Below are 72,089 nucleotides of genomic sequence, written 5' to 3' on the forward strand. Positions count from 1 at the left end.
CTCAGTGACCATGAATGGATCAAAAGTAAAATCCCAGGTCCATAAAAACCCTTATCCTGTCCTTACAGAACCACAGATGACCCGGCTCCCCGCTACCCTCTGAACTTCTCTCCTATTTTCTTTCCCTCACCCTCTAGTCTAGCTACAATGACCGTCCTTGCTGCTTCTGGAACAGGTTAAGGGTCTTTCTGCCTCAGAGCCTTTGCATCGGCCATTCTCTCTTCCTAGAAAGCATTTGCCCCATGGAAATTCTGGGGCACAGTCCTTCACATGAGTCTGTGCTTAAGGGCAGAGATATACAACTGAGGAAGAAGCAGCAGGTAAGGCCAGCCGATTATTTTTGGACTTGGAATGAAGTCAGATACCAACCCAAGCACAAGCCATGGACTATGAAATTGTATTTCCTTGGCAGCCTCTTGGAGCAGGGGGATCATAGCCTGCAATTACTGACTACTTCCCATGTGCCAGGCATGGTGCTAAACCCACAGGAAATACTAATTTGCTTAATACTCATAACAACTCTGTGAAGTAAATATTCCTATTATCACTGTTTTACATCCAAAAAGTTACTTAGAGGGTAAGTAACTTGCCCCAGTTACTCAACTAAGGCTGGTTGGGAAACTAAAGCTTAGTCACTGAGATTGCTTGAGAAAAGGCACAGACTCTGTTGGGCCTTTAAAGGTGAGGGAGCAGGTATTTGTTGGAGATAAGAAGTAGAGGTAGGGTAATCACTCCCAGGGAGAAGGCACTGTGTGAACACAGAACAGTCCATAAAAACCTTTCGTGTGTAGAGACAATGCCTTTATTTATTGATTTGTTTATTTTATGTGGTGCCTGCACACTTCAGGAAGTACACACAGCTCAAGTGTGAAGGGAAAGGTTGATAGAAGGTGCTGGTCAAGGAGTGTAAGGCCACACTCTGTTATTCAGGCATCTGCAGAGGGAAACAGTGTCAGCAAAGTTCCTCTCTGGAGATTGAGAATCTGGGTTCAACAGCTCAGGAGTCTGGAAGCCAGAGGCTAAAGCAGTTCACATCTTATTGGTCCACCCACCCGCGGAACTTTGAAGCAGAGGATTGGGGTGGGAAAGGAAGCCCAAAACAGACAAGTGAAAGCACAGGGGGAGGTGCAGTCTCAGACCGGCCACATTCTCCTCTCTTCCTGCCCAGCTGGCCTCTCCTCCAGCTTAGCTCAGCCGCCTGCATTCAGCCCAATGTCCAGCTACGAATTCAGCCCCGTGAGGTCAGGGGAGGAACCCTGCTGCCGGATCTCTAAGAAAGCCCTGATTGGTTCCGGCGTCGGGCTGCTGGTGGTGAGCCTCGCGGTGGTGGTCGCGGTCGTGGTCCTGAAGGTGCGCTCGCCACCTGAGCTCTTGGAGTGGCACGGGCGTGGCACCACCAGCCACTTTTCCGAGATCGTCCTGGGACGATGCTTCACTTACACTCAACTCATCCGGCCAGAGCTGAGGTGAGTTGGCATCTGAGGAGCACCGCGGGACACCGTGCGCTGCAGGGCGCGGCGGGACACGGTGGGGCACCGCTGGGCGCGACGTGGTGGGGCTCCCCGCGGGGCACAGCTGGTCATCGCGCGCGGGGGAGCTGTCCAGATTGCTTGAAACAAAGCATCCTCTGTAGCGGATCAGCTGAGAGCAGTGGGGCAGTGCCCAGGACGATTCCAGGGGCCCCTGCGGGAGCGCTGGTCTTGGGCTCAGTGTGCCCGGCGAGGGCGCGCGGATCCTTGGCCTGACCCGCTCAGCTGGAGAACTGGCAGAGATGCCTGCATCCCGGGCTAGGGGCCCCGAGCCCCGGCCCTTGCCAGGCTTCCGCCCTCCCTGGGTCCCAGCGCTGCTGCAGGGACAGCAAGTTAACTCGCAGGCGCAGGGAGTCGCTGACACTTTCATCTTGGCTCCGAGTTTCCGTCAGGCCACTTTGCGGGGTAAGTGCCCAGCTGGGTACAGGCAACACCTGGTTAAGTGGTTGATGGAGCCTGCCGCGAAGGAGGAGGGCGTCAGAAGGATCAGACCCATGAAAGCACTTTTATTCCTTTATAAGAAGCAACACTCCGTGGCATTAAACACAGCAAAACTGTCAACTTTAAAGACGGAGACATTAAGGTGCATCATCAGGTCGGGAATCTGTACAGACCCTTGGAAATGCCACTCAGACGGTTCATTGTGCCTAGCTGCTAACCTCTCTTAAAGGGAAGCACTTTTCAAATTTCTGTTTCTAGAGCTTGGTTTTCCCCCGTAGAACCAATTTTTTAAAGTTGTACAGAAAGTGGAAGGAGACGCACGCAGGGGGCGTTGCTCTGGGTGCTGGAGAGGGCAGAATTCCTCCTTCCTGGGACCTCAATTCAGTGCAGGAGGGTGAGAATGCACACAGCAGATCTGCTCCAGGTATCAGAAGTTTGAAGCGCAAATTGTTCATGTGGACAGACAAAGATCCCATTAGGTGCTTTATTTACAGATAATTAAATGCTTTGTCGAAAGAGAAACTAGAAGTTGAGGCTTTCCTTCAGGTTGCACTTTAACAGCATTAATTAAATCAAGTAAATCCAGCCTGAAATTGTACTGAACAAAAGTAATCTAATTTTTAATTGCATTTTTTTGAGAGAGAAGAGAGAGAGAGAGAGAGAGAGAGAGAGAGAGAGAGAGAGAGAGAGAGAGAGAATTTTTTTAATATTTATTTTTTAGTTTTCAGTGGACACAACATCTTTATTTTTTTAATGTGGTGCTGAGGATGGAACCCAGCGCCCCATTCATGCCCAGCAAGCGTGTTACCGCTTGAGCCACATCCCCAGCCCCAAATTGCGTATTGATTTAAGAGTTAAAAAAATTTTGGTTGTTCAATTATCTTCAGCAAATCAACACTATTGCTTAGATGAGCACATTCGTGTAGCAAGATAGATTCACATGAAATTGCATGGCTTGTAATGTTTGTCAGAATATGTGATATATATATACACATACATATACACACATACATACATATACATTTGTTCAGAATAGCCATATATGTATATATATATACATATATTCAGCTAAATATTAATAAATTAGTATTTATTTAAATCATAATCCAGTTTGAAAGTATCAGAATACACATTTTAAAAATTATTTATTTATTCTAATTTGTTATATATGATGGCAGAATGCAATTCATCTCATATTACACATATAGAGTATGATTTTTCAAGTCACTGATTGTACATAAAGTATTTTCACACCATTCTGTCTTCATACATCTACTTAGGGTATTGATATCTAACTCATTCCACTAGCTTTCTTACCCCCATGTCCCCTTCTTTCCCCTCCCTCCTCTTTGCCCTATCTAAAGTTCCACCATTCCTTCCATACTCTCCCCCATCATCATTATGAGTCAGCATCCTCATATCAAAGAAGACATTTGGGCTTACTTCACTTAGCATTATATTCTCCAACTCCATCCATTTGCCTGCAAATGCCATGATTTTATTCTCTCTCTCTTTTTTAATATTTATTTTTCAATTGTAGTTGAACACAATACTTTTATTTTGTTTATTTATTTTTTGTGGTGCTGAGGATCAAACCCAGAGCCTCGAACATGCTAGGCGAGCGCTCTACTGCTGAGCCATAAACCCAGCTCCTGGTTTTATTCTCTTTTAATGCTGAGTAATATTTTATTGTACATATATATATATATATATATATATATATATATATATATATATCCCAAAGGTTCCCTAACCATTCATTTACTGAAGGGCATCTGGGTTGATTCCACAATTTAGCTATTGTGAGTTGTGCTGCTATAAACATTGTCCCCGTAGTATGCTGTTTTTAAGTTCTTTGGGTATAAACCAAGAAGTGGGATAGCTGGGTCAAATGGTGGTTCCATTCCAAGTTTTTCAAGGAATCTCCATAATGCTTTCCAGATTTGGCTGCACCAATTTTCAGTCCCACCAGCAATGTATGAGGGTTCCTTTTCCCCACATCCTGGCCAACATTTCTTGTTGTTTGTATTCTTGATAGCTGCCATCAGAATACACTTTTAATTCAGAATTCTAATTTTAATTCTCACCTGCTCCTATTTTGGAAAGCATCCTTCCAAACATCTCTTCTGTACAAACTCACATACACACAAACACAATTTTGTATAAATGGATTAATAGTAATAAGGTGCTTACTGTGTGCCAGGCACTTAAAAAATTTTAATTGTTCAATCCTTTACAACTATGTGGAGTAGTTCCTATTTGATCTCCATTTTACAGAGTAAGTTGCCCCAAATTAGACTCTAGGGATTGAACACTTGGCCACTGACCTGTACTGTCCACACAGGTTCCATAGGTAGAGTGCCTATGATTTACTGTCTAGAGACTTTTGAAGTGGAAAGGGGATGTCAACTAATAAGCATGCTGAGTTCCTGAGCTTTCGCCAGAATGGAGAATCACCTTCTCCTTGGCTATTTAAGAACATAATCTCTGGAATCACACTGCTTGGGTTGAAACCTTGGCTCTGTCAGACTGTGATCTTGGAAAAGTTACCCAATTGGTGCCATGGTGTTCTCAACTACAAAAATGAAAACCTGAATGAGGGGACTCACCACATGGACAAAATGTGTCAGATAATAAGAGGCATAATCTTGTCCTATAATAAGTGCTTAGGATGTTATTGTTTTGGAAATGCAACATCTCAAGCACCTTTCCACAGCAATAAATATAGACCAAGCCTGTTTAAATGGATGCCTTGTGTTATGTATTTGTGTTACAATCCAGTAAATCAACCCTTCAATGATAGAATGTATTTTGTTTCTATTTTGTTACATTCTTCTTTTTAAGTTTTTTTTAGTTATACATGGCCACAATATCTTTATTTTGTTTATATATTTTTATGTGATGCTGAGGGTTGAACCCAGTGCCTCACATGTGCCAGGCAAGCACTCTGCCACTGAGCCATAATTCCAGCCCAACCCTTGGTCTCAGAGATTTTTTAATGTCAATATATATAGGTCAACCTCATTCTTTTTAACATTGCATCATATCTGTATGGTGATATAATCATTTCCAGTCAACAGAAAATTAGTCAGTTTACAATTTTTAAATCCATTGATTCATTCATTCACTCAACAAGTATTTGTTGAGCATCTACTGTGTTGTAGGCAGTGATCCAGCTGATACAGGAGTGAATGCCATCACAAAGGCTTTGTTCTGCTTGGGAGAAACATGCTCCAGTGAGCATCTTCGTGAGTCTACCTTTGTGCACAGTTTGGAGTGTCTGTAAGACACATTCCTCGTGATAGATTTGTTTGGTTTAAAGGGAAATTCATGCAGATTTTATATTTGCAATATTTTTTTCAAATTTCAGGTATTTCCAAATTCCCTCCAAAACAGGACTATATTTTACAATCCCACATCCACCTGTCGACGGCATGCTTTCCCCAAAACTCTTCATTGCTGAGTATTTTTCAACTTTTTAATTATGAGAAAAATAGCATCTGATTGTTCTTTGATTAGTGTGAGTCTAGGCATCTTGTAGGCATTTGTCCTTTTATACTTTTCTTGTACATTCCTGCTCAACCTGTGGTCGTTTCTATTGAGTTGCTTCTTTATCTGGCCCTATGGGAATTCCTTATATGTAGCAGGTAATATTTATGTTACCTACACACATGTGCACACACCACTCATTGTCTTAGAGCCACCCAGGAGCATGTTTTATTGGCAGCATCCTGGGATTCATTACGACCTTGAGGCCATTTCTGATTTTGAATTTGTGTACCAGGAAAGATTGGGATTGACAGTTTTATTTCCACACCCAGCAAATCCTAACTTGCAAACATTTGCTCTTGATTCTGCTTGAAGTCAAGAAGGCTTTCCTCTCTTTGTTTCCATTTAAAATGTTTTATTTTATTTTTTTAAAACTACACCGTGAAGTGCCATTGAGATGACCAGACAATGTTGGCCAAATGATGTCTAGAAAATATGGAGCATGTCACAAATTTGCGTGTCACCCTAGTGGCGAGATCCTGCTGCTCTTCTCTGCATGGTTCCTCCACATCCACCTGGTGGGCACTCATGGTTCCTTGGAGACCTTTCTTCTTTTGCCTGCCATCCAGCATCTGTGCTAATGCTATAGTGTGCTAGTCAGGGTGTCCAGAGAAGCAGAAATAGTATATGATAAAATAAGAGAGAGATTTTAAGAAACTGGCTTGTTTCGATGGTCAAAGCTGACAATCCAAAAATCTCTGTGTTGGGCCAGCAGGCTGGAGATCCAGGAAGAACTGATGTTGCAGCTTGAGTTTGAAGGAAGTCTCTTGCAGTATTTCCCTTTTTCTCTTGGGAACCTCACTCTTTTTCTTAAGATCTTCCACTGATTAGATGAGGCCCACTCACATCATGGAGGATTCTGTGTTTTAAAACAGGTTTATTAATTTAAATGTTATCTCATCTTTAAAATACCTCACAGCAGCAACCAGAAGTGTTTGACCAAATGCTGGGTACTGTGGCCTAGTCAACACTCAAACTTAATCATCATACACGTGTTTTAATTTTTCTCTTTTATTTCCAGGTGGTATTTTCTGTATTGGTCCCAATAGTCACCAGGTCAGCACAGATTCAAGGGGAAAAGGAACAAATTCTACCCTTCAATGGCTGGGGGGGGGGGTGGCGGGGGGTAACATGAACCCTGTGCCTGGCTTTAACCCTCCACATTTTTATGTGAGCCTTTTGTTGTCACTTCCTTCTGGTCTTTTTTTTTTTTATTGTTGTTCCTCTGATGTGTCTGTTTGTTGCTCTATTTTGAGATCTTCTATTAACTAGATTTACAATGATAAAAATCCAACACACGCCTCCTGCAATACAACCTTGTTGAGTTTAGGAATCTTTGGTCAGTGATATCTTTGGAGGACCCAGAATAGAGCCTAGAATGTAATAAGCGCTATTTAGTTGAATCAAGTGAATGGCAGACAAGCCAGTATATTATACATGATGCAAACCAATCCATAATAAATATGCCTCCCCAATGAACTTTTCAATATCATCATCCTTGAATCCATCAACTTCTGTTTTAGGATAAAGACTGGTAATTTGGCTTTCATGGAGGAGCTTCTTGGGATTCTTTACAGGTTGTAGGCATTTAACTCATTGCCTGTTCATTTTCTTTGGCTATTCTTTTTTTTTTTAAAGAACTTCCTATCATCTACAAATCTCATATTCCACCAGTCTAGCTTATTCATTTTTATTTCCTGCTGGGGATTGAACCCAAGGCCTTGTGCATGGGGAGCACACTGTGCCCTGAGCCAGGCTGCCAGCCCCTGCTGGTCTTTAGTGTGGTAGATGGGCACTGAGGCTGGTCCTTGGCTATGAAGCTGAGCTTCCTCCAGAGGGATCAGGTCTGGGTGACAGTCGGGCTCAGGGGATGTGGGAGGAGCCTGGGGGTGGGAGGACCGCAGTGGTGGAGGGATTCTGCAGGAGGGACTAGAGAGCCAGCACCCAGAGGCAGAGGGGCCTCTAGCGAGGTACCCGGACAGTGTCACTTCAGTTCCACGGATCTTCCTGTCTCGGTGGAGGACAAGTCCAAGTCCCTGTGGAAGAGGGACTTGCGGCCCTGAGGAAGGCTGTGGACTGCGGGCTGCCTGGGCAGGAGCGCAGAGATGACAGCAGGCGTTTCCCTGGACAGCGCTCTCCATCACCAGCCCAAGACTGGCCGGGGGGGACCTGAAGGAGGGAGGCCAGATGCCCCAGTGGCCTAGCAGGTGGCTCATCATATTACAGTCCCCCCCTTCCCAGCTTTTGTTTCTTTGTTTTGAGGTGCAGAGGATCAAACCCAGGATGCTAGGCAAGCCCTCCACCTGAGCCACTGCCCCATCCCTGTTAGTCTCTTAGCAGAAGCTGCTAGACTGAGCCCTGGAATGTCCTGATCAGGTCGCTTGAACATGAACTTGAACAGTGAAAGGTTTAGAGAAAACTCTTCTTGCTTGTTCCCTATCTTCTAATGGTCCCTTCTGGGCCCACGTTGGCTAGCTTGTCCAATTCCTTTATTTTCATGAGAAAATTTTTAAAGATTCTCTTTCAATTTTGCTTCTCCTTCCTCTTCAAAATTTCCAGCCTTTCTCAGAGGTAATCTCCAATTTGACTTCCCCGTGCCTCCCATTTTAATGACTTTGGCATTTTATTAAGGTCTACTCAGTAAAACTTATGAGCACAAAATGAAAAATTCATACAAACAATTGGAAATTCTAGAACCAAAATTCCAGAGCCCAAAAAAATCTGTGATCTTTATAAGTTAATTGTCACAGTTATGTTATTATGATGACAGAAAGTTGATTATTGCAGCCTAACTATAAGAAGTTAAGAATGTCAGCCACATTTGTCGGGTTCATCACAATTTGAAATCATTTTATAAAGTATAAATTTCGAAAAAATTAAGATCATTGCTTTCACAACATATAGAATCAATACACACTAAAGATTTATTAATTTATGAGAGTATTAGTAAAATAATAAATTCAATTCAAAGAACATTTTTAAGCACTAAATTTTCATAAGTATTTAAAAAAGTACATTAGACTTAATATTGGTATATTAGCTAGGTTTAGAACTGGTTAATTTTCTACAGAAACTTTGGAAATATCTCTTTTTTTTTAATCTTACAAAAATTATTTGCATCTCTAAAAGATAATATCTATAGGTTAGCATCTAATTTCCTAAGGTTTGCACTATTAATTAATAGTAAACAATAATTGAAAACAAATACATATTCTATCATATAATTAATTATTAAGTAAATCTGTCAGACAATATCTTAGTCCATTTTCTGTTACTATAATGAAATATCTGATATAGGGTAGTGTATAAAGAAAAGAGGTTTATTTGGCTCATAGTTTGGAGGTTTAAGAGCCTGGTGCCTGCTGCTGCTGGGTTCTGTGAAGACCTTCTGACTACATCACAGCATAGCCGGTGGCATCATAAGGGTGGGATCATGAGTGGAAGAGATGTCATAGTGAAACAGGAAGCCAGAGACTAGAGAGCATCCAGGCTTGGTCTTTTTGTAGTAACCTGTGGTCATAGAAACAGACTCATCCCAAGGGACCAGCATTAGTCCTTCCTGGGGGAGGTGCCCTTCTGCTGGGCCTCCCTTACCTCTAGAGGGTCCTACCCCTTCAACACTACCACATGGAGGACCAGATTTCCAGCATACGGCCTTCTGGGATGCACATTCAAACCAGGGTAGCATACCAGGATCACACCGAAAGGACACACTGCCCATCTTTTTTGCCTTCCTTCTAACTTTTAAGTATTTTTGTAACTGTTTATTCAATAAATACAATCGTCTCTCATTTCCATGGAGGATTGGTTCCAGGATACCCAAATTAACAGATGCTGAAGAATAAAGTGGTGTGGTATTTGCATGTAACCCATTCACATTGCCTTTTATACTTTAGGTCATCTCTAGATTGCTTATATTACCTAATACAATATAAATGCTACATAATAGTTGCTATACTGTATAGTTAAGAGAGCAAAAAAAGTGTATGTGTCCAGCACAGACACAATTCAAGATATTTTCACTATGCCGTTGGTTGAGTCCACAGGTATGCAGCCCACAGATATGGAGAGCCAACTGTGCTTTTTGAGCTCCTATTGTCCCACAAACCCTTCTAGATCTTGGAAACATAGTAGTAAACAAAACATAGTGAATTCTTGGAATTTGTGGAAACTTATTTTCTCAAAAGGAGAGACATTGAACAAAACAAGAAAATATGTGGTAGGGCAGGTGGGAGAGAGTAGCTAGGGGTGTTTGAAATTTTAAGTATGGTAGTAAAATAAGGAAGGCTTCACTGGAAGGTGATATTTTAGCAAAGACCTAAAGAAAGAGGCAGAGAAGAACCTAAAACGTCTATGGAGTATATCCCAGGTAAAGATAGTAGCATGTGCAAAGGCTCAGGAAACCGGCAAGAAGCCAGTATGTGGGGCTTCCTGTTATGGAAATCTTCAAACAGATGTAGACTAAAGACAACCCACACCCTTCACCTGTCACTTGACTCCAACAATTATCAATAAATATTCTGCTGTTTTTATCTCACCTGTCTCCGGCTTTTTGTCCCCTAAAGTACTTAAAGCAAATTTCAGATTTTAGAACACTTTATCTGTCAATCCTTCAATTTATATCTTTATGAAAAATCAAACAAATGCTAAAGATATAACCATCATACAATTATCTTACCAACGAAATTAAGAATAATTCCTTAATGTCACTCAATATCTACCCTGTGTTCAATTTTCCATGATCTTCTTTATAATGTAGTTTGATAATTGATTTATTTGAACCGAGTCACATGTTGCCTGATGCTGACATGCATCTTACTTTCCTTTATTTTGCAACCATTTTCACTCAATTTAAAAGGCTTATTTATTGAAAAGACCAGGAAATGCGTCTCATAGAATTTCCTGCCTTCTGAATTTGGCCAGTTGCATCTTGGTGATGCTGCTCAGCAGATTCCTCTGGTCGATTTTTACCTGTACAGTGAGAGCTGGGTTCGAGTAGGATCAGACTGGGTGTGAACTGGACACTTCCTAGAGAGAGCTGTCCCCCCTTGAGATCTTACCAGGAGGCCGTGATGAGGTTCATTTTGGGAGATGGACGGGGTTGGGTGCTTTGTGCCCGACCCATCCATTATAAAGTTCCACAACAGCTTCCCATTAATTAGCTTAGCAGCAGTGGAGGACTGTGCCATGATCCATTATTTTTGTAGGGATTACCACGGGGATATTTTCTAACTGGAATCTTCCTTCTGCACTTATTTACTCCAATTCTTCTAAACAAAGAGTTTTCTCTCATTCAGTGTTTGGTTCCCCTGAGGGACAGTCCATAAGAAAGACAGGACAGATGCTGGATTCTTTTCCTTTATGATTACAGAGTATTATACTTTATTGATTATTTACCGACTATTGATATGTATCGATTACAGGGTATTACAGAATTGCAGAATATTACAGTATTGTTGCCACCGTTCTCCAGAGCAACAGAAGCAACAGACTATGTATATAGACAGACAAGAGGGAGCCCAGAGGTCTGAGGTCCAAGGTAGGAGTGTGCCCCAGCTCTCAGGGTGAGAGACCAGCTCATCCGCACCTGTTCTCCCAGCCTCTGGCTGAGTAGATGGTGCCTGCCACCTAGAGAGTGGGTCTCTCCACTCGTCCACTGGGTCTCACAGGCTGGCCTCCTCTGGAATCTCTTAATCTATTCAGTCACTAGTTGACACCTAAGGTTCACTATCACAACAGCCTCAAGAGCTGAGGCTCCATCAACTTCTAGAGATGATCAACAAATTTCTCTTTTGAGTATCATTATAAACACACAGACTTTTATATATTTGAAGTGTATCAATTCATTGCTGTCACTCTTTTTTTTTATTCTTTAAACTTTTCCATCTTTGGCCAGTAGGGTTCCTTCATGTTATTCTAGGACATTTTAATGACCCTACTTGTTTTTGAGTTTCTTTCCTTTTAGTTTTGTTTTCTTATGTTTTTTTTTAAATGTTTTGTCAAAATAAATTGCCCCAGGCTCATCTGGTAAATATTCTTCCCTAAAACTGGAATTCCCCATTTCCTTAAAGAATCCTGATCATTTTTATAGGAAACAAAATTTATGGACTACGTTAGAGTATTCCTTGCTACTGGGTTGTCATGACTTTCTGGTCTATTTAGAGGATATCCATGGAAAACATTCTTTTTTAGAAGTGACAATTAAGTTATGAGTTCATATATACCACTTCAATTCAAAGCAAAGAGAGGATTTTATTTAACATACTGTTTGTAATTCTTTTCTCTTACGATGGAAATCTTGGTTCCAGATGACAGTAAAATAGTTATATGTTTGCTTTCCTTGTATGTGTTGTATATAATTGTTATATATTTGTATGTATGTATAACTACTATTACCCACAAAAAGTGATGCAAGCTTTCTTTTCAGTTCTTCTGCCCCTTAAAGTACAAGATACGTTGACACTAGTGATAAGTAGTTAAGCAACTATGTACTGGTGTGTGGCACTTTAACTAAAGGCTCATTCTGGATGGAGCCCACAAACCATTTAGAAGGTCTTATAGTACGTAATTTGGATGAGAGGTGATTGTGACTTGGGCAGGGATGGCTGATGGAGAGAAGTGGATGAAGTCTACATATATTTTGATAGTAGATCCCATATGATTTGCATATGGGATGTGAGAGAAAAAAGAAGAAAAAACAATGACTCCAGGTGTTTTGAGCTGAGGTAGAAAAATCAATCACCATCTCAAAAAAGGGAAATACTAGGGTGAAGCAAGTTGAGACAGGAATCAGAGGTTTGGTTTTGTGCGTGTTGGTGTTGCGTTATCCATTGCCATCCAGGTGAAGATGTTGAACCGGAGTTGGACTGTGTGCATCTGGGATCTGGGAGAGGTCGGGGCTGAAGATCTGCATTTGAAAGTCAATGCTGTGTAGAGAAGAAAACACCATGGAAGGAGGAAGAGTGATCCGCTCATTCAGGTGATTCTCAGGGGTCCAACACGATGAAGACTGGAAGTGGACCAATGGATTGATTATTTGCAAGATCAGTTAGAAGCAGTGATCGACATAAAAGCCTGTCTGGAATGTATTAAAAACAAAAGATGGAAAGAGAGAGAAATTGGAGACTGTGCACAGAGATGCTTGCAAAGGATTTTGCTGGAAAGAATGGAAATAAGGTAGTGGTTGGTTGGATAAGCAGGGGTTCAAGATGAAAGAAATTGTGGCTAGTTTGAGAGGTACCTGCTTTTAAGTAGACTGAGAAGTCATCTAAGCCAGGAAGGCTTCCAGATTTCTAGAATTTCCTACTGTCTTTTGGAATTGGCTCGCCAATATCAAATTCAGTAGCATTTTGAAGTGACTCACTTACGGTCATTTTAACCAAGCCCCTAATTCTCATAGGAAGAATTTTTTTTTCTTTGATAACTTAGAAATTTATGTACAATTTAATGAAGTTCTGTATTTGAACAAAAATGCCAAGCATAAACATATTTATGAAAAGTCTGACAACCAAGTGGCTGACAGCTGCTAGCTGTATAGAGTGGCTTGGACCGTGTTGCAGGCTGCTTTACAGAGAGCCCACAGTGCTGAGTAGTACCGTGAGTCCGTTAAATAAGGGTCAGCGAAGATTTTTTTTCCAATAAATGAATTTATAATTAGCTAGGCTTTATTGCCCTTAAAAGAACCTCTTAGCAATGGATCAGATCAGAAAAACCACAAAGGCATGAGTTTTCTTAAATGAGGAATGGTGGTAAGAATAGATATGAGATGCTGAAGGAGAAAAACAGGAAACGGAGTGACAGAGAAACCAAGAATCAGCTTCCTGTGTGTGTTTGGTGTTTCAAAGACCAAGGGGTGAAAAAGGGAGAGATGGTGATGTTCACGGATGTCTGTAGTTGATCTACATAGGGATTAGAAGATCATTTTTATTTTTTTTTAGCAAAATATCACAAATAGATATACATTCTGGTGGAGAGGATGGTGAAAATCTTATTCTTAAGACAAACAAAAAAATTGGAGGCATAACCAGAAGAGGAGATTAACGTTGTTATTCCCTTCAATGACTAATGTTTTCCTGATGATAAAAGTGAAATGTACCCACTGTAAGACATTTGGGGAAAATGAAAAAATAGAGAAGAATATAAAGTCACTTAATTCCCAAAGTAGAATTATAAATAGTGAAGAATACCACACTTTAAAAATACGTATGTAAAGCTTAAGGAGATCCACAAAATACTTACTGCTTAAATACTACTCAGCATGCCTAGTTTTCTAGACAATTTGAATTTCTTTTATGCTGTGGTAGTTTTAAAAAATGCCTAAGCTCCACTTTCTACTTCCTGTTAGAATGTGCCAAACAGGTGCATCCATGCTACAGAAGATTATTCTACATAGTTGATCTTTGGATGTTTTAAAAGGACATTAGAAACTCCTCCAAGGTATGTTTTTGCTGGACCATGGTCCAAGTTTTCCTTGATATTCCTTTTATTATAACTACCTTTGGCATCAGTTAAATCTTATGGAATTCATAGTAAAGCTGCTTCCCAATTATCTTGTTTCCTAGGCATAAGAGTTTACTTATGGATTTATTTGTAGCGGTCATTAAATCTCCTTGGTAATTCTTGAAGGGCAAAGAAAGATTGAAATCAGCATTGAAACTGGGAGAGATTGAGATCCACAAAGGAATGATTGAGATTTAGACCAAGGACATTTTGGAGACCTGCTTTAATGATTTTGTATACATTACTTTTTAAAAGTACTCTGGAATCCCAGGATGTGAACATATCAATTACAGAGAACTGTACACTTTCCATTTACCAAGTCTAGTTTTCTTCATTCTTCACCCATAAGGGACCTCCTTTTCCTCCTTCTGTATTTTCATATCTTTCTTTCATATTGTTCAGTCAATGTCTCTTCTCAAATTTTTAGTGTGAAAAATGTTAAGTTAGGAGCAACTTAAAAACACTGAAATGTCCATGGAGAAATATTATAAATACCTATTTACCCATTGTGCAAAGTTCATAGACAGTGAAATTTTGCTGTATTTGCTTTACTTTTTTCCCCCCTAGTTTTTAAAGAAATAACATCACAGTTAAAATATCCCTTCCTTCACATTAGATTGGGTAGAGAGAAGTGATGGGAGGGAAGGGGAGGGGAAGGGGGGAATGGAAGAACAGAAGAATAAAATAGACATTATTATTGCTGTGGGTATATACGTGACTGTATGACCAATGTAATTCTGCAACCTGTACACTCAGAAAAATGAGAAATCATCCCATCTGATTCAAATGTATGATATGTCAAGATCATTGTACTGTCATGTGTAACTAATTAAAACAAATTAAAAAATGAAAAAATAAAATAAAATATCCCTTCCTCCAGTTTCTTCTTCTCTTTCCTTGGAGGCAAATACTGCTACTTGTTTCTTGGACATCTTTCTAGAAAGAGTCTCTGCCCCCATGACGGTATATGCATCTGTTCTTTTCTCACACTTATTCTCTCCTCTGGGTCTCACTTTCCCAGCTTGGCTGTCAGCATAGCTCTGTCTCATCCTCTCAGGCGCTTAGTATTCCATTTTACAAATTTACAGCACTCTAGCTTTCTATCTGTAGACATTACAATTGTTTTAAATTTTTGGCAATGTGTTGTAAAAAATCCTGTGTTAGAAATCCCCTGTGTGTATGTGCATGTGTGGAAACTAGAATCCTATTGTTACCGCTGGTGACCGGTGCGAGTTCTTGCTTCCCAGATGTTGAAGAATAACACCAAAGAAGTACGCCGAGTGAGGCAAGGTCAGAGTAGAGATTAGAAGTTTATTAAAGAACAGCAGAAAAGACTTCTCCCAGAGGAAGAAGGGGACCCAGGATGTGGAATCCGGGGAAGTGCGGTTGTTTCCCCTTTTTATAGTTTCTTTCAGTGATGGAATGTAGGTGGGAAGGCCCTAGGGGTGGGACACAGGTGGGCCAAAGAAGTAATCTGGGCAGGAAGGACTTCATTATCACCTCTTTGAGGTGGACTTTGGCCTAGGGCCTCTTCAGGACTTCATTAACATTCCATGAATTGTCCTGTTTTCCCTGAGTCATTCCCAGCATGGCCTCCATTTTAGATTTCACTCAGTATTAGACCCGATTTACCTAACTACACTGACTACCTAACTTTAAATCTGGCTTCACTATGGCTGAGTTAAAATGTGCAATGCTTCTAATTCTTAAAATATCAGATTTCTCCTCATGTGTCAGTTCTCTTCTTGAGGTGATGAGAGTTCCTATTTTCCCACGACCTCCCTCACAAGGTGCCCTCAATCTGATTATGATGAGAGAAGATGTTAACTCAGTTTCATTTTAGTTTGCTTTTATTATGTGTATTTGCCTTGCAGAACTATTTTTTTTCCATTTAACAGTATATTTTGGTAATTTAAAAACAATAAAAATTAATACATGCTGGTATATGAGTCCTAGTTCATGGATTTTAATTGCTTCATAGCATCCTGAGACTCCATACCACATGTCCATCCATCTAGCCTCTTATTCTCGAGTTTTTGATGGCATAAATAATGCTAAAACATGCTACTTGGCCATATCATTTGTTCCCTTGGATCTTTAACTAGAGGTAGAGTTCCTAAGTTACGAACACGCCGTCTTTACCTTTCCTGGGTGTGTTAAGTTTGTCCGGACTTCATAACAGACTCCCACCAGTCAGGTGGCTTCAACAGCAGAAATGCCCTGTCTCAGAGTCTGGAGGCTGAATATCCAAAATCAAGGTACCAGCAGGGCTGATGCCTCCTGGGGACAGTTGGGGAGGCTCTAGATGTGCCCTGCCCTGCTCCTTGCTCGTGGATGGTGCTCACTCTGCCTTCAGCTGTCTTCCCTCTGTACCTGTCTGGCTGCAAGTGCAAATTTACCTTTCTTTCTTTCTTTCTTTTTTTTTTTTTTTAAAGGCACAGAGATTTATTTAGGAAAACAAGGAATACACACTCAAGGGAGAACACAGGCCATCTCCAAAGCCCGGCATTTTCCTTTTGAAAGCACCCCAGTCATACTGAATTAGAGCCCACCTTAATGAACTCAGTTTAACTTAGTCGTACACAAAGATCTTATTTCTGAATAAGGCCACATCCTGAGGTACTGGGGGTGACCACTCGAGCGCCCTTTGAGGAACGCAGTTCAACCCATGACACCTGGTCTGCCAGTTAGGATGCTTTGGGCTGTGAGCAACAGAATGCTCAACGGAGGGAGGCTTCACACGAGATTCTTAACACACAAAACAAGCCACCCAGGAGCAGGGTGGCCCCAGTCGTTCAGCTCTCAATGGGGCCAGGCATGTTCTTTCCACTCTTCTGTCTTCCTGGGGTGGCTTTGTCCTTGAGCTTCTTGTCACCAGGTGGCCGCTGCAGTTTCAGGACTAGGATTAAACCTAGGAACAGAGAGCAGGGGATGGGTGACAGTGTCCTCCTTTCCAGCCTCTATCATCAGGGAACATTACGGTTCCCAGAATCCCTCCCATGACTGTTCCCGGATGCCCCTCAGATTTCACTGACCAGCGTGGGGCTATGTGGCTACCCCACGCTGTGCGGGAAGCTGGGGAGTGGGTGTTTAACATTTTGAATCACGATAGAAGACATGCTTTGCCAGGAGGGAAGAAGGGTGAAGGAATCTGTTTGAGTAGGGAACCAGCTGTATTTGCTGCCACATTCCATAGGTCTCGAATGGTCTCCAAATTTGTTGAATCTATTCGCTTTAAAAAAGCAGTGCAAAGTCCTCATTGCCAGACATCTGTACTATCATTTGGAATTGTCAAGCAAAAAATTTTGCCTATCTCTGTGCTTTTCGTTTTAATTTTTCAGATCACTAGCATAGTTAATCATCTTTCCTTGTATTTTTTAGTTAATTTCAGTTCCTTCTGTGAAATGCACATTTATTTCTTGTTCATTTGTATACAGAATTGTCTCCTTCCTTTATACATTCAAATCTTTTGCCAGTTAAATAGGCTGCAAATGAAGTCTCTTGATCTCTAGCTGGACTCTTCCCTTTGTTTCTGGTGTCTCTTGTCTTACTGAAAACTCAAGTGTTATCTTAGTTATATTTTCTTTTATGATTGTGCATTTTTATCTTATTCAACGACTGATTTTTTTTTTACCTAAGGTCACAGGAAGGTCATATATATATATATATATATTTTTTTTTAATTTTGGCTTTTTACAGTTAGGCCTTTAATGGGTTTGGATTTTATCTTTGAGTGTGATGAAATTAGGAAACTAAACTAATTTCATTCCCACCCCAGATGGATAGGAAGTTGTGTGATGCTGCTTGTGAAACAGAGCATCCTTCACAAGGGCTTCAAGTTGCCATCTCTGTTGCACAACAGGTGTCTCTGTGATCTCTTTTATGATCTGATGTTTATTTATTTTGCCTTCCCCTCATGACTAACGATATTGAACATTGTCTTGTAAGTTGACTGAAGAAAGTATTCAAATATTTTGCCCCATCTTCAAATTTAGTTTTCTGTTGTTACTATCGACTTATGAAAGGTTTATGTACTCTCAACATAAGTCCTTCAGACGTGTACTGAAAATGTGTTCTTAAGTTTTGTGACTCGCCTTTTACTTTCTTTAATGGAGATTTTTGGAACAAAGATTTCCTTTATTAACCTAGATAAGATTCAATCTGTTTTTAAAAACATATTGCTTATGCTTTAAGTTTTTAATCTATTTCTAGTTAATTTCTTGTTTATTGGATAAAGTAAGGGTTCATTTCCTCTTCACTTGGCCACATAAGAAAATTTATCATTATTGAAAAGATTCTTTTTTCCCCCGTTGAATTGCTTTAACACCTTTGCTGAGTATCACATGCAAGTATAGATTGCTTTCTGAACTCTTTTCTATTCCCTAGGTTAACACCTATTCCTTCACCATCAATACATTGTCTAGATCACTCAATCTGTTTGTTAAGCCTTGACATCAAATAGCCAAATAGCTCTCTGTCTGTGTGTCTGTCTGGCTGTCTTTCTTTCATTGCTTTGGCTAGGTTATTTGTATTTTCACTAAATGTAGAATGTCCATAGTTTTAGCAGAATATGTAGAAATTTTGACTTGGAATCTGTTAAATCTATAGATAGCTTTATATTCTAGTTACCATCTTAATTTTGAGTCTTCCAAATTGTGATTATGGTATGCCTCTCTGTGTCTTTGAGATGTTTTTACATTTCTCTCAGAAATGTTTTGATTTCAAAGTCTTTCATACACTTGTTAAATTTATGGCTTGGTATTTTCTACTTGTACATTTTTATAATTTTAAGTAGAGAGATGGGTAGTACATGCACACCCATATGTATATGTTTGTGTGTATTTAGGAGTTTATGTATATATATATATATATATATATATATATATATATATATATATATACAATTTAAGGTTTTCTAATTGCTTGTTGCTGGAGTATAGGAATGCTATAAGTTTTGAATGCTGATAATGTATCCAAAAGTTCTAGACAAAAATAAACTTAATGTATTTGAGATGGTTTGGACACATAGTGGATCAAGGGCATAGCAGTACAATTTGAGGTCAGGGGTAGCCAAGGACCAGTGCTCATCAAGGTAGAGGTATTTAAATTTCTTTTTATAAAACACATTTCATAAATGATACAATCTTACCCTAGGGCGGATGTCAACGTTATGCATCCCCATGGCAACACTCAGTTCACCTTATTGAAATCTCTTATTTAATGTCTATACCCTCTGTGCACTAATAAAGGCCTTAGAAGGTGGGGTGGGGGCTATGTGTGTCTTGCTAATCTCTGTGCCTTTAAAGTCCATAATTCTTTTCCTGAAACACAATAAGCACTTATTGACTAAAATAATGCAAACATAAAACAAATCAAGTTATATTTATTTGCATCTTGTAAATTCATATTTGTAACATCTGGAAATTTTAATGACAAAAAATGATAAATGAGTTTTAAGTGAATATCAGAGTTTGAAGTCAGGAGTTATAGAATGATCCAAAAAAAAAGAATTTCTCTTAAGAATTTGTTTGGCTTTAGAGTTTTGGGAAATTTTTCACTCAAGGAGGTGATCAGCAAGGAACTGTCCTGCTTAATATCCTAAGAAATGGCATTCTAAGTCTTGAAATGGGGATGGTAAGTGAGAACAAGGAAAGATAATGCAAGGCTATCACTGTCTTGGTGATGCATTTGTAATATGCTCAAATACAGGCAGTGTTTCCCAAGATCTTCCCCCAAATAAATTCACAAAATGCATGATTTGACATAAATGGAAGAACACGAGGAACCAATAATGGAAAGGCGACCCCCCCACACACCCCTGCCTGCAGTCACCAGCCATTACATTTGGAAACTGAAACAGCTCTTGGTGTAAAGCTCCTTACTAATCATTCAAATGGTCCATTCTCAAGCCTCATCTTACTGATCCGTGAGGAGCATCCAGCACAGTCATCACTTCCTCCTACTTAAAATACTTTCTTCTCTTAGCTTTCAGAAAAACCCATTCTTCTGCTTTTAGCCCAAATTCCTGGTTGCTTGCTTTTAGTCTGAACATCTTAATGTTGGTGATCCTCAAATCTCCATTCTTGATCATATTCTCTGTCTTTTGAACACTGATCTCATATGGTCTCATGGCTTTTTCTTCCTTCTGGGCTTCACACTCATGTGCTTGTCTGTGTATTCCAAGCTTCACTTGGGGTCTAGTAGACATTTGAAGCTCAGCATGTCCAAAACTGAACACCTGGTCAGTGCTCCCTCCACCCAAATCCTTCTCCATTGTAACTGATGGCAACTCCATCCTTCCCGTGTTTCAGGCCCCAAACCTTGACATTATCATTGATCCCATATCATTTTATCTAATACCCTGTACCCAATTAATTAAGAAATCCACAGTGAACCCAGAATGTGTCACTTGTCACTTGCCAAACTACTGGGCTAGCTACACTTACCTTCTCCCCTTTTCAGACTACGCTCAACAAACCAGGTCGAGAAATTCTTTGTAATTTAAGCAACATCATGTCCTTCTGTGCTCAAAATCCCCTGCGGCTCCTCACTTCACCATAAGTAGAAGTCTAACTCTTTACAATGACTGACAAAGCCCTGCTCCAGCCACACCACCTTCTGGATGTTTCTTGAACAGATTAGGCATTACAGCCTTGGGGATGCTTGTCCTGCCCAGAATGTTGCCTTCCCTTGGGCGTTTGTGTGGTTAAGCCCCTCACTTCCTCCAGTTCTTCTCAGTTTTGTCCCCACCTTACTTAATGCTGAATACCGCCATCTCCTCCCCAACCATTCCCGACTCTTACCCTCCTCGTTTCCCCCCTTTTCACATAAAACTTATAACTTTCTAGAGTGTTGTTATGGTTTGGATATGAGGTGTCCCCCACCAGCTCCTGTGCTAGGCAAGACTCTTCAGAGGTGACGTGATTAGATTTATGAGAGCTGTAACCTAGTGAGGTGGGAGGTGGGGCATGGCCATAGGAGGCGGGTCACTTGGGGGCATGCCCTCCAGGGGTGCGTCTGCCCTGTGGTACCTTCTCTCCCTCTCTCTGCTTCCTGGCTGCCATGAGTGGAGCCATGTCCTTCCACCATGAGGTTCTGCCTCAACTTGGGCCCAGGGCAATGGACTTCATCGACCATGGATCAAACCTCTGAAACTGAGAGCCCAAATAAACTTCTCTTCCTCTAAGTTGTTCTTGTCAGGTCTTTTGGTCACAGTGACCAAAAAAAAAAAAAAAAAAAAAGTCTGTCAAAACCAAAGATTGCATAATTCACTATTCATTATATTTATTTGTTGAGGTCTGTAGACAAGTCAAAATAACACGTGGTATTTTGCCAGAGAAATGTTAGAGTTCGTAAACAAGTCTGGATGGCGCCTGGCAAAATGCCAGAGGGAGTGGTTTGAGAAGTAACAAAAGCGAGCCATTAAGTGTGGAGATTCCTTATTGGTTGACTGATGTATCTAGTTTATGCTAATTAAGATAAGCTGTGCAAAATGTATAAATAGCTCTGTTGTCCTACAATAAACGGCTTCCATTCCTGCTGCATCAACGTACACAATTTATTCGTCACCCCCCGGTTATTCTGCTGCAGCCGGACTGCGGCATTTATTTTTTGTTAGTCCTGCTCTAGTAGAATGTAAACTCTCCCAAGGACAGGAATCTTTGTCTCTATGTTATATCCTATGTGCTCATAAATGTACCTAGAACATAATGTATGTTCAATAACTATTTGCTGGATCAATTGATTAATTATTTCTCCTTCCTTCCTTCTCTCCCTTTTTTCTCTTCCTTCCTTCTTTCTTTCTTCCTCCCTCCCTCTCTTCCTTCCTTCCTTCCTTCCTCCTCACCCTCCTTCCTTCCTTCTGGGGATTGAACTTCCCTTCAACCTGAAGAATTAGCTTGTTGATCTTATAAGACACCATATTTCCCAAGTTCTACCTTTTTCGTGACCCTCACCACTCACTCACTTCTCCCACAAGGTGGCAGGCTTGACCCAAGGAACAGGCTCCAGTGGCCTCATTGGAGAATTCAGTAGCTGAATGAACTTGCTCGCTTGCCTTGCGCCGAGAGAGCCCTCCCATCAGGACTTGACAACTGGAAAATTCCTGTATTGCATGTCACTAGCTGAGATCTAAGTGCTTTTAGGGAAGCGGATTAGAGTGAGAGCTTCGCACGTGAGTGACACAGGAAGGTGATGTGGCTTGATTGATGGGGACTTTGAAATACGGCTGCTGTTCAGGGAATGATGCAGGTTTAGGGACAGCACAGTTGAACATCTAGAGTAGGCTGTCCGCGTACAAACCGGGTTTAACCACCCAATGTTTCTTCACCCTGGCACAAGACTTTAACTCTTTCTGCCTGACTCACTTTATCCTGGTGCCGGGGAATAGGGGTGCCCTGTTCTGATCTTGAACCTTGCATATGATGACTCCGCAGTCCTTGGTTTTCATTTATGTTAGAAGTAACTCTCCTTGGAGAGAGGGCCATGATTTTAAATTTCCTGTGGGAGGCAGCATTGTCCAGAGAGAAGAACAAAGCTTGGCCAGTAAGGCAGTTTTGCCACTTCAGGCAGGTGGAAGGTACACTGAGCTTCAGACTTCTGCAGCTGAGGGACAAGGGTAGGGCTTTGTCCCTAGGGGTGAGTGGGGTGAATGGGAACTGTCAGTGTACGTTGGTGCCTAGTGGAGGGTCTGGCATGGGGGGAGCACTGTGTGGCAGTGTTGGCCCCCTTTCTTCCTCCAGCTCTGGGAACCTAGAGTCAACCTATCTTGGGTGATATCAGAGGACCAGGAGAGGGTGAGAGGTGAGCTGCAGGGAATGTCTGGTGGCAGACAGGGTGAGTGAGAGGTCTGGGATCTACGGACAGGAGTAGAGTGGGAGGAAAGGGGAGGAAGTGCCACCGACCTTCTGTCCTGATGTTTGTGTCAGAACTCAGCATGTGGTTTGTAGACACCCACCGTGTTAAGTCTCAGGTCCCCATTCGGGGGACAAAGCAGAAAACTGCTATCAGATTAAGATTTCTCCTGCCTTGCAGAAGTTGCTTGTAGAGCTTCTGCCAATCATAAACACACTAAGCCATTCCTGTTTTACAGATGTTTCTGTTTCCATTCACGATCATTCGTTACTGTCCGTGCCCCCAACTCAAGACCACTGGAGACACACTGGGATGGGACCAGAGGGGCTCGCTGCTCTCTGTAAGGGGGGAGAACACACCCCAGGGACTCCCAGGGCAGGAGGGGGTCTGGGAGGACTTACAGGATTTGGGCTAGTCTGGCTCATCTGGGGAGATTTGGGGAAGGTTCAAGGAGGCTGGCTTAGTTTGCTTGCTCCCAGGAAGCAGGGGCGCGGGGTCACTCTGGATATACTCTCTTAATAATTCTTGCCACCGTCCAGGAGGAAGGACGGCCCAAGCAGCAATAGTAAAGGAAGTAGCAGTGGCTCCATCAGGGATGACAAGAGGGCCTGTGGGCCCAGTATTGTGGGCGGGACGCTGTTCTTGTATGTGCCCATGTCACAGCCCACCGTGTCCTGTTGAGTTGGAGACACGGAGGCCCAGCCGGGAGGCCAGGCCAGCTCCAAGGGTCAGGGACTGTGCTGCTTCTCTGCTCTTTCATCTCCAGCATCTTCATCCATGTGCCTTAGCCTGGGCCGGAAGGTAGAGCAGCTGGGCCATCAGGGAGGGCTGCCCCCTAGGAAAGGAGGAGGGCCATGGACTGGCCCACTCTCCTTGTTGCCTGGACCTCGGGGTGGACGGCTGGCCACAGGGGCTAAACAGAGACTCAGTTCTTGAGTGCCCTTAGTGTTCAGGATGTCCTTGACCCAAGGCTTACTTTCAGGAAATAAATTCAGAATCTGTGAGGCACGGCTCCCTGGAGAATGCTGTAAGCTGTAGAGGTCTCTGTGGAGTGAAATGAGGACGCTTCTCACCTAGGTCCTTCCGCTCTTGACACCTGCAAAGCCCCTTGGTGACCTGACCCAGTGTTCTGGGCTGGATTCTAGCACATGGCCCATGCAGGAAGGAAGGCAGGCCCAGGGGGCTTCTCAAGGTGGAGCATCCTTTCCTTGTTTCACCTGAGCCTCTTCATTACCTGTCACCTTGACCTCGTGTGCAAACTTTGATGCTGGGTACGGTGTGACTTGGCAATCTAGTCTTGCTTAGGGATTCAAGGAAGTGGTCTGCAGCCTTAGCCCCCTGCCATGCCCATCACGTCGTTAGAACCCAGCATATGGTGTGTAGACACCCACACTACGCCTTTCCTGGTTATGTGGCATTCTTAACTGGATAAGGGATGAGAAAAGACACAGCGCAGCCAAAAGACAGAGGGGGAAAGGCACAGAAATACCAGGCGGCGGGGTCTCCCCTTCCCCTTCTCCTTCCATCCATCATATTCCACAACCTGTCTTTCTTTTCTTCTTACAGAGGATTGAACCCAGGGGTGTTCTACCACTGAGCTACAACCTCAGCCCTAAGTACTTATTTATTCATTTATTTATTTTTGAGACAAGATTTTACTAAATTGCTCAGACTGGCCTCCAATTTGCAATCCTTCTGCCTCAGCCTCTTAAGTCAAGGCGTGAGTAACCTTGTCTGGGTTAGCATCTTCTAAAATGTTCCCATTTTCCAAGACCTTCCAGGAATCTCAAACATTTGATCTAATTGCACAAGCAACTTAATAACAAAATGAAAATTTTGTTATGACCACATTGTTATATATGCTTACTATAGAAAAATTGAAAACATAAGGATGAAAAGAGAAGGTCACAAAACAGTCTTTATACTCTCAGTATCCAGAGATAACTATCCTTCAAACACACTTTGGTTACTGTGGGATTTCTTTTTCCAGTTTTTAAAATTGGTTGTGATCAGACTGGATCTTTAATCTTTAAAAAAATTAAACTCCATTTTTTAGATCATTTGCATAATAGATGAATCTATTTTTGCCAAAAGCAAACAACATATAAAGATACGGAGTAAATGTAGATGTTCCCCTCATTCTCCTTCACTCTAACTCACAGTTGGGGGCACATTTTTTTTTCTATTTTCTGTAAGTTTACTTTTTTTTTTTACTTAAATGTAAACTACCATTTCTCAGCTTTCCCAAGCTCTGTGTAAGTACATTGTTATAAAGTTATCAGTGTATATCCTGCTGAACAGAGTCACCTGACCAAACCATCCTCTTTGCTGGCTGCATTTGGAATCACAGTGGAACCCACCACATGCTAGAGAGTAGCTGAAATCAAACCCACGGTGGTTATATGTAGATGGGTTTCTGTTTCTAGCCTCTATAGTAGACAATGTCCCATTTCTTTTTATTGTGTTTTCAAGTTTTAATGCCATGGGCAAATCCCCAATGTGCCGATTTTAATGAGTTTTTTTTTTTTTCCTTTTCTACTGCTCTCTGTCTTAGCCATGAGTCCCTTGAGGACAGAAGTGATATGTAGGCGTCCTTATAGCCCCTGGCATGAGGCTGACAGTGGGCCCTCAGCAAATGTGAAATGAAAGGATGGGTGCAGAAACAACCCCAGTGCACATCGACTGCTGCATGAATCAGCAGAATGTGGTGCCTATACACCAGGGTAGATTGCTCAGCCTTAGAAAGGGAGGAAATTCAACGCACGCTGCAACGTGGATGCACCTTAGAATGTCATGCTGAATGAAACCAGCCAATCCCAAACAGGCAAATACTACATGATTCCACTAATATGAATCTGCTTGAGTCGTGAAGTTGATAGGAACAGGAGTTAGAATGGTGGGTGCCAGTGGCTGGGGATAGGAGGCGTGGGGAGTTAGTGTTTAGTGAGTTAGGGTTTCAGTTTTCTAGGTTGAGAAGAAGTCAGGAGATTGGTTGACAAACAATGTGAATGTATTTAATAGCAATGAACTTGAAACTTAAGAACAGTCAAGGTAGGGCTGGGGGATGGAGCTCATTGGTAGAGCACCTGCCTAGCGTGCAGGAAGCCCTGGGTTCTATCCCAGGACCACAAAAACAAAGAAATAAGAGCCACCCAGGCTTGGTAGTGCACTTCTATAGTCCCAGCAACCCATAAACTAGTGTTATTTATTTTTTTACTATAATTGGAAATATAAAAGAAACGGGGGAGGTATGGAAGTAAAACAGTATTTCTATTTGCTTAGACTTGGGTAGTTTTCATTTTTTCCTCTTCAAATTACAAAGTCTCAAGCATAGAAATAGTGGGCAGCATGTCCTATCTTTTTCATTTGCAAATATACTTAAATGGGAGACCCCATGTGAGAAAAGTTCAGATTTTCTTTAAGGAGCCACATGATCAGCAGTCCATGGGCAGGGAATGTGGACACACTCTTATTGGTGGTGAGAGCAAGGAGCCGGGGCATCTGCACCATGGAGTATGAACATCAGCAAGAAATATTTTTTTTAACAGAAAACTTTTGGGGATGACCAAGTTTTAGGATCTTAATCTGAGTAGTTCAAAATCATAGTACAAATTATCTTTTTCCTTTAGAACCATCTCGGGGGCTTGCCTTAGTCATTAGGAGCCATGCCTGGGATGGTCCCCACCTGAGAGAGCCTTAGAGTTGAAAGTATGGGTTCAGGATGTGGATGATCCAAGGATCAAATTCTGGCTGGGATACTTATGGAGTCTTGGGCAAGTTATTTGGTTTTCTGGATTTATAAGTTAAAGGAAGATAACAATGATAGGTCTGTGTAAATAAGAATCCAAAGAGTTGCCAAAGAAAGGCACGGCCAGACACCCACCTGAAGAAAGCCCCGGTCAGTGTTAGTTGTGTGGCTGTCATGGTCCCTGCAGAGATGAGGTGTTGATGACTAAGTGGAGGGCTGTGGGCAAGCTGGAGTAGAGGGAGTGGTGGGAGGTGGAGGGGGAGGTGGTGGGAATCAAAGAACACGGGAGAGTGCTGGGGAACCAGGTCAGTATCAACAGAGCCGCCCAAGGACTAATGCTGGCCTTGAAGAGCTGGGCGCAGTTGGGCCCACCACTCTGTCTCTCTGAACTTCCTGTTTGTCACTTGTGAAATGAAAGGGTCCATGAGATCCCTTGTCTTCAGTCATTGCTGACTCTTAGAATCACTGAGGAGAACTTCTCATAAAATCTCAGGATCCTTTCTCGTCCACTGTCCCATTCTGACTTGGTGGGTCTGACCCAGGAACTTTGTTTTTCCCAAACTCTCCAGCTGATGCTCAAGTGTGGCCAGAGCTGAGGACTTCTGGACTGATGCAGTGCTGCTGGCCAAGGCGGGACTGAGCCTCCGGGCACCGACTAAGCCCTCGGGAACAGCGACTGGGCCCACAGTTGCCGACCCACAGCCTCCTTCTCCCAGGCAGCAGGCATCCTTGGAACTCTCTTGACCATGGCTTCCAAGTTAGGAACAGAAAGAAAAAAAAAATTATATATATATATATATATATATATATAATAAAGAAATGACTCCTGACCCTTCCACCCTGCTTCTTTGATCAGAAAGATCAGCTGCCATCTCCGTCCACTGCAGTCCTGGTTCCTTTCAATTTCAGTGCATATTTAAGTCTGACTTGTACATCTGAGGTGAAAAATGGTCTCGTAAGACCTGTCTCCAAGCTCCTCATCACCTTCCACGTTTGCTCTTATTTGTGGGACACACAGGAGGCCCTGGTCCATTGGAAGGAGAGAGGAAAGAGAGTCAGTTAATGCTTTTCCAAGGTCACCTTCAACTCCAATGCTCCATAACTTGGCACCTTTTAAACAAGGAACTGTTAAATTTTTAATCTGTGTTTTTTTTTTTTTTTAACCATTGTGATATAGTTTCCTGAACTGAATGTCTTTACACCTAAAACGCATAGAAGCAATTTTGGAGCTGTGTGTGTTTGGGGTGAGTAAATAACCTTACACACCTGGAAACATCTGGTACGTGGCAAGTACTCTGTGTGGTCATTTCTCTTTCCTGCCAGATGTTTTGCAGTGGAAAATTCTTATGCCTTAATCTTTGTCTTCCGTTGTGCTGAGGAAAGACATAGGAGAGTTTTATGAGAGAGCTGGAACCCAAAACAGGAAGTTCTTGAGATGACCACTGCATTAATAAATGGAATGAAAGCGTAATCCCTTAAGCAAAGTAGCCGCCAAAACACCATTTCTTTAAACTGCCCATAATGGTGCCCCATAAATTTTGAATGACACTGAAGTGCAAAGTGTTATTACTTTTTTTCACCTTAGATATATCAAACATATGGAGAAAGACAGGTCGACAATAGTTTCCTGATACCACTTTCATGAAGCTGAGATGTCCTGCCCAGACATTGAAAAGAAAGTTCTGTTGAATTTTGCATCTCATAAAATACAGTGGTTCTCAAGCTAACAGGGCATCTGAATTGCCTGGGGATTTTTTTAGAGTCCCACCTCTACATTGACTGCAATGACCCTATTTCTTTTATTTTTGATTCACACATAGTAATTATATGTATTTATGGGGTGCAGTGTGACATTGCAATGCAAGTATACAAAGTGTAATGACCAGATCAAAGTAACTAGCATGTCTTTCACCTCAGAAACTTATTATTTCTTTGTGTTGGGAATCTTCAAAGTCCTCTTTGTAATGATTTTAAAATACACAAATTAACTGTTATTAACTGTGGAGTACTACTGTGTTGTAGAACAGTAGAAGTTTCCTCAGATCTGATTACATGCACCCTGCAACCACCCTATTTCTAAATAAGGTCACATTCCAGGGTACTGGGGGTTAAGACTCCAACTTGCTAGTGGGGGCTGGGCACAGTGGATCCCTTACACCATCCTTATGAGTATGAGGTATGAGGTGTCATCTTGTGGGTTTCATTTCCAGTTGCCTAGTGACTAATGAGGTCGAGCACTTTACATGTGTTTCTTGGTGAATTTCATATCTCTGATGGGAAGATGTGTATTAAAATTCATTGCCAGTTTGTTAATTGGGTTAGCTTTTTATCATTGATGTGTAAGAGTTTTCAATTATTTTGGATGCTAGTTCCAAATCAAGAATAATATATGTGAAAACATTTTCTCCATTCTGTGAACTCTGTGTTCACTAGGGTGAACAAATGATGTGAACAAAGTACTTGTCCTTGGATATACATCAGTTTTCAGTTTTCATGAAGTATGACAACAATAGTTTTCTCTTGTCACTGTGCTCTGGGTGTCATAGCTAAGCAAACATTGCTTAATCTAAGGTTATAAAGATTTTTATTCTGTGTCTTTTAAAAATAACTTTAGTTACATATTTGTGAAGTTCGTGGGCATTACTTCTTCAAGAACAGTTTCTCCTGCCTCTTTGTCTCCTCTTCTTCTGCAGTTCCCATTATGCTTGTGTCTCTGATCTCAAGTTCACTGATGTCTTCTCCCAGCTCAAATCTGATGTTGGCCCCTCCAATGAAATGTGCAGTTCAGCTAGCTGCTTTCAACTCCAGACTTTTTCTTTATTAAAAAAAAAATCACAATAATTCCTATAGAGTTTTAGCTATTCCTTATTTGGGGAGAATTTCTTGTCATTTCTATGGATATTTGATTCTCCAGTTTTTCTTTCTAAGTTTTTTTGTCTTAATAGCTCCAGTGAGTGACGCTACCTTATGCACTTGCTTTTATATAATTGCAGGGATTGTTTTCGTGAACTCTCGGTAGGTAGTTTTATTCACCCAGACTGAACTCAGTCATGTCAAAGAAAGCCAAGTCCTGACATGGGCTTTTCAGCAAGCATTTAGACAGATCCAATAGTGACAGTTCTCTGGGGGTGGGGACATTTGGGGAGATCAGTGTTGCTCCACACCCCAGTGGCTGAAGGCTGTTTTTTCATAGGTAGAAGAGCTGTTGGATTTCAAGGCTACATGGAACTGGGGAGAGTGAGATGTCAGTAAGCCAAGTTAACAAGCTGCAAGGCTCACTATTCCACCAAGATTTCATCTAAAAAAAAGAAGAGAAAAAAAAGAAAAAGAAAAAACACACTTCTTGGATTATTGCGAACTTTAATTTCCAGAGTTCTGAAAAATTGGTTGGTGATAATTCTTGCTAGTGTTCCTATTGCTTTTATAGAGGAGCAGAATTTTGAAGCTCCTTACTTCTCCACTTCAGAAAGTGAGATCTTCTTTAAATCATACATATATTTTGAATCACAGGAATCATATTTGGTCTTCCACTCAATCCGCAAGCATTATGTTGAACCTAGTGTTAGAGGCACTCACGTGCTAGGCAGATTGGCCTGTTTGTAGCTAGCTTTCCTTTGAAGCAGGATGAGTTAGAAGTAAACCATGGGGGAGAAGATTTACTTGTCCACAGGGGAGCAGGGGGTTCCCTAAGGAAAGGGGCCTTTAAGGTGAGCTATGATTTAAGAAGTCCTTAAACCAAGGGTGAATGACGGCTTCACACTCAGTTATTCCTCATTGCAGGAGAAGCACACGTGGGTCAGGAGGCTGCCCAAATTATGGGAACAGCAGAGTCACATCCTCAGGGCTTGCTCACAGCAGGGCCTGGGCATGAAGTGTGGCTAAGCTTCAGCAGGCAGATATGGCAAAGGATAGGATTGCAGACAGTGTGCGAAGAAACGGGGAAGCTCAGGGAGAGGTCAATGAGGAACTGGGACTTTTCTGAAGGCAATAGGCATCTTGGAACATTTTTATACAGTGTGAAGTGGGGAAAGAGAAAACTAGGTGTCTTTGCATGATCTTCTCAACTTCCTCTAACAATTAGTCCACGGAGCACTAATGACCGACTCCAGCTCTGGCACCCAGATCTGAATCTTGGCTCTACCACCTTGCAGACTGTGTGAATGAGGGAAGGTCATTTGGACCTCACTGAGACTCAGTAGGGAGGTTAGTTCTACCTCACAAAGATATTGTACAGGTCAGGTGAGATGATGTGAACAAAGTACTTGGCACCCAGTAGTTGCTTCCTAAATGATGTGAACAAAGTACTTGGCACCTAGTAGTTGCTTCCTAACTATATTTTTTTGTAATTATATATCAAAAAATATTTTACAACTATATCTATGTTTTATTTTATTTTATTTCTCATGACTTATCTCATAGAGATCAAGACTGCCGAAAGATACTGGATGCATTTAAAAGTGCATTTCTTTCCAAGAATCCTTGCAACATCACCAAAGAAGACTACCAACCACTACTTAAGCTGGACACTCAAACTATAGCCTGCAACAAGGTAGGTAACCTGGACAAGGGATTAATTTTTAAATCTGGGGACGGGAGCCAGCAGGGAGAGGTCTCAGGACCAAAGGTGGATTAGAATGAGGGAGGGAAGAGGAAATATTCAGGCATTAGAATCTGGGTATGATTGGTGGGGTTGGAGTTTGTGGGGCGAGTAGGGATCTGAGACATCCTCAGGGTTTAGGATATCTGAGGAAGGAAGGTAAGAGAGAAATGGGCCACAAAGGGAGGAAAGGAGAATTGGCCTCAAGTCGTGCAAAACAAATCTCACACCAAACCAAACACATAAAGGCAAACGTGAAGAACCCAAAATTATATAATTACAAAATTTCCCTTGGCCTTTGATAAGTAACAGATAAATAAATAGTAGACATGCCAATTTTCATTTGAAGAGTGCTTTTCACTTTATTCTTTTTGCTTACAAAGGGCACAGCTAACCCTTACCTTCTTAGGCCTGAGCAGGTGTCTGCATCCCCATTTCACCTGTGAGAAACCCAAGGCTTGGTGAGTTTAAGTGACCAGTGATTGCCCATGTTGGTCAAGCTGGTTGGAGTGTAAATACACAAGACTTGGACCCAGAGAGGCCTGTGTTGTAATACACTCACTATACCAGAAAAGGTCAGCCATAGACACATCTTTTCTAAAGTCAGTGTTTAAGGCAAAAATCCCCCATGCCAGAAGATGTCTTTGTGAAGCCATTAAATCCATCCACAAATTACAGCCAGGCATCCCGGGTGAGTGAGCCGGAGTCACTAGGCTCTTCTCCTTGGTGCACCAAGCACAGTGTTCTGCCCAGAGGAGGTGCTTGGCAAATAGCCCACATGCTCAGAAATTCTATCTGCATTACTTCCTTTAATCTCCCCAGCCTCACATGAGCTTGCTGCAGTCGCCATCGCTACTGTTTTGCAGGAATAGAAAGGAAGGCTTAGCGACGCTTTGCTTGCCCCGGGTCCAATGGCTGATCAGAGGTGCTGACCATCTGTAACAAGGAGCCAGACGCCAGGGCCTCGGTGGTAGCCCACTGCCCTCCACTGCTGCCTGCTAGGGACGAATAGGTTTATGGGGCAGAGTACTGTTCTGAAATTTGACTGCTTTCACTTTTGAGGTAGACCCTTAAAAAAAGCACCCCCCTTCCCACTGCTTTTTATTGGGGTCAGGAGAGATTTGAGGGAAAGTGGGAGAACTTGAGCTTTTTAAGAATTAAAGAGAGCTCTTCTTCCAGAAAACAGCACGTAAGCCAAACAATTTTCTTTTGGCCAATAACTTTAGAAATATTGAAATTCCCTAATGTCTGTTCCAGATGTGATCCCATCCCATGTTAATTATAAGATTTTGATCAGTAGCTTCCAGACTTTTTAAACTACAACTCAAAAAAAAAATCACTTTACATTGTGACCTAGAACACACACACACATCACGCATACACACAAATACACACACAGCCACACTCCCTTTCACACGGAAAGCAACAATCCCTGCCCTTGCTATATGTGATTTGTTGGTAGCTTCTGTTTTCTTTCATTTCAAAAATGTGGACTTTTTTTTTTTTTTTTAACCTTCTAAATTGACCTCGATATGGGTTGTGTTCATTCTTTCTTAGACTCTGTTTTGGAGCAAATTAAAAGACCTGGCCCATCAGTACACAGGGGTGCAGCAGGAGCTTGTCACCCTGGAGGACACGCTGCTGGGCTACATGGCTGACCGCCTCACATGGTGTGGAGACCCCAGCACTTCCGGTGAGGACTGGAGCCACGAGGCATGGCCCAGGGACATACTGGGTAGAGGAGCCTTGTGCTCTGCGAGGGGCCCTGAGGGGCCAGTGTGGAGGGAAGAACACAGCTCCAGCCCTTGGGAATGCATCCCAGGAACAATCTCTGATCCCCTGAGGAGTCAGCGTCAGGTTTGGGGGCTGCTTCTTTGATCTCCTCTGAGAGCTTAAGCAGCCGGCTTCTAAATTCTCGGTGTTCTGCTTTCCATAAGGGCATCCTTCAGCACCAAAGAATTCTAGAGCAGGGTGGGGCCTCAGAGGGACCCATGTACCTGTGCCGCAGAACCCCGGGGTGGCTGCAGTGGCCCCTTCCTTCTCAGGCTGGTCTGGCTTTGCTGTCATCTCTCAGCTGTGGCTTTTTCCTGCCCAGAAAGACCCAGAGTGCCTTGCCGTGGAGAGGTGTTCTCTACTCACTCAAGCCTGTTGAATCTGCTTTCATTTCTTTCTTTTTTTAATTTATGTGGTGGCTATTGTTTACCTTATTCTTCTTATTTTGTTGTTGTTGTTACTTTTGACTATTTTATAAAGCTTATCTTTCTGCAGCTTCTTCGTCCCAGGTTTGCATTATTGTCATTTATAAAAATGAAACCTGCTTACTGAAAAGAATACTTCCGTGTTACAGAACCGGGTAAAAGTCAAAGGCAAAGGTCACCCTGAATCCTTCCCCCACCTCCGACCTCCACATCACTTCTCAAGGGATAACTATTGTCAACAATTTGGTACATATCCTTCCAGAACTTTCCCTATGCTCCTATAAACACAGATGTTTAAAATGTGCACATATGTTCTGCAATTTACTTTATTGATTTTAGGTATAAGAATATCTACATTCTCTCTCTTTCTCCTTTTGAGTTTTTGCCGTGTTAGGGATGGAACATGGGGCCTCACACATGGTACGCAGGCTCTCTGCCACTGAGCTGCATTACCAGACCTTCTCTTGATATTTACAAGCCTTGATGAACAAACAAGCAAAAGCCCTCAACAAAATGCTGGCACACTGAACTCAATGATACATTGTGAATTAGCATCCACATATCAGAGAGAACTTTCTGCTTTGGTTCTTTGGGATTGGCTTATTTCACTTAGCACGATGTTCTCCAGCTTCATCCATTTACCTGCAAATGCCATCATTTCATTCTTCTTTATGGCTGAGTAGTATTCCATTGTGCATATATACCACATTTTCTTTATCCATTCATCTGTTGAAGGGCACCTAGGTTGATTCCATATAGTGAGTTGAACTGCTATAAACATTGATGTGGGTGTATCACCATAGTATGCTGACTTTAAATTCTTTGGGTATAAACCGAGGGGTGGGATAGCTGGGTCAAATGGTTGTTCCATTCCAGGTTTTCTGAGGATTCTCCATACTACTTTCCTTAGTGATTGCACCAATTTGCAGTCCCACCAGGAATGTATAAGTGTGCCTTTTCCCCCACATCCTCATCAACATTCATTGTTGCTTGTATTCTTGATAATTGCATTTCTGACTGGAGTAGTTTTGATTTTCATTTCTCTAATTGCTAGAGATGATGAACATTTTTTCATATATTTGTTGATTGATTGTAATTCTTTGGTAAAGTATCTGTTCAGTTTCTTAGCCCATTTATTGATTGGGTTATTTGTTTTCTTGGTGTTAAGTTTTTTGAGTTCTTTATATATCCTGGAGATTAGTGCCCTATGTGAAGTGCATGTGGTAAAGATTTTCACCCATTCTGTAGGCTCTTTCACGTTCCTGATTGTTTCCTTTGCTGAAAAGCAGCCTTTTAGTTTGAATCCATCTTATTTATTGGTCCTTGATTTTACTTTTTGTGCTTTAGGGATCTTGTTAAGGAAGTCAGATCTTAGGCTGACATGGGGAAGATTTGGGCCTACTGTTTCTTCTATTAGTCGCAGGGTCTCTGTTCTAGTTCCTAAGTCTTTGATCCACTTTGAATTGAGTTTTGTACATGGTGAGAGATAGGGGTTTAATTTCATTTTGTTACATATGGATCCCAGTTTTGCCAGCACAATTTGTTGAATAGGCTGTCTTTTCTCCAATGAATGTTTTTGGTGCCTTTATCTAGTATGAGATAAAAAAGCCCTGGACTAGATGGATTCTCAGCCAAGTTCTACGAGACTTTCAAAGCAGAATTAACACCAATACTCTTCAAATTATTCCATGAAATAGAAAAGGAGGGAACCCTTCCAAATTCATTCTAGAAGGCTAATATTACCCTGATACCAAAATCAGACAAAGACACATCAAGAAAAGAAAACTGCAGACCAATATTCCTGATGAACATAGATGCAAAATTTCTCAATAAAATTCTGGCAAATTGCATACAAAAACTTATTAAAAAGATAGTGTACCATGATCAAGTGGGGTTCATCCCAGGGATCCAAGTTTGGTTCAACATACAGAAATCAATAAACGTAATTAATCATATTAATGATTTAAAAACAAGAATCATTATGATCATCTTAATGGATGCAGGAAAAGCACTTGACAAAACATAGCATCCCTTCATGTCCTAAACACTAGAAAAACTAGGGATAGTAGGAACATAACTTAACATTGTAAAAGCTATTTATTCTAAACCCAAGGCCAACATCATTCTAAATGGAGAAAAATTGAAGACATTCCCTCTAAAAACTGGAACAAGACAAGGATGCTCTCTTTCACCACTTATATTCAACATTGTCCTTGAAACTCTAGCCAGAGCAATTAGTCAGAAGAAAGAAATTAAAGGAATACAAATAGGAAAAGAATAACTCAAACTATCACTATTTGCTGATGACATGATTCTGTATTTAGAAGATCCAAAAAATTCCAGCAGAGAACTTTTATAACTAATAAATGAATTCAGCAAAGTAGCAGGATATAAAATCAACACCCATAAATCAAATGCATTCTTATACATTAGTGATGAATCCACTGAAACAGAAATTAAGAAAAATACCCCCTTCAAAATGTCCTAAATAAAATAAAATAAAATAAATAAAATAAAATCTTGGAAATCAATCTTAAAAAAAGAAGTGAAAGACCTCTACAATGAAAACTACAGAACACTAAAGAAAGAAATTGAAGAATAACTTAGATGGTGTAAAGACCTCCCAAGCTCCTGGATAGGCAGAATTAATATTGTCAAAATGGCCATACTACCAAAAGCAATATACAAATTTAATGCAATTCCTATTAAAATCCCAATGATATTTTCATAGAACTAGAAAAAGCATTTGGAAATATAGGAGACCCAGAATAGCCAGAGCCATCCTTAGCAAGAAGAGGGAAGCCAGAGGCATCACAATACCAGACCTTACTATAATACAGAGCCATAATAATAAGAATGGCATGGTATTGGCACCAAAACAGACACATAGACTATTGGTACAGAATAAAAGACACAGAGACAAACCCACATAAACACGGTTATCTCATACAAGACAAAGGTGCCACAATTGTTCAGAATTTTTATTAATTCATGATTCAGTTGTTGTAGTTTGTATTTGTCTAGGAATTGATTTCTTCTAGGTTATGCACTTTGTTAGTGTGTAATTGTCACTAGTAGTCAGTTATGAGCATTTATATTTGTGGTAACAGTTGTAATGTCTCCTCTTTCACTTCTGATGTTGTTTATTTGAGTCTTTTCTTTTTTTCTTAGTCTAGATAAATGTTTGTTGATTTCATTTAACTTTTTTAAAAACCAACTCTCAGTCTTATTGATTTTCTCTATTTCATTTATTTCTGTTCTGCTCTTTATTTTATTTCCTTTCTTCTACTAACTTTGAGCTTAATTTGTTAATTCTTTTTCTAGTTCCTTGAGACATAACACTAAATTATTTATTTGAAATCTTTCTCCTTTTGCTGTTATTTTGTTTTTGTGGTGCTGGGGATTGAACCCAAGGCCTTGTGCATGGGAGGCAAGCACTCTACCCACTGAGCTATATCCCAGCCCTTTCTCCTTTTTGATCTAGGCATTTATTGGTGTAAATTTTCCTCTTAAAACTCAGATTGATGTGTCTCTTAGGTTTGGGCATGTTATATTACTGTTTTCATTTATCTTGAGATATTTTTAGTTTCCCTTTTAATTTTTTCATTGTTTGATGGGTTGTTCAGGACCACGTTGTTTGATTTCTATGTTGTTTAATTTCTACATAGTTGTGAATACATATGTATTTTCTCCTGCTAATGATATCTAGTTCATATCACTATGTTCAGAAAGACTGTCCTCCAGGTCATACAAGTCTAGTGTCAGTGCTTCTCCAAAATGCACAGAGGTGGGAGCCTCCCCGTCTGGGTGGTTATTGAGAGGCTTCTTGACTGAGTGGAACCACGGCTTGACTTCTAGGCCAAGCAGCTCCACTCTGCTTCTCTAAAACGGGAAAGCATTTCCCTGCCTACCTGGCATTGTTGGTGTGTGCTGTGAAGCTGGGTATGGGGATGCTAGCTTTAGTCCCTAGACGGCCAGTATCCCCTACCCAGCCTCAGAGCACACACCAACAACACCAGCCAGGCAGGACAATGCTTCAAGCTAGGTTAGACTTCCCCGTGTGGTTCAGAAGGTGAGCAGCTCAGCTCTGCAGGTGGGCTGTGAAGTTGGCTGGGAAACAGTTGGTAGAGATACTGAGGTGCCACCGAGACTCATGTGTCAGCCTATGACTCTGTCTTCTTTCTTTGTTTCCACTTGACCCCAAATGATCCACCCCTGCCTTTACCCTCAGTGTTACCCATGAGGGAAGCTGATGACGGCTTCTAGTTCTTTTGTTACCCTGCAGAAACCATTAGCCCAGGACAAAGCTCTCCATCTGTCGTGCTGACCTGGGAGGGGTGGCATAGTTGAAGTGAGACCATTCTTCTCAGAACCCTTCCAATGCAGTTTTCCTTCAGCTCTGAGGACGATGTGGGCATTGCAGGCTTGTTTCCAAGTACTGGAGCCTTTGAGAAGATGTTGTGGTCTTTAGATTGATTGAACTTTCTGGATGGGGGAGTGGAGCCCGAGACTTCTTATCCTGCTTCCTTGCTGCTGTCTCAGGGCCATAGATAGTTCTGGAGTCAGAGTAGTTCAAGATCCAGGCACTGGCAGACTCAGCATCCAGCGAGAGCTCTCCTTCAATCCAAGATGGCGCCTTGATGGTGCAATTCTACATGGTAGAAAGAAGAAGGGAAATTTAAAAATGTTTCCATATTCTGACTTAAGTTTTTTCTCTAAATTTTTTAACCTAATGTAGTTTTACTTCATTTGTTTGCTTTACAATAGTGTTCTTACTTTATTAGCTTCTAATCTTTTTTTCTTTTACTTAAAGATATACTTCTCCAAGCTCTGCTACTGTCACCACATGGCCATCTTCTCTCTGTGTATCTCTCTCTTCTCTCTGTCCAAATTTCCCCTTCTTATGATGATATCAGTTATAACTGGATTATTTCCCAGTAGCACAAATGACATCATCTTAATTGCACTGTAAAGATCCTGTTTCCTTGGGGCTGGGGATGTGGCTCAAGCGGTAGCGCGCTCGCCTGGCATGCGTGCGGCCTGGGTTCGATCCTCAGCACCACATACCAACAAAGATGTTGTGTCCGCCAAGAACTAAAAAAAAATAAATAAATATTAAAAATTCTCTCTCTCCTCTCTCTCTCTCCTCTCTCACTCTCTCTTAAAAAAAAAAGAAAAAAAAGATCCTGTTTCCAAATAAGATCACATTCACAGGTACCAGGGGTTAGGACTCAACATATCTTTGGGGAGGACATAATTCAACCATAAAAAGGTAGAAGTAACACATCTATAGGGAAACAAAAGTCTACCCATCAGAAGGTCGAAGAAGAATTGTGTTTCTTCAAGTTCAGATTGGAACAGGCAAATACCACAATTCCTGACTTCTGGGATACAAGAAAGGAATCTAGATCCTGTCTTCATACAACTTCTCTACCTAATTGACTTAGTTCAATTTGTATTGTTAGAGCAAAGTACCTGAGGATGGGTGCTTTATAAAGAAAAAGAAAAAAAACTTTAGGTCAGCCTCCATCTGGCAACCACAGGGTTCTTCCTAAAATAAAAGTGTGATTGTATCTGTCCCCTACTGGAAGCCTAAAATGTTCTCTTTTTCCTCTCAGGTAATGTCTGAATTCCTTGACATGACCTGACTGACCTCTGTTTTTAATGTCTCGTCCTCCCTCATTCCCTTTCTCATTTTTGTTATTTTATTGCTATGACCAAAATGCCTGATGTAAATAACTTAGAAGGGGAAGATTACGTTGGTTCATAATTTCAGAGATTTCCGTCTGAGTTCAGCTGGCTCCATTGCTTTGGGGCTGAGGTGTAGCAGAACAGCGATGGCAGAAGGGAATAGAGGAGGAAAGTGGCTCTGTCCATGGCAGCCAGGAGTGGGGAGGAGGATAGAGAGAAGAAGGGCATCAGGACGGAAAATAGCCTTCCATGGCCCTCCCTAGTGACCTGCATCCTCCAACCATGCCCACCACCTACCGCTTCCACCCCCTCCTGGGAGTTTGTTCAGACATCAATGGATTAATCCACTGATGAGGTCAGAGCCCTCATGACCCAATCACACCCCAAAGGCTCCACCTCTGAACATTGCTGCACTGGGGACCAGGTCTTCAGCACAGAGGCTTTGGGGGAACATTCCAGATCCAAGCCATAGAGGTCCCTTTACTGCTGTGAACCCACTGGGCTGTCCTGCCTTAGAGCTCTGTTCCTCTGCACACGTTCTGTCTGCATGGAGCCTGTCTGAAGATGCCTATTCTTCCTTCAAAACAAAGTTCAACGTCAACCTTCCTGGGGGTGATGCCTAGTCCCTGAACCAGGCATGGTTGTTGGAAGTCACTCCATCCTGTGCTCTCTGAAGGCAGGACTCCTAACTAATTCACCTCTCTGTCCCCAGAACCTCATCCCCGTTAGATGCATTAAGGCAGACATCCTTGAGAGAAGCATCACAGGCCCTGTGCATCCCATGCCCTGTGTCTCCTGCCTCACTGAGGCCTCGGCCTCTCTTGATGGGGTGCATACAGAAATTCGCCTCTGAGGCCATCTGAGCCCCAAAGTGCAAGGACTTACGGAGGCAGGGAAGGAAGCTCTAACAAAAGAGAGTTGTCAGGAAGCAGAGAAGTGATTGCTGAGAGCGACCCCCGAAGGCCTGGCGTCCCCTCTCATTCTTCCCGGACTGGGGGATAGCAGTGGGGGCTTTTCTCTGCTGGGTGAACGTTCACGGCCATTTCCCAGAATGATGACTCAAAACCCGTCACTGTGTTCCCGTCTGGGATTTGGAGAGTAAGGTAAGGACTTGGAAGGGATTCAGGGGACACTTAGTTAATGAGGTCGATTTGTGTCCATTCTCCAAGCCTCTATTTGGCAGGGATGCTGCTGGAAAACTGCTCCGCAGGGACTGACCAGAGAAGGAAGGAACTGATTGACATGCTTCCTTGTCCACTTTAATGATTCTCTGTAAACTATGATTTTAGACTTGAACTATCAATCTTGCCCTCACTGGAGGAATGACTGCAGTAACAACCCTGGGTCAGTGTTCTGGAAAGCGATTTCCCAGAAGGTGAGTACCCAGTCATGAAATTCTAGAATTCTGAGACCAGAGAACTTGAGGATGTCATCCAGTCAGTGAATGGTTTCAACACCTTTTTGGGTCACAGATCCTTTTAGGACCAAAAGTGTAGGATTCTTTCCGGAGGAAAAGGTTCAGAAGCACATGCCAGCAGATTTTCACACACAGTTTTAGAACATTCGTGGAGGGTCTATGGGGGCTCCAGTTGAATAATTCCTGATCTTATCCAGTTTTTAGCTGTGGGTGCCAGGAAGCAAGGGCTTGGTTTAATCCTCTGACATAATGATTAGATTCCTAGGATCGTTTTCATAATCTACACTTATAGACCACATGCATTGTGCTTGACTCTTGACATGAATTAAAATGTTCCTTCTCACAAAAACTCTATGGAGGAAAAAAAAAGAACCCTGTGGAGTAAGTACCATGGGTATCGAGCCCATTTTACAGATGATGAAACCGAAATGCAAGTTCATAAGTAATCTACTAAATGTACAGTTAGCAAATGATACATTGAGCATTTATCCTAAGTCTTCTGACTTTAGATCCAGAACTTGGCTTAAGAAACACTCACCACCACCCTCACTCCCTATTTCTGACTTCACTTGAAGCTAACTGGGCTTTTTTTTTTCTTTTTTTTTTGAGTTGCTTCTTTGCAAGTTGGACAAGGAAAAACTTCTTTGCAAGTAGAAAAGAAGGGGAAAAAAGGAAAGGAAAAATAAGAAATAAAAAAAGAGAGGAATTAAAACTAAGTATAATATTTCAGAATTAAACGTAGACATTTGAGGAGCTAGGGAAAATGGAGACTTGTATGTGTTAAGTGCACATGTTGTGGTCCGTTTATGCTGCTGTGACAAAATACCAAAGAGTATGTAATATATAAGGAACACACATTTATCTTGCCAAAGTTCGAGAGGATGGGAGGTTTAGGGTCAAGGTCCGGTGGAATGGATATCTGCTGAGAGCTGTTCTTGGCTTCCAAGATGGTGCCTTGTTGCTGTGTCCTCACATGGCAGAAAGCAGAAGGGCAAGAAAGCACTAGCTAGTTTCCTTGAGCCCTTTTAAGAGAACTGTCTTCCCACGCGTGAGGGCACAGCTCTACGGTCTAATCACCTCTTAAAGGCCTGCCTCTTAATATTATACACTGAGTCTTAGTTTCCAATATATGGATTTGTGGGGTGGGGGGATTTAGGTAGGGACAAACACGCAAAGCATAACACTATATTTGTGAAAATCCCTGATGTGTCTTTTTGATGTCATTCCCATCTAGTTCTCCCAGAAGGAAGTATGAGAAGGAAAACATTTCAACTTGGGTGCATCCTTAATTATTCTGACCTTCAGATTCCTCATTTGTCAAATGGAGGTCAAAATAAGCCTGCTCCATTGGGTTGCTGCCATATTTAAATAAAATGTCACTGAACTTTTAAGTAACTTGGAATTCATCCACTTAATAAATATTTGTTAAGGACCTACTACATACCATAACAAAATAAAGGGCACTGTGGAGTTTTTGTTTGCTTAATTTTTCTGAGAATAGTTTCTTTTTATTTCATTGCTATATAATGTGTTTCAGGACAGGGCTAATATTAAAAACTCCCAAAGCCATGTCATGTTTTGAGTGCTTGCTTATGTTCCCACTCAGTCCTTGGTGCCAGGAGTACCGAGGTGAAGAGGATCAGAGGCACCTGGCGAACCACATAGACACCTGAGCCTTTATCTTTGCCAAATTTTCATGGGTGTGTGTAGATGGCCCTTTGTACCTTTCTTTTCTTTTCTTTCTTTCTTTCTTTCTTTCTTTTTTTTCTCTTTTTGACAATAGCAGCAGCACTTCTTGGTACTTCAAGCTTTTGTCTCATCTCCTTATTTCCAAGTAATGTGATTTTGAGGCACATTGATCCAACATTTCCCTGGTGGGGCGGTGGAGGGGGGGTAACTTGAGAATTATACCTTGAGAATTCCATCTTGGGTGGCCCAGGGTTGGTACCCGTGAGCATGCTTTTGAGTTGGTACTTGTGATTAGTCACAACCACTGGGCCTTTGTGCCTCTGCTCATGAAGGGAGGACAGAGAGGCATTGGATTTCACAGTCCAGTTTCGGATCCTTCAGTGGAGCCAAGGTCACCTGCAGAGCAGAGTCCAGATTCGTTGGCAAAGCATTCGTGGTGCCTCCCAAACTAACTTTATACCCAATGTCAGTGTCCACAAGTGCTCTTAGACCCCTAGGCCTTTCCCTTCTCAGCTGCCTTCACCTGCTGATGAACCCTCCTCCTTGGCTCACCACCTCGCTGACCTGCACAGCCCTGTTATTTCCTCGTCTCCTCCACAGAGCAAGCAAGCGCTGGCTGCTTCTTTCCCTCCCTCTTTTCCTTCTTCAGATTTTTACTGAGTGTCCACTCTGTGTCATGCAGCAGGTACACAGCACCCAGGGCTATAGAGGACCCCTGGCTCTCCGTTCTCATGGAGCACTCAGTACTGGGAGCTAAATGCCACTGAGCTCATTATTACAATGTGAAGGGACATCGATGGGGTCAGGGTTCAGAGAGGGGCATCTGAGCTGGTGCCAAGGTCCGCCATGTCTCCTGGGAAAGCCTAGAGGTTGCTGTGCTCATGTTGTTTTCAGCTGAGCATCTGCTGCCTGGAGAGACACCTCCTTGCTCAGTCACATCTGTCTGTCCAAACCCCCTTTCTCTTTGTGCCTTGTCAGGCCTCAGAGTCATCTTCTCTTCTTGGTTCTCTTTTCCCTGATGTTCCCCTTTCCTTTCCTCCTGCATCGCCCACATTGCTCCTCCTAAGTAAAATGACACAGTCACAGTGCTGGATACTAGGAAGACACCCTCATCTTTCTCCTCCAGGGACATTCTCCCTTCTCCCCTGGACTTCTGAATTCGGCACTGCTAAATTCAGCAGCCCTGTGAGCATAAGACTTCCTTGTTCAACAGTTTGTTCAAATGGTTGAAGACCCCACTGTGAAGGAAGCCTCACACCCCCAGTGGCGTGGAGTGGAAATCCTCTAGACTGGGCATCCTGTGCAGGACCAGGGAGACTGTTCCCTCCCTAGCCAGCTAATAAATGCCATGCATGGTTTTAGAGGGAGTCGCTGGGGACTGAGGACTAAGTTTACATACTGAGGAGTGGGGGGAGCATGATTATCATTGTTTTAAGTTTGCAGAAGCTGCCTGTGGTGTGGTCCAAGTGATGCTCAACGGATCCCTCACTGAACCCTTTGACAAGAACAGGTAATTGTTTCTTTGTATCTTATTTGCAATGGTTGGCCATGGCCTCCTGTGGGATATTCCACCGCTAGAACGATTGTGCTTTTTATGATTCAGACCAGTTCTGAAGATTTGCGCTCAAAAAAGGCAAATATTTTGTATTCTCTGAACATATTTTGTCTTTCTGGGTCACTGCTTTTGTCTAATTTCTCTTCTGTCTGACGTCTTCTAACGTTCCTGACGGCCACTGCATTGTGATGTTTCAAGGCCTGGCGCCATTTTCTCAGCCTCCTCTATCATTATCCTCCACTTCCCAATTTCTACCTGTGTCCGAGCTGCTCTCGGGTGCATGGACACCTGCCTCCCCTCCCTGCTTCTCCCTGTCCAAATCCTCACCATCCATGAATGGCCTGACTCCTCTCTACTCCATGAAGAGGTTGAATCCTAATTCACGACCACTGGGCACATGGGCAACTGGCTTGGGCTCTTGACCTTCATCGTCTCTTTGTGACATTGCCAGCATGACACTGGTGTTAAAAGCCAGGACTCCAGGGGTCATTCCATATGACCTGTGTGGCCTTAGGCAGGGCACCTAACCTCTGGGAGACCCTCTCATGCGTATTTGAAAAGATGATGGTGATGTGACGGTTAACAATAACATGAAAAAATGCCGAGTCCTGGGCCTCACAGAGAAGCCGCTCAATGAGCATTAGCCATTGTTCTCTCATTTAATCTCACCACTCAATTCGGCCACACTCCGGCCTTGTGTTCTCTAATCTTGCCCTAGTGTGGTTATTGGAGAGACAGGAGGCTGAGTTAATTTGCCCTGGCACCATAAGTGACCTAAATTACTTTCCCTCTCTCTCTCTCTATCTCTCTTTTTGTTTTTGTATTTAATTCTACAAAGGAATGTTTACGCTTTCGTCTTCTTCTGACTTCCTCTTCTGTGTGGTTTTGGGTGAAACTGGTAACATTCCAAGATTTTATAATCTGATCTTAGTGATCCAGCTACTTAGAACAGGAATGGCATCTGTCAGAAATTAATAAGGAAGAATTTAGAAATGTGGTTAAGCAGATTATCAGCCTCTTTCAAAGCAGGGCTTCTCAGATTTTGCTGAACATGTGAATCATCCACTAGGCGAAAGCAGGAATAAGATTAACCAGGCAAGAGGGGGCTGAACTGCAGCTCTCACCAGCTTTGTGGTGATGTTCACAAAGTAGATCAAGAGTCACTCTTGAGTAGCAACTAATTTCAAAAATCAGCATGAAAATACAGGCTAAAAATCTTATCTTGAAAATCTTTGTTAACTGGGGGTCATGTTAATAAGAAATGGTGACTGTCTCTAAGGCAATTGCAAGGGTGGAGTCCACCCAATGTGTCCAGCTTTCTGGTTTTTGACAGGAGGTACGGATGTCCTTGAATTTGAGTTTAGGATTGACAATGTTCTTTGTCTCTTCTCTTTTAGCATTTTTGGAAGTGTGGAAATCTTTAATTTGCGCCCAGAGAAAGTTCATACGGTGCAGGTCTGGGTGATGCAAGATATTGGAAAAGGTCCCAGGTACATCTTATTACTTTGTACCCAAGGGATATTTTACATGTCGGCCAACAGAAGAATTCACAGTCTCACGAATACATTGGGAACAGACTGGCTCAAGGAACGGGGCCGTACTCTACATTTAGCTCATCCCAACAGCTAATTTTATCTCCAACAATGGTAACTAACAGTTTCCCACCTGCTCAACTAGGGCCACTTAGAGGTGGACTTCTGCTTCTCCTCTTTATCCGGGGCTTTAGAAAAGAAGCTAAGAGACTCAGGGAAATAACAAGAAGTCTCGTTATTTTAACATTTTCCTCTTTCTTCCTCAGTGATTCATGCTCAGGGTCCTCCTTGAATGAGCTGAAATTGATTGTGAACAAGAGGAATATGACATTTGTCTGTCAGAATAACTACAGGTAACTGACTTTCTTCCTGAAGAAAGGAAAGGGCTACTTACCTCCTGCAGACATTTCATCTTTTCCTGTTCCCTTTCGAGCTAGGAGGCTGGGGGTCTCTCCTGGGGCTTTAAGGGGATCTCAGGTGGTGACCTGTGGCCATCTCTCCTTCTCTTCTTAGCCTCACTTGGAGGATTTTCTAGCCAGTTGCCTTCACCTGGTCACTACCCCCATCCGCCTCTTTCCTCATTGTCACCCTGAAGCAGTGGCTTGCTCTTGAAGCTGACACAGCCTTGGAGGCATATTTTCTGGTTTGCAGAGCAAGCCGCCTGGTCCAGGGCTGGAAACCTGCTAGATGTCAGGGAGCAGAAGCATGTTTTTGCCAAGACCTTTCTCCTAAGTTGTAAAATCCCTGGGATTTGGCACAAATTTACCTGTGAAATTTCCTTAGTTGGGTCTGGGTGTACATGTCTGATCCTTGGTAAGCTTCCACATGGCAATCAACCAAGATCTGTCCTTTTAAAATTAAGAAATGTAAAAATCTTAAAAGAAAGTTTATGTGATCCATGTTTATTGGAGAAAAGTTTAAAATGGCACATAGGTATGTATTTTAAAAGTGACCTATAACTCTTTTCCAAACCGGGACCCCCTCATGCATTTTTAAGTAGTTGTGGCCAATCACATAGGTAGGGATACACTGCTAGAGGCCTCCTTGGAGATTTCCTGGTGTCATAGCTTAGAACAAGACTAAAGCAGGGAGAAAAAGGTTTTCAAAGAATGTAGAAGCTGAAGTGTCAGAATATTTTTACTGTGTCTTCATGTCACCAACCACATCATAAAAGCCGAAGGACAGATTTAAGGGATTTATGCTGATGGCTCTGGTTTCCCAAATGGTGCGAATTCCCCATCAGTCAGCTGGTTCCTGTCTGGAAAGAAGGAAATCCATGAGCACGTGGCAGCTGTTAAACGGAAAGAACAAAGGAGCAACCATGAAGGAAACCCGCAGGCCCCCGGCCAGCTCAGTTACTCAAGGCATTTTGCAAGAAGAAAATGGAGTCTGAGGGCCTAGGAGAAAATGGGGGAAAGAAGACAAGTCTTATCCCCTGTACTCTTCTGTCTTTTTTTTTTTTTTTTCCCTTTCTGACCCTAGTGGCCAGAAGTCCTTTTTGTGAAGACTCATCATCTCCCCTCACTTGTGCTCCAGGTGAGCTCACTCCTGCCTCTGGGGAAAAGGTATAGGCCTGACTTCCACTCGGACTTGGACAGACTGGAGCATCAGATCTTGGGACCTTCAACTGGGGGATCATATTCAAAACCACTGTTTTCTCCATCCAAGAGAATTAATTCCCAGAGATCTAATATATTTGGCATAACTCTTGGAAATACAGAGCTGCAGGACTCCTCACTGTGGCCAAGAGCTGTGTGACTTGGAGGACAGCTGCTTATTTCCAGGGGAACCCAATATGAATGTCCCAGAGATTCACAGACTGTAGTTGAAATCTCTCCATCCCCAATGTACCTTCTGATTTTAGTAAACTTTTGTCTAGGTTTTTCTGTCTAGATATTTAATAAACAAACAGGAGTACAGTTACATTCACATAGGTTAGATTTCTTCATGGTTCTAATATTATCCCCTTATTAAGTCCCACAGAGAAAACACTATTGACATTTGGCTGTATATCCTTCGTGAATTTCCCTTTCTTTCCATACACACATTCACAGTCCTACAGACTGAATTCCCCAACATATGTTTCAACCAGTGAGTGAACAGAGATGACAACTTTTTTGGAATTCCATAAAGACAGTAAGTGCTCAGCCTGCTTCCTCTGGGTGGTGCCCCCTAGTGGCTTGAAGTAAACAAACAACCTTTAGGGCACACTCCTCTGAAACTCCAGAACAGATTCTGTGTCCACCCAAATGCTGCCCCAACTTATGAGAGATGTGTGCATTTTGTTGGAACATCAGATCTGAATATATATGTATTTATGGAGAGAGATCCTCTTAACAGAATAGTTGCTGCTTCTTTTCCACTGTTGAATTTCCCCCAAATCAGAAACTATAATTAAGAACCATATTCATAGTATCATATCATTCATATTATCATTAATTAAAAAAAAAGAAAAACAGAGGTGGCTTCCAAAATCCTAAATGTCCTAAAAAGTTTCCCTTTCCACAGCAGGGTTTCTTTAAGGAAGCAGATCATCTCGTTCCCTAGGATGTATCTATGTGGGGGAGTCCCAGCTGCCATATTAGTGAGGATGGAGTGACCACAGTTAGACCCACTGTGCCCAGCTGGTCATGACAACTGGCTCTAGATGAACCTGGGAGGTCCCATCACAAGGGCAAGTCTCTGCTCTAGAAGGCCGGGGACTCTGGCAGCTGATCTCGAGGATCTCTGACTTCCTTGATTCACATTTAGCAGAACCAAATTTAGCTCTAATTGAATGAACCACTTGGTACTTCTGTCCATCCCAACCCAGCCAGGTGCCAGCTGCTCTCCCTGCGTCCTGTGGCTGTCACTTACCTGTTAGGCATTTATCGAAAGTTTGCTTTATGCAAAGGAAGTGTGGTCCTCTGCCAGTGGCCTCCAGCTGTCTCCCAGGGGGTCCATGACTCCTGTGGTGCCTCTGGTCCTTTGACCTAACAGTAGCTCTGGAAGCTTCTGAAGAGAAGAAAGCAAATCATCCTTAGAAACTTTTTTTTTTCCTATTTAATCAAATAAATTTTATTTAAATAAAACTAAATGGTTTGAGGTATGTGCGTGGAGAAAGCATAATAGAATCAAGGTTGTTTTTCATTTTAATTCATTTACTCTAATCAGGTACATTTGACAGCAGAATATATTTTGATTCACGGTACACAACTGCAGTGCAACTTTTCATTTCTCTGGTTGTACACAATGAAGCGTCCCACCATATGTGCAGTCATACATGTACCCAGGGTAATGACGTGTCCATCTCATTCCACCATCTTTCCTGCCCCCGTGCCTCCCCCTTGAACAATCACATTTCCTCCATTTTTCCCAAGCCCTCCACCCCGCCCCAATATCCTTAGAAACTTTGAACTTCCCTGATCCCAGCGGCTGCTTCTGTGGTTTCTTGAGCATCAGCTGCATTGAAAGTACATGAACAGGTGTTTGTTTTTGCTTCCACATGTACCATCCAACACCTCCTCTTGGTATTTACTCTATGGCTTTACAAGTGAAAGGAAACTCAACTGGGCCACACTCTCCAGTCATTTACTCTGGGACTGGGCCTTTCTCTGTGTCCCTGCAGAGAGGGGCATGTGTGGAAGCTCAGTGGTCGGTGTGTACTTTTGTTGCTGGGAACAGGGCTTCTATCATTGTTGTGTCCAACTGCAGACGAGTCCCACTGCCTCTTAATCTCTTGTCTTGCTTTCCTCTCCTAGGCCCGCCAGGTTTGTCCAGTGCGTGAAAAACCCTGAACACCCATCTTGCAGATCTAAGATCTGAGCCACGGCTGCTTTAGATCTGTGACTCCTTGCAGTAGTCACCCTGTGCAGGACTCAGAAGTCACACTGGAGGAGAGCCAAAGCCTTGGGGAGCATCCTCTATCACTATGTCAACGTGGGAGATGGGCACCTTTTCCCCCAAAGTCTTAAAATAACTTCTGTTGTAGGCATAGTTCTTATTGTGTTCTACTAATAATCAAGAAAAAAAAAACTATGTTATAAGATCAGAATGAAAATTTTATATTAAGTTATTTCCTTTTACTTTTATGTGATCCTTTTATATTGGTAATATCCTTTTTTCCCTATCTTGGGGTGGTGGTTGTGGGGGTTGAATCCAGGACCTTAGCACATGCTGGGCTAGTGCTCTACCACTGAGCTACACCTCAGCCCCTCCTTGCTATTGAATAGTGACTGCGGCAAACCTCTCCTATTAGATCGGGAAAATAAAGAAAATAAATGGGCCAGCCTCTCAGAGACACTACATTTACAAATGGATGCTATTGTCTCATGATCTATTTTTGTTCCCTTTCCTCTGATAGGTCAACTCTAGACCTCATGGTGCTGGGTCATAGTGAGGAAAGTGCTCAGTAGGATTTAAGTCTCAGGTGTACATGGTGCTTCATCTCTAACCCCTTCCACAGCCCCAACACCCATAAATTGGTATTATTATCTTCCTTTATTGAGATGAGAAAATGGGAGCGCAGAGAAGTTGCATGATTATTTAAAGTCAAACATTTTGTATCAAGGTAGAGGCTGGATTTGCACTCAGATCTCTCTAACTCCAAAGTATATATTCTCTTTCTGTCTAGCTGTTAAGATCAAATTGGCAATGATTTATGTTCTTTTCCAACAAATGTGTGTTGGATTAAGTTGAATATAATAGAATCTGGAATGCAATTTTTCTGGGTGGCTTCAAAACAGATTAACTTTTTTCCCCAAAAATCTTCTCCTCCCCCTCATGCTCAGTGTCTCATACATGTAGTAGATAAAATATATTATTTCCTGATACTGGCAATTTATGTTTTCTTAGATCTGTCTTGCTTAGGATTTACCAATTTTATTACTTTCTCAAAGTACTAATCTTTAGCTTTGTTGATTTGTTTTTTCTATTTAATTGTTTTTTCTCTTTTCTTAATTTTTAGAAATATACAAATTCCTTCTAATTTCTCTATTCATTTTCTTAAACAAAACCTTAGATCACTGATTTTCAGCTTGCTTTCTTATACATGTTTCAGTACTACAAATTTTCCTCTGAGCCCTGCTTTAGCTATAGTTCTTAAGTTTTGATATGTCTCCTTTCACTATTATTCCACTAAGAATATTTTCTAATTTCACAGTTATTTAGAAATATGCTGCTGAATTTTCAACATCTGGAGATTTTTGAATTTTTAAAAAATATATGTAATGAATCAGAATAAATAAACTAAATTGAGACAACATGGGAAAAAATTGAGAGTCTGTTAAGTAATTTGCCTGATTTGTTGAAAACAGCATCAATTTGGGCATCAGGCATTTCTGGGTTGTGATCTTAAGCAACATACCTAACCTCCTCTCTTAACTTCAACTTTCTTGCTAAAGATTATTAATTTACCCCAGTAAATTTTGGTGAGTACTAAAGACTATGACAAAAATTGGCAGCCTAGCACAAAAACTGACAAGCCTAGAACAAAAATTGAAAAGCCTAGAACTTTGTATATATCCAATCACGACGCAAGGTGGGCTGCTCTCTGCCTCCCCCTAGTGTACAATCCTGTTTACTTCATGAGTCCTTGCAGCTACGGCCATTGTGGCCAGCGCAGTCTTCAAGAGCCCATTCTCCACATAGGCGTGTCCTCAATGGGAACTTGGTCTCGACTGGACAGGAATGTGGTGTTTGGAACCAGTTCTGACTGAGAGTCAGACTTGCTCCAAGTTTCAATGAGCCCCACCTGCAGAAGGGCTTCAGAAACAGGTCCTTTCCAACCAACCAGACATTAATGTCAACATCTGGAGATTTTTGAATTTTTTAAAAAATATATGTAATGAATCAGAATTAATAAACTCAATTGAGACAACTTGAAAAAAAATTGAGAAACCGTTAAGTAATTCGCCTGATTTGTTGAAAACAGCATCAAGTTTGGTGTCTGATTTGTGGACTTTAACTAGAGTCATTGTTCACCAGCACAACCTTGAAGCGGCTGCCTGTGTCAGAAAGATATCTCCTTCACATCTCCTTCCAAAGATGACATGAGTACTGTAGAAACCAATTTATGAGACATCCCTTAAGAAGAGCCACACTAGTGGTCAAGTTCAGAGCCAATGGAGACCTCAGAGGAAGCTGGCCACAAGGTCTTCACACAGAGCTGCCGAGGGCGCTGGGGAGCTTCAGAGGTGGCTCAAGGGCTGGGTATTGTTCCTCTCGCCACCTTTCGTATCTGTATTTTCATTACCCAGGTGCCCCATCCCTGCTGCTTTTCTCACTCCCTGCAATTCTGACTTTGAGTTTCTTTGCTGTTGACGAAGCAGCCATCTCCAGACCTGAGGACCTGCTCCTGCAAATAGATGCCTATATTCCTCTTCTTATAAGTGACAGCGGGATCACTGGTTGCTTGTAAACTTCCTGTTATACTCATGAACTTGTTACCACCTGTCTTCATACTCCATTACTGTTTGAGCTAGGAAATTTTCTTACCATCCCTCCTTGTACCCACCTTCATAGTTACCCCAAGGCTGTCAAAATGACCTATGCCAGAATGTCGATTTTCTGACTTCCTAAGGCTGGGATGGTTCCCAACCTTATAATGTTTAAGGCACGCTTTCAAATACCATTCTGAAATTTGATGCTGAATACTTGAGGCTGAATAATTACAAGAACAGGTAAGCACATGAGTGTGTGTGTGTGTGTGTGTGTGTGTGTGTGTACGCACGTGCACTTCTATGTATGCCCTGTTACAAGAACAATATCTGTCAGTGCTCAGTAATTACAGCATTCAGCATTCTTACATAACTGGCTAACAAAGCTATCAAATAATTTGGCAAAACATGCTACTTCATTGGCTCTGTCTTGGCAGCTCCTTGTGCCTCTTAGTGTTGTTTGAAACCAGCTCAACCCTGGGCTACGCATTTTCTGTTGCAAAGGATAGTCCCCAGTACCGCAGTGTTGACTGACTTCCTGGGCGCCCATTCCTCTTTACAACAATCCCTAAATCTGTAGCTTGAGTGTCTCGGGAGACTTTGGACTGCACAGGACACTGTTTTGGTTGGTTTTTAAATGGCAATTGGTTACACACACTGGATAATTTTTATGTAGGACAAATAAAAAACATTTAAAATAAAATGGTGACGTACACCTAAAGGACTATGTAACTTTAAAGGTGTTCTATAAAAGCAGTTTAAAACTAAATGTTTTCTACAGTTTTTAAAAGTATACCAAAGCAATGAATTTACTACTGGTCATCATTTTAATATATAATTTTTAACAGTCCATCAAGAACTCAGTAGTAGGAGGCTGGCCTGAGAAGCAGTGTTAGCTGGCCCTCAGCCCACGCACAAAACACAGAAGGCTTTGAACTGCTTCCCGACAGAGCACCCTTGAACTTGATTCGGTAGATACACTGCCCTTCTCATTCCCTGCTCAGAATGCAAGTAGCACAAGGTGGGGAGAACCACCTAATCAAGGGGTGGATGACCCACTGGGCTAGTTCATTAACACCTGTGACTCTCTAGTCTTGAATATATTGAAAACATACAAAAAGAATTATACAAATAATAGAAAAATAATACAACTTCATGCAATTCTTCTTTTAAAAACAGTTGCTTCTGGGCTTGGAGGAAGAACCAGTGAACATATTAAACTATTAATACAGTGCCAAAGACCAGAGGATCTCCCACCCACCTCTGCCCCAAGATTGAGTGAGTCAAAATGGCCTTCTTGCCTGCCCACAGGATCAGAGGGAGGTAGGAGTGGATGTTGAGAGGAGTCAGAGTTGCACCCTGCTGGACACTTGGAAATCTTCACTCCTTTTTCCTTTGAGACACCAAAGAAGGAAGATTATTGCTTTGCTCTTCTAGTAAGAGTCTCAGGCTGAGAATCACACACTGACCCCTCTTTGTTTCCTGTTAAGAAAATTCACCTGTCGCCTTAGAGGATGTGATGTAATGATGTTGCAAAATGTGTGGTTATTAGCAAAGGACATGGTAATTGAGTGTACTAGCAGGTCAAAACATTTAAAAGCTTGATACCAAATGCAGACCTGTCAAGAAAAGGAAACTCAAATTCATTGTATCAGGTACCTCAATAAGTCACACCACCTAGCGATCTCACTGCAACCACGGAATCCAACTTTTACTGAAAGCAATTTTGCTAAAGATGGTCAGGAGCTTACAGTTTCTCCAGGAGGGCAAGAAAACAGTTTGGAAATTAACCAATAACAACACCACCAGATACTACACTGATTGGCCCATGGACCCTTGGCTGTGCCAGAACATGTCCATGGCTGTTCTTGGGAATAGAAGCCACCAACATGGATGATGGAGTGAGTGAGTCAAAGTGGTGACTGTTTTCTTGCTGTGCCAGCCTCAAATCCACAGTTGCACAGATCTGTCTGGCGGTGTAAGAGCTGATATAAATAAAATATTCAGAATAGAACTTAGCCTTTCTGTCTGTAAAATGGGAGCCATACTAATACCCAACTGTAAGCATTGCTCGGAGCATTAAATGATGCATGTAAAATTCTTCCAGAGTGCTGAGCATATATGAAGAGCTCTATCAATGTTAGCTTTTAGAAAATTATTGGAGTCCATTTTTATTATGGAGGAAATTGCTTGACAAACTAACCTGATTAGAAGCTGAGACCCTGAGACCTGGGGGCCGTGGAGAAGAGGGAGGAGATGGCCTTCTTGCCACCCACAGGATCAACCACTATCTCTCCCAAGCTTTGAGTCACCCTAGAAGGCCAGCAATTTCCTCCCTGGAAGAAATGAACCAGGTATCCTAGGACCTGTGATTAAGAGCTGTCTCCCATCCCATCCCTTCTACCTGTGACAAAATGTGGCAAGAGAACCTTCCCTGCACCCCACCTAAGCATTTAACAAATGTCGTTTTCATCCTTTAAGCAGATGGAGTTCGGTATTCTCTCCTGGCATTGCCAGTCCAGTCCCCTGCTGTCCTGGCCGGGACCCCCTGCTCTGGCAATAAAGGGGAGCAGCTCTTCTTGATGGAAATGAGAAGCCCCCACCCTTTATCTTGAGCAGAAAGAAGAAAGGTGCCTAAGACCGCTGGTGGCAAATGGATGACACTTGTAGGCCCTGTCCCCTGCAGCCACTCTCAGGCCACCTTCCCCCACCCCCTCCGCCCTGGTCTTCCCGCTTCTCCGTGCTGGCTTTTGCTGTTTTCTGGCTGGGATCCTCTTGTCTGGCAGTCAGACTTAGGGGTTGAGTGAGGCTATGGGCCAGCTCCCTGGGCACGGGTTCCACTTCACCTGCTAGGAGTTATGTGACCTTGGCCAAGGTGCTTAACTTCCCTGGACTTGGCTACCAGTGCCCAGCTTTCTGTAAGGATTCATCAGAGGGCTGCTTTTAATTTCTTATTATTTTCTAGACCTTGTTCTGCCTTGCAGAGACCCAATTTGAGACAGAAATGTATGAGAGCTGAAGGCCCCAAGGGGTGGAATGGGTCAGACTGTGAGAATTCTAACTCGCCCCTTGGCTCTAAGTTCTTCTGTGCTTCACTTTGCTCGTCTGTAAAATGAGGCAATAAGCATACCTTACCTTGTCGCTGTGAGGCTTAGTGAAAACTGGATTCACCTGTAAGTGTACGAACACTCATAGTCAGGGTGGGCTAAATCTGAAATGTACTTATTTCTCTCTGTCGTGGAGAAGTCCTGACGTCAGTGGTCTATGCAGCTCTGTGCTGCAAGGTCTGCAGAGACCTAGCCACCTTCCTCATCTCTATAAGGTCATCCTTTGGTTTCCATGCCCAAAATGACTCCCCAGTCTTTGTACCCATGTTCTAAGTGGCAAGAGGAAGGAAAGAATGACTCTTCCGCTAACACCCTTTGACTAAAACTTACTCACATAACTGCACCCAGCCAGAGAAGAGGCTAGAAAATGAAGGTTTTATTCTGGCCAGTTATGAACTGACTAAATATGCTATTCCTTTAGGTGGCGGTGAGAATGGGCTTTGGAGAAACAGCCCTTGGCTGGGGCACATGTCTGCCATTTAATCCTGGTTACAGGGTAAGTGTGCAACAATCATCATCCTCACCTTCATCCTCCATCTACACACACTTCACTCATGTAAAGACCAGTGTGGATTCCCAGAACACGTTCTCTCAGTGCTGAGGTTTCTGGGTTTCACTGTTCTGGGTCACAGTCCCTGTGCTTGTGGGTCAAGGGGCACTCATGGAAGCATCCCACCCAAGCGCCTCACCTAGTGCTTTTAAATTATTTGAAGATCAACAAAATTATGTTATTGTTATAATATGGGACATGCACTCTTTGGAATGATATTTTGGAATGAAAATGTCTGTGGTTTTCATGGTTTAAAATAGAGTCTAATCTTCCAGCGGAATAGGGAGTTCAACATGCAGGTTAAAGAACACCTGTTAGAAATGTTGTATCAGAATAAATTATATTATAGAATTATATGAAAAACTGCATGAAAGATAGAGTGTTTGAAGACGTAGATGTCAACACAGGGCTTGCCCCTTGAGTTACTTTGAAACAACTGAGACATTAAGTTCATATGTCACCACAATGAGGTGGGCTTGTATGTTGTGAATCAGAAACTTCAGAGCAAATATGAAACTTGAGAGCCAGGTCACAGTATTTCCAAGTCCATTTTATACAGCAAAGCCAGGAGAAGAGTAAATGGGAGAAGCGTAGGGCACGCAATTTAAGGAGACATCTCTCTCAGGGTTGAGCAAGGCTGAGTATTTACAGTCTTGTCCTCGACTGTCAACATAAAGCTTATCAAAGGTTATTTTTTTTTGTTTTATTTTTTTAGACACTCTTTAAACATTTTTGCATTGAAGAATTAAAATGTGTGAAGGTTTTTGGAATATGTTGACTTATGTTTAAATAAATCTATAAAGGATACTGACAAATAGGAAAATAATTGCAAAAAAATTGGAAAATTTAGTTAATACTGTGGAAACATGGCTAACATGAGTCAGGAGACATGGTTTACAAATACAATAAAATTTACAACAAAATTTACAATAAAACCTTTTAGATGCTGTCATAAGAAAATTGAGTGCTGCTTATGTTTGTTTTTTTTTACTGGTGCAATATTTAACAATATTCAATTACTGCTTTTCATGAATTCATGAATATCTATATATTAATGTACCAATTAATAAACTAGTATATCTTCTCTTTGAACCTAAGAATATTTTAATTATTTTTTTAAAGGATGTTTCTTTTATTCACAAGTAAAAACAACCCATCCTATAGGAATCTAATGGTCTATCCACTCATAATGTAAATGGTGAATTCAGGATGGCCAAAGCATCACTTCTAAAATTAAAAAACAAAAACAAAAACAGAAAAAATACTCCGAATTCCCATGCAAAAAGGTCTATTATGCAGATGACCACAGAACTATAACTCTGACCATTTATTTTTTGTTGGTATCAATGGGACTTCTCATGTTCCCAAACTCCTCAACTTGACTCTCATTCTGGGCCTTTTCTTTGGTTTTTCCACTTTTGCTAAAGACACAAGCATGATTCAAATCCTTGAAGTATTAATCAGAGTCAAGGATATATCCTACAACAAATTGGTCTGGAGTTTTGCATCCAATACAATATGGTCTAAATCCAGCAGAATGGGTCTCTGTCTAGCAGTGTCCACCATTTTGGATCATGCTGCTTCACCAAAGGAAGTCAGGTTTTATTGTTTTGCCAGTATCAGGTGCATCTTTCCAGTTAAAGTTGTAAGATAATCTCTACAAAGTACGTTTATGTCCCCAGTTGAGTGGTCGTTGCAATAGCTCTTGTCTGATGCAATCTGCAGTCATGGAATGTGTGTATTAGTGCTTTGCTCTAATCCAGCAAATCAGTGGGGGGCATGTAGGCCCCTGAGTGCACAGAGCGCTGCAGTGTGATTGCCTCCCATTTCTTTCACACAATTTCAGTGGCGGCCCATTTGTCCTGTCCATTAGTTTGTGAGGAATGGGTACCTTTTCTAAACCTTTAGTGTAAAGACTGGAAACACAAAATAAATCTAGGTCAAAGCCCTGTTCAACATCACTAATTGTGACACAGAGCCACCATGATGAGATTAGCACAAAGCATGAAGGAACTAGCTAGTCTGTAACTGGCCACTTAAAATTCTCCTGTTATACACAGTGGTCAGATGACCAGACCATTTCACAGCAGGCCATGCAACCTCTTAAATAGAGTTGTCTGTAGAAAGAGCACTGGGGTGAACACAGGGCTGCTAATTTTCCCAGTTGGCCCAAGATTGTCCCAGCTTTAACACTGAAAGTCCCACATCAAAGATCCCTCTCAGACCCAGGCCAGTGGGACAATTGGTGGTTCCCACTTGGAATTAGAGATAGAACTTTGTTATTAACTGATGGTGAGAATTTGAGCGTGTCACTTCATTTCTCAGAGTTGTTTCATTGTGTGTAAAATACAGGAAGTGGCTCTTCTCCCCCAAGCCTGCGGTGAGGATCCCGTAGGAGAGCAGTGCCTGGAACTCAGAGTGCTCAGGAGCTCATGGATAGATTACCTTCATTATGGTGTCAGGGCAGGACTCACTCCTGGGACTGCAATGGTCTGCCATTCAGGGAGGTGGGACCTTCTGCCCCTCAGACACTTGTAACCTCAGACACCTTTTCCCTACTGGATAAAAGAAAATTCTGAGCCATGGGAGTTCAAGATATTACCCAACCTGAGGCCTGACGTCTGATTGGGCTGTCACATTTTTTGAGTTTTTAATGTATTCATTGTCATATGGGGGAGATTTATAAGACAGGCTACTGATGTTAAATCCATTTGCAGAAAACCATGTTTTTGTGTTACAACATGGATGTCGCCTGATTTTCAAGAAAGTCAGGAGAAGCAAGGCCAAGTTTGAACTTGATCAAGGAATCCAGGCTTTTCCATTTTCTGAGTCACTACAGGCATTGACCTGGGCTCAAACCAGTCATTAAAGACACATAACCTGGGAGCCACTTGCTGGTCTACTGCAAATACTGACAAATATTGGGGCTGCCACGGAGGGGCGATTGGTCAGTTTTCCTGTATGCTCTGTATTAGTTCCATTTCTTTGCTGAAGACTGATTATTGTCTTCCAGTAAAAGCAAGTGAGAGAAAACCCAGCACCGGAGAGGACATATGTTGCTGAGTGGGTGAACTCAATGGATGGATGGGTTTGGGTATAAGAACATTCAAGAAAGGAAAAAAAAAAATGCCCAACTAAGACAAACTTCTACCCCATTTCTTCAAATCCAAGAAGCTCATTTGTTTCACATCCTCACATCTCAAAAATGGGGAACATTTTAAAATTGATGTATTTAATTTTTTTTTTTTGGAAAATGGCTCTTTGGTGATGATGACATCAGTGATATAATAAACAAATGGCCATTTACAGCTCAGGAAAATCTGTTCCTTTCCATCCTGATATCCCAGTGCTTCCTACTTTTATCCTCAGTGGTAATTAAAGTCCATCATTTTCACATGAAAGAAAAAACAGAGCACAACAAAATGTATACAGCTTGGTAAAAGAAAAAAATATAACAGGTGGTCACCATCTTTAGGGGAGGTGGGCACGGAGAACAAGGGTTTTACCAGGCTCGAGGACTTTTGGATTTGTCTCCTGGATGTTATGTGATGTGGGTCAAATCGAGTCACTTATTTGGAGTTTAACTAACATGGCTCACCCAGGTCTGAGCTCTCTGAGCAAGTCACTTACCAGCAACACCCCACATAGGACTTTAACGAGTGGCTCAGAAATGTCCTTAGTGGCAAAAGGAAATGTTAACGTTTAAAACTTGCAAGCAGGGTAAGGTCTCCCTGCCCAGTTATTCTGAGTCCAAAGCACCTAGCCCAGAAACATCTCAGAGGAGGCGTTCAGAAAACAATGTCTCCCTTCCTCTTTCTGCCAATGCAGGCACTTCTCACTGTCACCCAACATTGGGAACATTTCCAGGAAATGTGTTTGTTCATAGGGTCCGATGCAGGGCCTTGAAGAATAAAAAGAAACAAAAAATTCTCCCCCAAAACCAAATGAAACAATGATCCTAATACTTGCAACACAAGAGCAACAACAAGGGCAGATATCTGTGGCCACCTGGTGCCAGGCCCTGGGATGGACATTTTTACAGCAGGATTTTGGTCAAAGGGCTGAGAAGAGATGGCTGTTGTTGAGAGAACCATTATCTCCCTTAATCTTCACCATGGTCCTGTGAGGTGGCTGCTACTATGATTCCCTTTAAAAGGAAATAAAGAAGGGACAAAACTTAGACCAAGTGCCCAGGGATCCAACTGTGAACTGGTGGAGCTTGGATCTAATCCGGAGCCTCATCCTTAATCTTGGAGGAGTGGATCCACAGGAGCCATGGCATGCGTGTGCAGCACATCAGAGGTGCCAGTGGACTTTCAGGTGCATGGTGTCCTTTGTTTCTCAGTTGGTTCCCATTTAGAGGCCCAGAGAGGAAAAGTGCCTCTAGTTCCCACTAGAGGCCCAGAGAGGAAAAGTGCCTGAAGTCACACAGATAATAAAGTCCAGATCTTAAATGTGAGTCTTCTGGTGCTTAGTCAAAAGAGATTTCCCCACCATTGCATGAGCTTCAGAGAGAGTCCTCCCCTGTGGAGTGGGGACAGTGCAGTCCAAACCCTGTATCTCTCCCTGCCTGACGGGTGCAACACATCCCAGAGCTCAGGGAAGGCACTAAAGACAAAAAGGCCCAGGAGTCCACCCAAACGTGCAGCAGACCCCGACCTGTAGCAGGTGCTGTCCCTTTGGACACAAAAGGTGCTACAGCATCCCAGGAAAAATGCCCTGGATCAAGCTCTCCATGGGCAGCATAGCTGTAGGCCAGCTGCCCAGGTGGGCAGAGAAAGCCAGAGGGGGACAGGAAGTGGTGTGGACCCAGGACCTAGCTTCCAATCCGAGCTAGGGATTTCCTTGGGAGGCCAGGACCATGGGCCAGTCATTTTTGTTCACACCTCAGGGAGCTCACACGTAAAGTGGGGTACGGAGCGGCACCTACTCCACAGATGCTGAGGATATTAAAAGGCCTGGTGTACTGTGCTTCACGCCAGGCTCAGCACTGGGGTAGACACATGGAGAGTCCTCCTTGTCAGGAGCCACTAGAGATACACAAACCAAGACGTAAAGAAATGCTATGGTGGCCTCTAGTTTGCTTTCATGTCACCAAGCTTCTTAGTCATTGGGGCATATTTTCCTGGGACAAGAAAGAGTCCTAGAGCAGGCAAATCACATCACCTTTTTGAGCCTTAGTTTTCTCTTGTATAAAATGGAAATAATGCCTTTCTCACCTTGCAGAGGAGGTGAATGAAGTAATGCATGAGAAAATGTTAAAAAGAAAAAAATAAGTGGGACAAAGGTGGACAGTTGGTGTGACCATGATAATGTTACATGACTTTTCAATTAACTACTTGGGATTTAGGACACACAAAGAATGTTTATAAATGGGACCCTGTTCAGAATGATCTTATAAAACCCGAATAACTAAAGGAAAGCAATGGCAAATTCTCAGAGTAAAATGTCAGAGTGTTTAGCAAGAAAATCGCCACAGCAAGGAACCTCTGATCCACTGTCTTCAGGTGTCAGCACAGCACAGCTTCTCCTGCCCATGAGAGTGACACACAACCAGTTCCAAGCTGACACCTCAAGCTGATGCTCTAAGCTGACACCCTGAACCTGCCATCCGTCTGGACCCTGGCCTGAAGGAGTATCACTCTCTGTCAGCTCTGCACCCTGAGCAAGTTCTCCAGCTGGTTCTTAACCTTAGTCTTAATCTCTGTCCACCTACAGTACCTGCTCCCTGCCTCTGCTCTTAGTTCAGCCCCCTGAACCCCTATGGCTACCTTAACCCTTGCTTAGCCTTTCTGCCTCCTCTGTATAAGGGTAGATATTTATTTGTATAAAGTGTGATATGTGATTTGAGTGTTATAGATGTTAGTAGTTAAGATTGGATAAAAGAACCTGTGATTGCCCAGTGTTTGACTATCAGGTGATCCACGAGTGTTCTATAAACTGCTATGGCTGAGAGTGGTCTACTTGGGAATTTATTGCTGTTCAGTACATTCTGACATTGAGGAAAGACACACATGTGCTTGGCCTGTGTCAAGGACATAGCTCACTCACAACAGTTGGGAAGGGATTACATTGCTGTGTGGTCTGGTGTGCCAGTATGCTCCTGGGTCTGGTTTTCCCGATGAGGGTTTCATATGCCCATGCGTCCAGGGGCTTCTGATTTAATTTGATAAGTTCACAGGTGGTCATTTTTGTTAGCATGACTGAACTATTTATCAGTTCATGCCTTATGGTTGTGCTGTTTAGCTGGGGTTTTTCTCTTCAGGAGATTCTGTATGTCTACCCTCTGGTATTTATTTACTTGCCTGGGTAAGTTACCAGGTCATCCTGCCTTAGCATTGCACTCAAAATGGAGCAGCTCAGGGCAAATTGCTGCTTTATAAAATGGAGTGACTTGGGGCAGGGCGTAGCCTGTCCTCCACAGGCCTGACCCAGGCAATTCTCCAATGAGAATTCCACATCAGCCCTGGAAATGTTGATTCCCAGAAGTTCTCACTGTACCTTCACTTGTCTGGAGATGGGGAAAGCTGGGAAAGCTGTTAAAGAGGCTGACCCTCCTGGCTTTTTGCTTCTGACCTCCTTAGATACACCATGCTCAATTAGGGCAGACAGCACCACCCGGGATGTGACTTGGCATGGAATCGGCATAATGGCCAGACTCCCAATTTGGACATATCTTTACATCTTATTTTCTATCTTGACTTGGCAGAAATTCATTAGCAACTGTAAGAGTTTCTGTAAAAGTGTCCACATTTTCATTAACCTTCAGGTTAACCTTGCGGAATACAGTCACAAGTTTTTGCCAGGGAGATGCAATAATTAAATAATTTATGATTTAATCCCAGAACAGTAACAACAACCACCAAAAAAAAAAAAAAAAAAAAAGCAAAACAAATACATTTGGGGAAAGGAATAATCCTCCAGAACACTTTGTCTATCTTTTGCCTTTTTAAGCTTACAATGACAATATATGAATTTTCTTTTCCTCTCTGACCTGAAGACCAAATGTAGTCAGTGAGGAATATATTCCAAGTCAATGTGGGGCAAAGGAGAATATATGAATCTTATCTTTGGGTGGCAGGTTCCAGATAGGGCTGATAAACAGCGACAGGGTATTTCGAGGTTGATCTCACACCCACGAGACTAGGCTCTGTCTTCTTGAAGTCTATCGTGTCCTCCTGAAATATTCAGGGCTGGGAAACTCTTAGGTGCCTGCTGTCGTGCAATCTGAGGTCCTTGGGAAGTGCCCCAGTCTCCTTTTCCCAGCTTCAACATGCAAATGAATCAAGAAGACTCAGGAGGATTTTGCTTTCTGTACTAGGGAATTACTGACAACTCCGCAGATCCCAGATCCCCAAATGCTCAAAACTTGCTCTTCCACTTCTATTGAAATGACATTTCTTATTTTTTGTAGATCTCGGGCTTTTTCAGAGCTTGAAGAAAGAAGTTTGGTAAAAAACTTGTCTATGAAAATTGCAGGGAATATTCATTGAAATGCTTGATGTAATGCAAATTTATTTATGCAATGTTGATTTGTAAAGTCATTTTTTCTAACTTTGTATCTGCCAAAAAACAAAATTTGGGAACTATTCTAAAAAGAGGAAGAAGAAAGTTAATATCATTTCTAACTCCACCAACTAGTGTTTACCACCATTTTCATATCTTTGGTTATAAAGCCTAGACTCTGCCTGGGAAAAAAAGCAGAAATTCAGGAAGTTTCAGTCCTTTGACTTTGCACCGCTGTGGGTCAGTCTGAGCTTTCATTTCTTTTGGCTTTCTATTTTCTAGTACCTTGGGTTTCTGTCACTGTGCATCAGCAGGTAGGGTGTGAGTTGATTAGTTCTTTTTTTCCCCTTTCGAATTACTGGCCTTGTCTTCTATTTGTTGCTGTATTGCAAGTGATACTGGCTCACTCTTTTTACTATCCTTTGTGAATACTATCTTGGTAGGTTGTTTTACTCCTATTGTGCTAAAGAAGAAAGGTGTTATTTTGGACTCAGACCAATAGAAGAATGGGGCATGATTCTGAAGGGATATAAAGGCCAACTCTAAAGGCCAAAGCTTGAATGCTTGTAAAATGCAGAAAAGAACTTCTAGAAATCTCTGTAGCACTGCAAAGCATCATTAATACAGTGAGCCTTGGTCCCAGGATTCTGTTGTCACTCTGTTTGTTTAAACAGAGAACAGTCCTTCTTTAAACAGAGAAAGTAAAATGAACCTTGGGTAAAATGAATAAATTTGGGTTTACCCATCCAAGGATGATGAAGATTTGTTTTATGCTGTTCCCTTTTTATGTGGATTTTTGTCTTGGTAAATATTAAATAGGATTATGTTCAGGGAACATTATTGCATTTAAAGGGATCACATTTAATGAGAAGGGACAAAGAGGCCTTCATGGTTGTTAACAGTGAAGACAATGATGAGAAGACAGAGATTTGCTCTGGGTTGAGACGCCTTTTATCCCTGATCCCAGAGCAGGGCCCCTTCTTTGATGGGATCAAGTACTCATCTTGAAACAGGTACACACACCCACCGTTTACACAATCCCTGATTGGCAGCAAGACACGATTTCCAGAAACCTGGAGAAAATTCTAGCTACCCCTCAGAGTGTGCTCTGGAGATTACTCAGATTTCCTTTATGCGCATTGACATTTTTATTCCTAATTTCACTTTTGCTCAAGCACTTAAAACAATCTTTCGTGCAACTTCCTAGTCAGTCCCTTTAGTAAGTTTCCATTTTCCATCCCTGGTTGCCTCAAAGCTAGACACTGTCACTTAGCAGCAGGAATACGATGCCATTGGATCACACCACGAGCCACAGGGGACATGGCTGGGATAACTCTCTGAGTGCTAGGGACTACAAAGCTCCAGTCTGTCATATCTCAGTAGCCAATTCCAAGTGCATTTTGGTCCTCAAAGCAAAGTAGAGCGCATGCTTGGTAAATTTCCATTTAATTAGATTAATTACTCAGCCCAGAAACATGACTTTTCAGCCAGTCCCCCAGTTTAGTGTTTACCAATGGAAATCTTTCTCCATCTTCTGGGTTCAAGCAGGTGCTAGACAACCACATCTCCATCTGTCCTCTTTGTCTATGTCTTAACCAGTATGTCTTGGGCTCCTAAAGGCCCAAAACATGCTTAAAAGAACTTTGTAGAAGCCCAAATGAGAAATTGTATCCATAGTTTCTCTATCTAAGTGCCATAGTTTGGTAGGTTTCCTTCTGTTCGTTTTGTTGTTGTTTTAGAACAAAGTTTAGGGGGAAAAAAAAAAAGTAAGCTTTTTTTCATTTTTACAAACTAGCTCATCACTGCAAAAAAATAAAAATAAAAAACCCCCAAATACATAATAGTGCAAATAAAATTCACTTTTAAACTTGCCCTGTGAATCTTAATTCTATTTTTCCTATGGCTATTTTTAAATCATTGAAGTCACATTGTACATATAACCTTGGCTTGATCTTTCTTCCACCTCAGTTTTTAAATTTCTATCAGATTTCCAAGATGCCTATGGAGTCAAATTGTTTAAAAAGACTTGGAAAGAGCCACCGTCTCTACCTCGCCAGCCTCCTTTTCCTCTGGTACAGAAGCAAACTCCCTCAGCCCTTCTGCTGTTCTTTATGCGGAACGGTGTCTTGAAGTTGGTGAACTGAGGAATGTATCAAGAAGGTGTTATGGGGAGTCGCTTCAGAAAACACTCTAAGTCCAAATTCAAATCAAAGAGAGCTTTATTTACCTGGCCAGGGACTGTCACCCTCCCGTAGAGACTGAAGCTCCGTGGGAGAACAGCAACTTCCTGGCCTGTATCCTGGGAACTTAAAGACAAAAACCACAACTCAGGGGCTTTCCTTAGCGTCATGCAAGCAAGCCAATCACAGAAATTAAGACAATAGTAAGTGGGACCTGGAACCCCAAGCAGGACTGGAACTTTCCAGTTAGCAAGCAAGCAAGTACAGAAACTAGAAAAGAGGCAATCAGCTTTGCACTTCAGTTAAACATTCCCAGGTTCAAGCAGGTGCTAGACAACCGTATCCTGAGATTAAGCAGGGGTCGGCAAGGGCAAGAATCTATATCAAAGTCATGTAGACCCACCAGTGCACCCAAACCCAGGATGTAGCTCATCACGACCACCGCTGCATCTTGAGTAGGGAACAATTTGTGGGGTACAAAGTACAGGAAAACAATTTTTATAAGAAAACAGCTTTCATGTCAGTTTTTCAACAGTTTATTTTTTTTTTTGTAGAAGGCAGCAAAATGGAGTCTCAGGTCTGTCTATGACAGTTCTTGCTTCATAATTATCGTATCTTATCAAAATCTTATATCTATAATCTATCTTTTTTTTACTAATCTGTAACTTATAACTTACACTATTATTGATTGTATTTATCAGTTCACACCACAACAAAAGGTTTCAAGAGTTGACATTCTTGGTTTTGATGACCACTAAAGCATGAGCTTTATTAAAAACTTAGGGAAAAAATCCATAAACTAAGTTGGTAAATAAAGCATGATTCCTTCATGTTAGAAGATTAAGTTAGGGCCTGGGCTGTGGCTTAGAGCAGAGCAGCTGCCTGTTGAGCACAAGGCCTTGGCTTTCGTCCCCAGCACTGCAAAAGAGAAAACGGATTTTTTTTACACGGTTCTAAATATTAGCTTTAAAAGGAGTTCCAATCTAAAAAATATAAGTCTTTTTGCTTTAAGAAATACAGAGTAGTTTAGAGACCTCTGAAGAGAGGTGGTGGAGGAAATACAGTATTTATTTGTTCTGCTTTGTGAAACCAACCCAAAATGAGAATAAGCAGGCATATGAGGAAAAAGCATAATCCCTTCAGGTCAAAGACTTGAGAAGAGTTAAAGATAAGCACGTTTGGGAAGGTGAACAGCATTTTAGTGATCTTAAATTTAAAAAGCTAGATTTAAGTTAACCCGTAGGGAACCAAAATAACCTGATACTCCACTGCTGGTTTATGGGCTGAATTCCTTCCTCCCCAAATTCCTATGTTGAGGTCCTAACCCCAGTACCTCAGAACGTGACTTTTTTTGGGAATAAGATCTTCAAAGAGGTGACTTAGTTGAACTGAGGTCATATGGTGGGCCCTAACCCAACAGGACTGGGGTCCTACTTAAACTTATTCCTAATTTTTATGATTATTTGTATTGTTTTTAAAATAATTGAGAAGAAAAGAGGAGATTAGGATGCAGAGATACACAGAGAGTTGACGTGAGGACACAGGGAGAAGATGGCCATCTACAAGCCCAGGAGAGAGGCCTCAGAAGAAACCAACCCTACTGCCATCTCCATCTTGGACTTCCCGCCTTCAGAATTCTAAGAAAACACACTGTGGTTGTGGCCACCCCGTCTGGGGTACTTTGTCACGACAGCCCTGGAAAACGAATACATTGCCAGTCCCTTGGAAGAAAGTGGAGTGAAGGAAGAGTGGTACGCTTACCCGTCCATAGAAGCAGTTGAAATCTCCCTACCCTGTCCTTAAAGTTACCCTCCCCACTCTGGGAGGTGACTTTATCCTTTTAAGAAAGGATAAAATAGAGAGAACGTCTAAAAGAGCAACAGTTCAAGAAAACACAAAATGAAGGGATCAGCAAAACTCCCAAGCTAAAGCTGGGTCTTGGCTCCTTCTTTGCTCACTCCGGCTCCAGGGCACTGGAGTGTGGACTTCAGATTATTGACATGGTCGAAAGAGGTTTGAAGAGTCTTCTCAAAGACTAGTGAGTTTGGGAGGCCTAAGACGTGGGGTTTCCTCTATGAAACAGCTTGGGGAGGTCACACCATGGTGAAGGGCACCTTCTTGTGCTGGAGACTCCCGGTTGTCCTGTCAGTGCCTCATTCTATAACATGAGCAGGTGCCATGGGTGGTGGCATTGTGCCGGTCCTGAGGGAGGAGAACCCATCCCTGTCGTGCGGAGCCTTGACGCTGGCTCTGGTGAACTTAGATGTGCAGGGAAGCTTCAGAAAAGAAGCCCTAAGGATCAGTTTGTGCCCCTTCCCTGCCCTTTGGGGCACAGAGGTGTGAGCTGCTGGGCAGTGAACAGCACTCGGACCCTCCAGAGAAGGGGATGCAGGAACCTGCTTACCCATCCATGAAGGATGCGAACCTGGAGCTGTAAGGGTCCGGCGAAACGTCGGAGGAAGAGACCACAAGAGACTGGCTTCATGCAATTGGCAGAAGGGGTTTTATTGATTCAGCATGCTGAGGCTCCAGGCTCACTCAAGAAAGGAGAGCAGCCCAGAGCAGAGCCCAGAGCAGAGGTCAAGCAGAGCTTAAGTACACTTTTTGGGGAGGACCGGGGGCTTTGCATACATCAGAACAAATCATCATGAGGCGCGAGAAAATTGAACAACAACTCTGAGACATGATTAGTACATTCATTGGCGGGAACAAGCTGGGCAGGGGTGATTGGTCACTTCTAAGCGGGGTACACATTCAAACTGATTGGTTTTAGGGCCTAAATAACTACGTGACAAACTACACAGAATCCCAGGTTATTAGACAACCAGGGAGACAGTAGAAACATTTACTGGGCAGTTCAGGTATTGTCCTAAAAGAGGATTTTAACAATACCTGGTCCTTCACTTTTTAACTCAGGCCCTGCAGCTTGGAAACTTTACAATGCCCGGTCTTTTACACTTTAACTCAGGCTTTGCGGCTTAGAATCAGCTTAGAAATTTTACCTTTACAAAGCGAATCGCCAGCACAGTGACTTTAAGCTCCTGACAGTTCCGGTTTATTCTGACTGCAGCATGCCATGATTACCTGATGGATTAAGAAGATAACTAAGGTCCCTAAGCATCTGAGGAGATTCTCTGGAATGAACATTAGATATCCAAACAAGCAGGAAAACAGTCTGGAGGAAGTTAGGCGATTCAAGAAGAAAATTCAAAAAAATGCAAAGCTGTCATGAAAGTAGTCAGAAATGTGAGAAACAAAATAAATGAAGAAATAAAGAGCAGGATGCTGGCTTTAAGAAGAATAAAGAAAAAAATGGGTAGTTAGTTAAAAATGATTTTTTTGGAAATAAAAAAATTATAGAGGAAATGAAAAATTAAGTTCTACAAAATAATTTTATCAGTTAGAGAGACAGAAAAAAGCATTGGAAAATAAGGCAGAAAAGAAAATAAGAGAACTGAACTAAAAGGGAGCTCCTGTTCACAAGGTCCAGAGAGAACAGCGGTAGTGAGAGAAGAGCAAGGGGGGCGGGGTGGACCACGACTGGACACTCCAGCACCTTCTTGAATGAACTGAGGACTCAGATTGCGAAATCAGAAGAGTCCATCAAGCTTCCAAACCAGCGAGGAGAACACACCTCTGCTAAGGTGCAGCACTGTGACCTGTAGCATTCCGAGAAGAGCTGGGCAGAAAAGTGGAATGAGCCCGAAACTGACCTTCCAGAGCAAAGCAGGACCTGAGAGGGCACAGAGGACAGCAACTGACCTCCTGCAGGGCTGTGGTTGAAGACGGGTGAGGAGCCTTCCAACCTCTCTTTGTCCACCCAGAGAGAATTGTGTTTTCCTTTGTTGGTTGTGGCAGCAGACCATACCCAGGCAGTCAATGTCACCCAAATACCCAAGAGAACCCTGGGAGTGGAGGCAGGTCCTCCCAGGGCTCATTTTCTTGTTGATGTTTTGTTTTGTTATAATTTTTTTGTTGTTGTTGTTGTTCCAGGAACACTAAGGCAAGAGACCAAGTTACCCAGGGATGGAAGTTACCCAGGACTGTTGTAAAGTTACTGTTCACTTTATATCATCTTAGCTCTCCCAGTAGGGACTGGGCCAGACTAGCAGGGTTCACAGGGACAATAATCTCCTAATCTAAGTAGGTGCTTAGTGTGTTTGTCTCCCCTTTGGGCAGCATTAGCCACACGCTGAGAACATCAAACACCATGTGATTCCAACATCACCTAGGATGGAGGAGGGAGCTGAGGCTCAGAGAGATTAAAGGACTTTACCAAGGCCTCAGAGTACACAGGAAAGCTCTAGAAACTCGGTGTATTCTTTGCCCTCCCCATTTATTAGTCATTTTGTTGTTTTTATTTTTTTTAATTTGTACATCTTTCTGGGGTGCGTTATTGTAATCCCATACATGTACATAGTGTGTGATAATCAAATCAAGGTGATAAGCATTTCTGTCTCATCAACCATTAGTCATGTGTGTGTGTTGGGAATTTGTACTCTCCTTTTCTAGTTGCTTTGAAATATATCATAGGTTGTTTTGCCCAGTAGTTACTACAGAAGAACCAGGGATGATTCTTCCACTCTGTTTTCCGTGCCTCTTATTGAACAATGTCTTCTCCTTTCTCCTCCTCCTCCTCCTCTTCCTGTTTCTTTTTCTTCCTGTACTCGGGATTGAACCTGGGGTCTCTCTACCATTGAACTACATCCCCACCCCTTTTCAAATTTTATTTTTGAGACAGGGCCTTGCTAAATTGCCCAGGCTGACCTTCAACTTGTAATTCCCCTGCCTCACTCTGGAGTCGCTGGGATTACAGGTGTGTACCACCTAGCCCAGCCCTTATTGAACTTCCTTCTCTCCATCCCTTCCCCTCCAGGCTCCTGTGACCACTGTTCAATTCCATTCTTGTATAGCTTAACTTACTGGTTTCCACAAATGAGTGTGAACATATAGTATGTCTCTTTCTGCATCCAGCTTTGTTCACCTAACATAATGACTGCCAGTTCCATCTATGCTGCCTCATGTGCCAATATTTCATTCTTTTGAATAACATGTCATTGTGTAAATACACCTCATCATCTGGGTAAAGTCCATATTTTAGCTATTGTGAATAGTGCTTCAATAAACATAGGAATATAAATATTATTATTATCATTTCTATTATTAGGTATGTGTGTGTGGTGCTGGGATTGAACCCAGCACCTTATGCATGTGAGGAAAGCACTCTACCAACTGAGCTACATCCCCAGCCTGCAAATATTATTTTTGACATAATGATTTATTCTTCTTTGGATATACACCCAAGAGTGGAATTGCTAGATCATATGATAGTTCTAATTTTTAGATTTCTGAGGAATCTCCATACTGTTTTCTACAATGGATATACTAATTGACATTCCCACCAATAGTGGACAAGAAACTCAGTGTCATCTCAACCTGGGCATCCACCATGTCCCACCTCCTTGAGTTCCAACTCCTGGAGAATAGTGCCCTGTATGGTCACAGTTCTCCTGTGGGTCACCTTCCCTTGCTTTCTGTGTCCATAGTGCCCTGTATAGTCACAGTTCTCCAGGTCTCCACTGTATACTTTTGCACCGATTTTGGGACAAATCCTATCATGTTGTTTAGTTTTACAAATTAACCCTTGGATCATCTGAGGCTATACCTAATATTTTCAACAAGCATAGATTGTAGAGAGTGCCAGCAGAGCCATTTATTGTTGGCTTTCCACAGCACTTATATATGTGTGCATGGGCTGTTCTTTGATTGTCCTTAAGTGAAAATTACGATGACTTTTGAAAACTGGCTCTTCCTGGTCACGATTACACAGTTACTCCTCAAACTCTAGAAAACTGGAGCCCATAGAATAATCGAGATTTCTACCATGGCTTAAAATCAGCTGTGCTCGTCAGCTTTGCATCACTGTGACCAAAACACCTGACAGGAACAACTTAGAGGAAGGAAAGTGTATTAAGGTTCATGGTTTCAGAGGTTCGGTCCACGGTGGCCTGACTCCAATTTTCTGGACCCAAACATGAGACAGAGCATCATGGCAGAAGGGCATGGCAGAGCAGAACCACTCAGTTCAGGGCAACCAGGAAGCAGAGAGAGGGCAAGGAGAAGGGGCTTCAGGTAGACACGTCCCTCCAGGATACGACCCTGTGACCCACCTCCTCTGGCCACTCCCCACTGGTCTGCAGTTACCCAGTCAGTCCATTCAAACTAGGACGCAGTGATTAGGTCACAGAGCTCAAAATCCCATCGTTTCACCTGCAGACATTCCTGCATTAACACAGCATCTCCAAACAGCAATAGTAGCTTTGCCTACCTTCCCAGCTAAAGCACTGGCTACAGGGGAAAGCAGCAGGGGGACCGAGGGGGGCAACTGGCTCCCTCTATTCCTCACACACTTCTTCCCACTCACCAACTGCTGTATCTGAGTCCTCTGAGGTGAAGGAGATGGAGAAGAGTGACAGGTGCGAGAGATGGAGAAGAGTGACAGGTGCGTTCTAACTGGGCCGCCTGGCACTGACCTAACTTGGCGTCGTGCTTTGGGGGCTGGCAGAGGTGTAGAAGGGTCTCTCCTTCCTGTAGGTACTTTTCACCTGTTTCGTCAGGGATGGCCCTCTCTCCCCCCAGCATTGGCCTCTGTCATCAGCAGCTTGATAAGGGCAGATGCACATCACATCTGGCTCAGGGAATAGCTCACCGCTGCTCAACTTCTAGGAAACTGGTAATAGCCTCAGATGTTCTCTGGTGTTGCCTTTTGCTTCTCCAAAGTCTCCTTTGGACAGGACCATGAGATGCCCCCTGCCAGCTTCTTGCTTTTACTCATATTTGGTCCACAAGTCACACTCCGCATCCTTGTCCCAGTGAGCTCTGCATCCCTGGCTGGTTCCCTCCCAGCCACTTCTCTGGCCTCATCTCCCAACGACGCTCCCATTTATCTCTGGGCCTGTGGCTGTTTCATGAAGGAATTGGGCAGGTCACAATTTTGTCCCCCTATCCACCAGGAAGAGGTCCAGTTTTGAG

At 42.4% G+C, this 72,089-nt stretch overlaps 1 protein-coding gene and 1 long non-coding RNA gene across 2 annotated transcripts; one reads left to right on the forward strand and one right to left on the reverse strand.

The window, feature by feature from the left end:
- The first annotated feature begins 918 nt into the window (after nucleotides 1–918).
- Nucleotides 919–53,728, forward strand: Cd38 (CD38 molecule). Its single transcript, XM_005318955.5, has 8 exons — nucleotides 919–1,466; nucleotides 31,039–31,168; nucleotides 32,774–32,909; nucleotides 40,395–40,480; nucleotides 43,648–43,721; nucleotides 45,164–45,256; nucleotides 45,565–45,651; nucleotides 49,039–53,728. The coding sequence occupies exons 1-8, from the start codon at nucleotides 1,213–1,215 to the stop codon at nucleotides 49,100–49,102; spliced, it is 924 nt and encodes a 307-aa protein (XP_005319012.1). The 5' UTR covers nucleotides 919–1,212; the 3' UTR covers nucleotides 49,103–53,728.
- Nucleotides 33,723–45,994, reverse strand: LOC144366624 (uncharacterized). Its single transcript, XR_013425708.1, has 2 exons — nucleotides 45,693–45,994; nucleotides 33,723–38,065 (listed from the first exon to the last, which is right to left on the reverse strand). It is a non-coding gene; the product is annotated as an uncharacterized LOC144366624 (long non-coding RNA).
- Nucleotides 53,729–72,089: the final 18,361 nt, after the last annotated feature.

The sequence above is a fragment of the Ictidomys tridecemlineatus genome, chromosome 9 (assembly GCF_052094955.1).
Source record: "Ictidomys tridecemlineatus isolate mIctTri1 chromosome 9, mIctTri1.hap1, whole genome shotgun sequence".
Taxonomy (NCBI): Eukaryota; Metazoa; Chordata; class Mammalia; order Rodentia; family Sciuridae; genus Ictidomys; species Ictidomys tridecemlineatus.

Coding starts and splice junctions, on each gene's coding strand:
- Cd38 (XM_005318955.5), top strand. CDS start 1,213: ATGTCCAGCTACGAATTCAGCCCCGTGAGGTCAGGGGAGGAACCCTGC. Junction 31,169..32,773: donor AAACTATAGCCTGCAACAAG/GTAGGTAACCTG, acceptor ATTCTTTCTTAG/ACTCTGTTTTGGAGCAAATT. Junction 45,257..45,564: donor GATATTGGAAAAGGTCCCAG/GTACATCTTATT, acceptor TTTCTTCCTCAG/TGATTCATGCTCAGGGTCCT.